General features: G+C 43.5%; 3 protein-coding genes across 6 annotated transcripts in view; 1 reads left to right on the forward strand and 2 right to left on the reverse strand.

Moving 5' to 3' along the window:
* Positions 1–13,206: 13,206 nt before the first annotated feature.
* Positions 13,207–50,147, reverse strand: snx2 (sorting nexin 2). 2 transcript variants are annotated; one of them, XM_061039137.1, is made up of 15 exons: positions 49,877–50,147; positions 39,102–39,201; positions 36,776–36,936; positions 36,416–36,482; positions 35,651–35,694; positions 34,676–34,817; positions 32,660–32,738; positions 29,696–29,771; positions 27,557–27,670; positions 26,421–26,514; positions 25,335–25,540; positions 24,145–24,288; positions 18,230–18,310; positions 16,729–16,800; positions 13,207–16,008 (listed from the first exon to the last, which is right to left on the reverse strand). In XM_061039137.1, the coding sequence occupies exons 1-15, from the start codon at positions 49,973–49,975 to the stop codon at positions 15,958–15,960; spliced, it is 1,530 nt and encodes a 509-aa protein (XP_060895120.1). In that variant the 5' UTR covers positions 49,976–50,147; the 3' UTR covers positions 13,207–15,957. The 2 variants fall into 2 exon arrangements, with proteins under 2 accessions (XP_060895120.1, XP_060895121.1); XM_061039138.1 differs by lacking the exons at positions 39,102–39,201; positions 49,877–50,147 and adding an exon at positions 37,987–38,217.
* Positions 50,148–52,291: 2,144 nt separating this feature from the next.
* On the forward strand, positions 52,292–57,896 carry rnf214 (ring finger protein 214). Its single transcript, XM_061039131.1, has 6 exons — positions 52,292–52,658; positions 54,485–54,714; positions 54,796–54,929; positions 55,231–55,459; positions 55,533–55,742; positions 56,798–57,896. The coding sequence occupies exons 1-6, from the start codon at positions 52,544–52,546 to the stop codon at positions 57,584–57,586; spliced, it is 1,707 nt and encodes a 568-aa protein (XP_060895114.1). The 5' UTR covers positions 52,292–52,543; the 3' UTR covers positions 57,587–57,896.
* Positions 57,897–69,122: 11,226 nt separating this feature from the next.
* sncaip (synuclein, alpha interacting protein) overlaps positions 69,123–72,089 on the reverse strand; it is a 17,259-nt gene continuing 14,292 nt past the window's right edge. For all 3 annotated transcript variants that reach the window (XM_061039118.1, XM_061039115.1, XM_061039116.1), the window contains exon 12: positions 69,123–72,089. This exon is cut by the window's right edge and continues 1,990 nt beyond it. The gene's annotated coding sequence lies outside the window, so the exon portion shown is untranslated.

Raw genomic sequence — 72,089 nt, forward strand, 5'->3', positions numbered from 1 at the left:
CGGCCTGTGGCTCCTTTCCCCCGCTCTCTCTCTCTCTCTCTCCCCTGTTTCCTACCCTCTCCTCTGTCCTAACATATATGTAAGGCCCCGTGTCCACCTAGTGTTATTTTCTGAGCGGCGTCTTTTTTCAGTTGTGAGCGTTCACAGCAGAAATCAACCGCCTGGATGAAAAGCGCAGCGTCTTTTTAACAAGCGCTCCGCCGTTTTTGTGCGCTCAAATTGAAACTCTTTCAACTTTCAGAAAGGCGCTGTTAATGTCACCGGCGCTCTTTTCCAAATGTCTGAGATTCCCCGTAGTTTTGCCTCCTACAGATCGTGTCTTGTACCCACATCGTCCTCGCTCCGTGTCTGATCGGGAAATAAACGATCTCAAATATAAAACATGCGGTAAAAAGTAACGGAGCAGTGTTGGTCACACTGACTGTTGTCATGGAGACAGGACGGACGAGCACTTTCATGTAAACACTCCCACAGCAGAAAAAACACCAGGTGGACACGGGGCCTTACACATTGTTGTTATTTAAATGTAAAGAGTTGTTAAGGATGTAACTCAAAGTTATGGTTATTTAAATGTGTCACATTACTGATGTGAAAAAAAAAAACACAACAATAGAAGTCCCAGCCACCAAATGTGGAGTCATTTCTCGTTTTGAATCACAGAAAGTTGCAGACAAAAGTTGCACAAATACATCGAATGGGAACAGAAACGTTGCCAGTGTATTTGTACCATTTAGACAACTTGCAGGAGTTGGCCTTCATAAACATCATCTTTTCTGCTCCCACAATCTGATACGAGCATCAGAGACCAGGAGATGCTCACACCAAAAAGAAGAAGCTCTTATTCAAGTTTCTGAAAACCCTCCACGCGTCTCGTTACTTCTCAGTCTGAGCAGATCTGCGTTTCATGTTTGTGAAAACATTTTTGCCAATTTGTCCTGCAGACAGGTTGGACTCTGTTACCTTCCCCGCTCGCTGCCAGCTCCAAAAACACGCCTGTGAAATGTAAAAAAAATGTATTCTCTGTTTTATTGATCTCTGATTTTAAAGGAGCCACTTAAAATTCAGGATGTAAAACGTCGTTTTCTCCGGCCTCACTCCGTCCAGACAGCGAGCAGGTAAACTCTCTGCCGTCTGTCTTTTGATTCTTTGTTTTCTAAGTTACCCAGTGAAGTTGTAGAAAGCTGTCATTGCTCTTTTTTTGTGCACTGCACAGACAAACAATTAAAAAGTCGGATTGTGCAATGCTACATCAACATTCGACAAACAAACAAACAAACAGCGTGCGGGTCACTGTGATCAGCCAGACATCGACTTCCTCGTTAAGCCTGTTTGTGGCTCTGGGACACTCGTATATATGTGGAGACTCGTTATCAAAGCATGGAGGCTCGTCTGCTGAAGGCTTTGTTGATCTGTTAAAGCTACTGTATGCGACCTTATTTAATTAAAAGTTAGATTAAAATTAAATATTCTGATGATGGAGGATATTCAACTGAAAAACAATTCCTTTGAATAAATGTGTGTCTTATAGGTGACCTTCAGTAGTCTGAGCTCAAATCCAACATGCTGCCCCGTGAATCAACAGTAAAGTTTAATCCGTACATTTTAGTGTCGATTAGCAATTAGGCCCCGTGTCCACCAAGCGTTTTTTTTTCTTCTGGTAGGTGTCCATGTTGCTTGTCCAACTTGTTGCCAACTCTTTAGTGGAACGGGGTCAGAGTTAACTGCGTTCCAGTTGCAAGTCGGAAAAGCAACATGGATGCCTCCAGGTGTGCTACCTTTGTTTTGTTAGCTACTAACAAGAGAACTTGCACGATACCATCGGCGTGATTGATTTAATTACACAAAAAGACAACTAAGGCCGTGTTCACACTTGACTTCTTTTTTCAACTGCCAGCGCCTTTTTTACATACAAGCCGAAGGAAAAAGGAAAAAGGATGACGCCGTTTTAAAAAGCAGGCGCCTTTTCAAAAAGCGCTGCGCCCGACGCCTTTTTCAGTTGAATTATTTCAACTTTTCAGAAAAACGCTGGGTGACGTCAAGCGCCTTTCTGACAGCTGACCAATCAGGACGAGTAGTAACCTACATCCGTCGTTACCGGTGCCCCAAAAGATGTCATGCAGCCAAAAACGGCGAACTTCCACCAGATATGTGTGCATTGCGTGTCCGCTCCGGTCTGTTACGGGTCCGTGCATCCTCATCTGTCAACACCCACCGGCTGCGTTCTCAGTCTACAGCACGGAGAGCACAGCCGGACAGCTGGAGTATGAAGACAAAGGAATTTCCGTGGTAAATTAACAGATTCACTCACGACAGCACGAGATAATACGATGTTCTTGGTATAAAACTCAATAAAAACCTTATGAACACGTAAACAAACACACAAACAGCGTTTTTTCTGAACCGTCAAAACGGAGAGTGTTATTCTGAAAATAAATCGGATGTTTTAATGTTGTATCGGTGTCCGGCTTCCCGTCCCGCTTGTTCTTTTCTGTGCTAAATTGATGCGTTGTGCTCCGGCGCGGTTGCACCGCAGACTAGATCCCGTTGTTAAGGTTACAGAACACTTGCGCAAAAGCGCTCAAGCGCTTCTGAAAAAAGAAGTCAAGTGTGAACACGGCCTAAGCTGCTAATAAACAGTTACAGGTTAAACTTTACTGTTGATGCACGTAGCAGACATGTTGGATCTGAACTCGGGCTACTGAAGATTCTCAGAGTTTCCAAGTCAGAATCCCGACTTCAAGGCGTTTCTGATGACGTATCAGACTGCAACTCGGAATTTCCAGCTCCCGCAATCAAATGGAACGCAGCATAACTTCCTGGTTTGTCTTCTGGTTGCCTAGCAACCTACACTCATAACAACAATCCTGTTGAACAAAAACAAAAACATGAATGGATTTTAAAAGTACGCACAAACGATGGTTGTGAGGGCGGTGCCCATTTAAAAAAACATTCTGTGAGTGTGTTAAAATACACAATTCACACTTCAGAGACAAACAATCCTTCAACATACAGAGAGGCTGCATCTGAACTAAAATTTAGCCCACTAGTTTTAAATGGAGAACACGGAGAAGACGCCCGGACCCTACAGGTCGGCCCTGAAGCTCAGAGACTGTGAGCAGGAGAAGGACGCTCTGGAGGAGCTGAAGGCGCAGCCGCACATTTCTGAAAACAACATCGTCCTTCAGGAGGAAATGCAGCAGCTAGGGAAGGAACTGGAACAACAGACGAGCCGAGCCGAGTCCCTCCAACAACAAGGGGAGAAGTTAACGACTGACAGCAGAAAGCAGGAAGAAAACCAGGACGTCAGGGAGGAGAACGTCAGACTCAGTGAAGAGCAGGAGGAGACCAGGAAGCTGCTGACTCTTCATGAGAGCAGGATAGAGATGGAATCACAGCTTAAACTGGAGATGAAGATGACGCTCATTGACCCGCCAAACAACAAGCTTCAAAAAGAGTTCGAGGAGCTCAGAGTCGCCTACAGCAGCAGCCTGGAGAAGTTTGAGGAGCAGCTCTGTGCTCTCGTAAAGCAGCTGGAGCATTCACATGAGATCAGCCAGAACTACAGACGGCAGTTCATCAGGGTGATGGAGATCAAAAACGATGTTCAGAAAGAGCTGGAGGCAGAGATTGTGGCTCATTCAAAAACGCTGGAGAAGAATCTGGAGTTCCTGATGCAGCTGCGGCCGGGCGAGGAGTTACTGATCATTCTGAGAAATGCACTGAAGAGAGAGGATGAGCTGAATGACCAGGAAGAGATCAAACTGGTGCTGTTCGCTCTGCTGAGTGAACAAGACGAGCTCATCGCAGAGCTCATCGCAGAGCTTCAGAATGCATTCAGAGCACAGCAGAGGGACGAGACGGCGTCCATGTTGACTCCAGCTGATCAGTGACTCGGGGTAGATGCTGTCCGAGGGAACGGAGTTACTCTGCAGAACAGGAAGGAGGAGACTTGCTGCCGAGACACATACGAATTCAATATTCATAAAAACATCAATAAAGCACCGAAGACGTTGTAACACTGATCTGTTTTGTCGTATTTTGATTGGAGTAAAACATGTTTGGATAACAGTAGTGGATTGGTTCAAACTGGGTGGTGTTTGAACGTAATTTCTACGTGACGACACAGAAACATTTGAAATGTTGCACCACTCGAGGTTCTTCTAACAAAGCGTTGAAACTTAAATGTTTCACCTCGCTCTTAGTAGGTGTAAAGTCTGTAAAATCTGGTCGTCATGGGTTATGGTTTTGAAGGTTGGCTAGCTTTGAGGATGAGGAGGAGGAGCAAAGGGTTTTACCGGCTGTTTGGCGTCTGTGATCGTTCACTATTTTTTCACTTTTACTCTGGCCCAGTACGTATCCTATTAAAGGTGTAAGAGGGTTAGCATTGCATTTTGTTCAGCGGCAAAGCAGCAGTTGGTTCGTTGTGGACCTGCAGTAAGTTCACGAAACGTAAATCCTACGTTCTTGCCCGTATTTAGATGCGTTACTTGCGGACCCTCCGTAGGCATGAACGGAGGCGCTGCTTGTCAACAGGCATGGCAGGCAACTGCTCGGGGCCCCAGACCAATAGGGGGCCCCTGAGGGCTCACAAACTTAAACCAAAGCAGAGGCCCCAAAATGTGTAGGAAACCTCGCCATCTGACAGCACTCACTGTCGTTGCTCTGCTAAGCGTTGCATGCATCACAGCAGTGAAAACAAAAGTTTGTCAATGAACTAAACAAAGAACAATGAAGAGGAATTATCCGTCTACAGGAGAGAAAAAAGAAACAGGAAAGCATTGGGACGCTGGTTGGAGGGCACCCCAATTGATTTTTGCTAGAATCACCACTGGGCACGAATGACGCTGCTGGTCTCTACCGCCGCAGCGGGAGCTTGACGCGCTCAGCTTCCAAGATCATGTCATGTTGTCCGCATTTAGACGTGAATATGGCGAGGAATTCAGGTCCCTTGCTTGGTAGATACTGGATCCATGGTGTCTACAGTTACAGTAGAGCTTTCTCCTCCTACATTTTGAACCTTGGGCTCAAGAGAGTCTTTGTTTATTCTCAAGCCGGGCGTGGACCGTACGATTTCTAAATAATGAGACTCATTTTTTAAGACAGGCCAAATTTCAGCCTGATCCTGTGTCATTAGTCGTGCAGTGCGTCACTGAGGCACGACGGCCAATCAGCTGCTCCCGACCAGTCGGATGATTTTCTCGCATGTTTGTGATTTTGGTCGTACAACCGCACACACTCGCACGGTGATTGCAGAGCCACGAGCTGTTTCCCAAACTCCCCCCCCCCCCCCCCCCCGATTGACGGATAGCAACTGAAATCACCATGGCAACAGCAGGGTTGCCTTTTAAATACGTCTTCCCCCTTATATCATGAAAGACAAGTTGGCAGGAAGTATCTGCAGCTGACAGGAAATATTTGTTATGATTCAGCTGCTAGTTAGATTATGTGTGTGTGTGTGTGCGTGTGTGTGTGTGAGAGAGAGAGAGAGAGAAATAGAGAGAGAGAGAAATAGAGAGAGAGAGAGAGCGAGCGTTTTTGTCAGTGTGTTTTAGAGTTATAAACATCTTTAAAAACCCACAAGCTGCTGTTAAACTTGACCTGTGATTTTTTACAGTGCAGTCTCTCAGCCGGTCAGTCAGCAGCTGCTCTGCGCTGTCACACTTCATCAAAGCTCCATCACCAATGATAATGTGACCCGGCCGACTCAGCACCGCCACTCCCTGCTGCCCAGAATATTGGCAAGTGTCAGATAGCCGATAGATTTATGTATGCAAATCAGGCCGATCGATAACGTCTGCCACGGCCCGAGATCTACAACCAACCCGCATCGGCTGGAATATTTCCTGTCAAATAAAAACCCCGAGGCAGAGCAGAGGGAGGCGGAGAAGAAGAAAAAAAACTTACTATGAAAGGAAAAATGATTTGGAGAAGAAGAAGGAGGAAAAGTGGAGATATGATGAAGAAGACTGGCTGTCAATGAGACGGCAGACGGCCAATCATCGCAGAGAATAAATCAGAGCGGGGCTGTCATTGGAGGAGGAGCAGAGAGGAGGTTTTACTCCATCACAGTACAAACACTTTCACTTTGTAAAAGACTAAATAAGCAACGAATGCACAGACATTTAAGGACCTGGTGGATTTGAATATCATCTACCAGTTATTAGGTGTTATATGTTTTATTTGTCGACCTTGGATTGGTTGGTGAAGCTTTAAAGAATTAAGGGGGACTAGATCATCCTTCACCCTTTTTGAGTTAAAAATGGAGACGTCAAACTTCAAATTATAAAATCAAAACGCACAGTGTCTGCCTTTAAGGTTCATTCTTATGACACTGATTTATATGTCAATGTTCATTCCTCGGAGGAGTTTAGTTTGAATTCAATGAAAAACAAATGAATTTGAGCGATAAGCTGCGTGTGTGTTTCGGATGTCTGAGGTCGCCAGAGATTTGTGAAGTCACTGTGGGGTCACGAGCCATAAAAGTTTGGGCTCCACGGTGCTAATTGGTATAACAGAAGCTGCATGTTTATATAATTTATTTTTGAGATGCACACTTTGAGTAAAATGTAACAAAAACCTCAGCACTTTGTTTAAATGTAAAGTTTTTATTTTTGGGGCGAGTGGATTGAGTAGGAAACCAGAGAGAGAGAGAAAGAGTGTAGCCACAGGTCGGACTTGAACCAGGGCCGCCCGCTTGGATGACTACAGCCTCCGTACATGAGGCGCGACCTAACCGCTAGGCCATCTGCGCCCCTTATCAGTCTATTCTGGCGTTGCACTTAAGATTGAAAGTATGAGATGAATCGTTGACAGACCTGATGTAAAGCTACTGTAGATAAAACGTTGAGACATAAATGTAGAAATGAAGAGTCGTGTTGATGCTACGCTGCGACTCAAAACCAGTTTTAATGGATTCTTCCCTTAAAAAAATATTCTCCAGTGTTGATTTAAACCGTCGCCCTTCTCCTCCGTCCAGGAAAAGGCCGGACTAAGCACAAGGAGACGGGTCGGGGGGGGGGGGGGGGGGGGTGGAGGGACATGTCGGTCGCCTGTCCGCGTGGCAAACAGCCGCCGTGTCACCGCCGCCCCCGTGGGAACCGCCCGTCAAACGGAAAGGTTGTGCCACATCTGCATAATCATTACCACGGCGACAGAAAGTCGTTGTGGAAAACAATCAATGTTGTTTTAAGGGATGTTTAAAAAAAAAATAAAAAAAAGAGAGAGAGAAAAAAAAAAAAAGCGTTGAAGTGTCTTTAAGAAGATCTAGTGTCCAGGCCTGATGAACGGCAGCGCTGGCAGTTTTCAGAGACGCCAGGGAGAGCATCCGAGTAAAAAAAAAAAAAAAAACACAGCGAGGGGAACACGGCGAGCTCTGACAACAACACGACACTTAGAAACAATCGTCACTGTTTGAGATCACAATCGTCCACATGAATTAACCTCCTCGGACTCATCGATGTAAATAATAAGTGAAGCCTTACTTACCTCATATCATTTGTACTTTTAGTTTATTTGCCAGGTTTTCTTGTCCAGCATAAAAGAAGAAGTGGACGAAGCCAGCACAACCGGTTTATGACCACATGGCGAAAATCACGAAAAATATGTAACTTTTAAAAACCTCCGCTCTCCTCAGTGACACACCTCTAACCCGTCTCCACTCGCATTCGCACAAAGAAGTTATCAATTAGAACGCACCATAAAAAAGCAGCATTTAGCAAAATTGTCCTTTTGCTCGAGCTGCTCGCTGTGTCCTGCTTTGTTGAGTTAGCATGCTAATGTTAGCGATCTTTAGTTAGCTCGTAGCTTCATGTGAACTGACACAGACTGACCGTGATCTAAAAACTCTTACAAACATCCAAATGATCAGTGAGTATGTTCTTCTTCTTCTCTCTAGTTCTTGACTAAAACAGCTTTTATACACAAGGGGAGGAGCCGGCCGTCCCGTCCATGTAAACACGGCTCTGACAACAACACAGCCAGCGGGACTCGAGCTTCTCACTCACTGTAGACAGTCATGTCTCAGAGACACGTTTACACAGGAGAGACTGGATTTATGATTTATTTATGTGGAACATGTCGCACATTCTTTATTTAAGTTCTTTCTGTTGATTTTTGTAATCTCACATACTCTAAAATCTGCGCTTAACAGAGAGTAAAAGCTACATAACTGATCTTAATTTAACAACTAATTGACCGTTAATTAATTGACTAGTTGGCTTTTTCTCAGCTGCAGTCTTAAACCACTTTAACCTTACTAAATACTTCATGAATGCTGGTTAAGAAAGCGTTGTTCTTTATGTGTGCTTGTCCGAATCGGCTGCGTCCGGTCTCAAAACCATCATCTTTAATTTACTTTGTTAAACTATGACGATAAAAGACGAGAAGAAAAGAAGTGAAAAGGAATTATAGAGAGACAGAGAAGTGATGATGATAGGAAGGTGAACAGGAGGATTAGAAGTTATAGGAGGTAGAGGAGGAGGAGTGAGGGAGAGAAAGAAAGAGGAGAAAAACAACCGATCTGTGACAAGAGGGAGGAGAGGAGACAAAAAGAAGAAGAAAGAAGAGCGGGGGGGGAGGAGAGGTGAGGAGGAAACAGGAGATAAAGGATGATGATGAGGAAGCAAAGGAAAGGAGGAGAGGAAGGAGGAGAGAGGAGAGGAGAGAGGGTCCTCCTCTATCAGCCGATAAGAGGCAGAAATGGATGAATCCTATTGGCCGGCGAGCCTCCTCCAGCCTCTTATCTCCTCGCCTTCCTGAACTCAGGACACATTTCATAGAAATTTGCGAAATCAGGAAAGCCTGGTATCGTGTCATCTATCACCGGGCGACATCGGCCCATACATCCTCCAGACTTCACAATAAAAGCCACAATTGACTTTTTTTTTTTCTTTTTTTTTTTGGTTTCTTACAATTATTTTCTGCAGCAACGACAAAGCAGCTTTGGGTTTCTTGTTTGTTGTCCTCAAGGTCAAACAAACTTGGGGTGACTGTAGGAGTTTTCCAGGCGGCTTTAAAATCTAAAATCATAATTATTCCTGCAGCTGTCTGTAATTAAAGTTGGACTGTGATGTTTTAATTTGCATCACGGGAAAGAAAAGTGAGCAAAGTCCTAGAAATCACCAGAATCACATTCACACTTGATAACATTTAAAGGTCCAATCAGTGAGATGTGTAGTGAGTGAAATGATAAAGTGATCTTACTATCTGATCAGACATTAAGGAAACATGCTGAAGTGCTGGCTTCTCTGACAACAATGCAGCAGCCAGTATGTCCTCCTTCTAACTTTAGATTCTGGTCCTGAATGCTCTGGATTTGTTTGGACCAGAGAAGGTAGGCGGTTTTAAGGCGACCCCCACATGGCCGTTTTGGACGCCCCTCGGTTTGCCAGACATGAGAGCAGTTATCAGGTCAAACCAACATGGAAGTGACAGCCGACACAGAATGTGAAACAGCACGGTAAGTTGGGACAAACATTAGTTTTTTTTGTTTTTTTAACAAGGTCTCTTTTGTGTGATTTATTCCCGTTGAACATCGTTTGTTATTTCCAATAAGATGAATATGTCTTTGATTGTATTAACAATCGCCCTCTGTGAGTCCAGCACAGCGTTCATGAAGACACGCCCAGACTGTTGCTCCTCAGCAGTTCAGGCACTGGGAGCAGCACAGTCGAGGGCCTCTCAGAGAGGACGCGGGTGTGCGCTGCGCTCGGGGCGTAGTAGGGCGCAGAGCAGAAGGGCGCAAAAAGCGAAATGCGCTCGTTGCTAGGCGACCAAAACAATAATCAGGAAAACAGCTAATTTTGGGATGCACATTGTGTTTGTATCTATCCACAGAACGTTCTACTGACGAGGAGACGACGAGCAGCAAAGAAGGCGAGTGATCTGCTCTTCGCTCCTATTGGACGCTCGGACATGACGTCACAGAGCTCTGCGCCCAAGTTGAAAATATTGACAGTTCTGTGCAGCGCGCACTGCACGTGCTCAGCTTGGCGGGCAGCTCTTGCGCAGAGCATACACACAGACAATGAGTGGGCTTGACGGCGGCGCACGACGACCAATCGCGTCTGCATTATTTGACAAAAACTTAAAAACGTGTAAAGACAGCTGTTAGCTCAATAGTTTACTCTGAGTGAGCAGCGTTTCTGTTCTGCAGAGTTTGGTGCAAAAAGCTAAACTTAATGTTTTTACACATAACTACTGGTGAGTATTTTGTGTTTGTGTGTTACCAGTAAAGTTTGAATTAAGGCCCGTCTGTTTCTCCTCGATGTGTGTGTGTGTGTGTGTGTGTGTGTGTGTGTGTGTGTGTGTGTGTGTGTGTGTGTGTGTGTGTGTGTGTGTGTGTGTGTGTGTGTCAGCCCTGTGCATGACAAACTGGTCCAATTTCAGGCGTGTCTCTGCGGCTGCCTGATATTTGTCTCACTGGCGTTGTTGTTTGTGCTGCCTCCTCCTCCTCCCTCCTCCTCCTCCTCCTCCTCCTCCTCTTCTTCTTCTTTTTAGTTTCTCCTCAGATTTGAATCACGGGGGGTCGGGGAGCGTACTTTGTTCCCCCTCTGACAGCGCAGAAATAATTACAGTACAGCCTCCCCCCTCGCTCGCTGTTATATTAGCCCTCTTATCAGGCGGCTGAGGGGGGTATTTGATCAACTAAGGTCACTGTATCCTGACCGCAGCACAACAGCTACACCGCCATTTGGAGATATGATAAATAAAAGCGGCTGGTTGCAACAACACTGTTATCTTTTAGCGAGTGCTTTTTGTTTCATTCTCTCCCCTCGCTGCACCGTCTGTGTTTGTGTCTCTGCAGAAGAGAGGAGAAACTTAAAGTAGAAGATGGAGAGAGTGAGCAATCTGGTGATTTGGTGCAAATGATAAGCTAAAGTAATAAATACATCTGCAGGATTTTGAGGCTTAAAACGCTCTGAGGCCTCGTGTGTTGGTGTTTTATTATCTCCGTGGCCCTGCGGGCGATGGCGTGCGAGCTTTAAGGACGAGGCGGCTGCGGTTGTAAATGCAGCCACATTATTCTAAAACCCGCCCCGCAGACAGCAGCGCAGTGCCCGCGGAGATAATAGATGCACCTACATTATCCTGAAGTGGCGGGGAAATTGAGGGGTTAGGAGGTTGAGCAGAACAGATGTGCTTACATTATTCTAACGGGCGACTGATAGCGACGGGGGTCGAGGCACGAGGCGCAGAAATAAACACGTCGACATTATTCTGGAGTCACAGGAGAGCGAGAGGTGAGAGCGAGCGAGGAAAACACATGCAGATACATTATTCTGGAGTCAAAGGGAAATTTTTAGAGGTGGAGGTGAGGCGGGGGGGGGGGGGGGGGGTGCAGGCACCATTACTCTTCAGTTTAAGTGATAGTGGGAGGTTAAGGATGCAGCTTTACCGACATTACTCTCAACCCCGAGAGAGACAGCAGGACTGTGAGCTGGTTAGTATAAACGATGAGGCATGAACGGGGACGGGAGGAACATCTAGAGACGTAAAGAATAATTACCACAAGCTATTAAAAAATGATATATCAGAGAAAGTGGAAATGATTTAAAACCACTGAACCATCCTGAACTCAGAGAGGACTGATCTCTAAGATTCACTATTGCCCTGTTCTCAGAAGTCTCTGGACCTTTAGAAAGTGCATAAGCCCTATCAGGGTCTTTTTTAGGGGTAGATCTTCTACCCCAGAACTACATTTCTACCCTGGTAGATTTGGTGGAAACGCACAAAGTTCTTCAAAAAGACCGTAGTTCTGGGGTAAAGTTCCTCCAGTGGAAACGAGGATAATCACATGATTACATTTTCTGAAATTAAAACCTAATGTAATGCTGCTGTGATTCTGATGATTTGCACATTTGAACACGACAAACCAGAAATCCACCAACGATTCCAGCAGTGTGACCGGACGGTTGATGGTTTTTTTTTATGTCAAAGTAGAATCATGTTTCAGGATGTTTGTCGAGCATGTTACCGCGTTACTTAGCTTTGGAAAGTAGTCTGCTGTGCACGCACACACACACACACACACACACACACACACACACACACACACACACACACACACACACACACACACACACACACACACACACACACACACACACACACACACACACACACACACACACACACACACACACACACACACACACACACACACACACACACACACACACACACACACACACACACACACACACACAGGCTGAACATTGCTCTGGCGTCTCTTAATAAAGTCAGATTCATGAATTTGTTCGTCTTCCACAGAAACCTGCAGCCTGACGATGACAGCTAGTCGATGGTGTGACAGCCACGATGCAAAGTAACGCACGGCTCCTTCCTGACAGCACTCGGCCTGTATGATCAGCGCGCGTGTGTGTGTGTGTGTGTGTGTGTAATATATTCAGAGCTCATGTGAAGCCTCCTGACACTCTAAGTGAACGCTTTCCAGTCTCGACTCTCTGATTATCACTTTGAGGCTCTGACAGAGTCCTCGGACAAAAGAAAAAGAAGCTGGATAAGAGACAAACTTCCCAGTGAACGGATACAGCGGTGACGGCCAGGTGCGCAGCTAAAGATCAGCTTCCCGTTATCTCTGGTGGTGTTACACTGTTTCTAATCTTCAGTAGCAGAAAGCATCACATCGGAGCAGAACAACATTTCTGAGCACAAACTAAGTGAGGAGCGTCTGATTCTTACTATAATGAGTGTTTTTATTGGGCTCTTCAGGGCAGGATTCTGAATTTTAAAAAAGGACTTACTAAAGGGAGGGAGAGAACAGAATATTTAAAACTAATACCACGTAATAACTTAGATGTAAATGTACCGGGAGTCTGCAACAAACACCTGACTGTGGGAGTGTCACCCACCTGGGGGAGGGGTTACTGCCCTTTGTGATGTCATGAAGGGAAAAATCTCCAAACGGCCTGTTTGAGCACACATTTTCTGAAAAGTGGAGCAGGCAGAAGACGGAGAGGATGGACTTTTCTCTTCATTGGGGGGTTTGTAGACAGACTAGAGACACATGTTAGTGTGAGAGAAACATGGTGAAGTGGATTTTGTAAAATATGTGGACACTTAATCAATATTAAGGTGGTAAGAAGATGAGTTTCTAAAAGACCTATGAATCTCCAAGTGACCCTCCCTGTGTGTAATGGCTTTAAAACAAGATGCAGAAGAAGAATCATTAAAATCCAGACCGACTATAGATGAGATACATTCCTTTATTGTAATTCAATTCTGAAACGTCTGCTCAGCTGCAGGAATGTCACGTCAAAACCAAAAGAGCTTTAAAAAAAACTGCTCAGAGAAAAGCATTTCATCATCTGTGAAAATAAAAATCAAATCAAACTGAAAGTTCTCAACCATTGCACATCATCAGGCGGCAGAAAGACGGAAAACAAAACAAAAAAGGAAGCAATCAACACTTACAGTCTTATATGATTGAAGAGTGAAGAGTCGGGTCGAGAGATTAAAAGGAAAAGAAAAGGATCATTTAAATATTTTAATCCATGAAAAGATGGAAACAATTTTTTTTAAAGATTCAGGATTTAAAAAAAAAAAAAATGAAATGTGCTTTAAATTCAACGACACAAAAATCAAGAACGGTTTCATAACTGAACCGCAGCCCTCACACTGATCAACATGAAGAGACACAGCCGGTAAAAAATAACCCTCACAGTCTGAGGCTGCTCTCTGGACGGACACACACACTCACTCTGTCACCTGTCAATCACTCACATCGACACTCGGACGCTCTGAAATCTGACTCCACTTCAGTCTGTTTATACAGGAAAACCCTTCATCTGCAGCGAACTCAGCATGTTAGCATCACCAGCTGCGAGAATTAAATATTTAAAGATGCTAACGAGCCGCTTGATTCCGAAACTTCAACGGACAGATTTCAAACCGTCAAAGTCTTTTCTTTGAGGGAAACCAGGAGGAGGAAGAAAGACACCGGGATTCAGTTCACAAACGTTACCGACTACGTCCCCTTAAAGATGTTAGTGTTTTTTCTATTGACATTTTTATCTTGCAGAACTGAGGAGTTGCTGGTCTGCCTTGAATGGTTAGATTTTGTGTAACACAAATATTCGGTTGGATCGTTCGTCCGTCCTGTCTCCATGACAACAGTTTGTCGACATCGGCCGCTGTTTGACCGACACCGCTCCGTTACTTTTTACTGCATGTTCTATATTTGAGATTGTTTTTTAACCCGATCTGACACGGAGCGAGGAGGACGTGGGTACAAGACACGATCCGTGGGAGGTTAAACCTACGGGGAATATCAAACATTTGGAAAAGGGCGCCGATAACGTCGACAGCGCCTTTCTGAAAAGATGAAAGATTTGAGCGCTTGGAGCGGTCGCATAAAAAAGGCGGAGCGTTCAGAGGAAAAGTTGCCGGGGCGCTGCGCTTTTTCTCCAGGCGGCCGCTTTCTGCTGAGAACGCTCTCTACTCATTGAAAACATCTTTAAAAAGACGCTGGTGCTCAGAAAAAAGCGCTCGGTGGACACGGGGCGTTAGTTATTCTCTACAGAGGAAATAAAGAACGTTCACGACCTGGAAATGTTTTAAAACCTGCCGTGAACGACATCAGGAGGTGAGATTCTTCCTCCTCTGCTCTCTTCAGCTCAAAGACGTTCAGAAACTGAAAGTGTTGCCTTCACTTTTTCGGTCATACAGCAACAAAGTATAAAGTAAAGGCTCTTATTTTGACAGGTATGCCAGGAAGCGAGGAGACTGAACAGGCGACAGGAAGTACAAGACACAAAATAGCAAAGGCTGCAGTCGGTCGTCCTTCTGCAAACTGACTCCGGAACAGCTCGGATAGTTCGACTGAGAGGTGAACTTAATACGCCATTAAGATCCGCATGTTAGCGCTGTTACCATGGCAACCGATAGTGCTCAATAAAGGTAAAAATAAAATAAAAAAAGCCAGTTGAATGTTATAATCCTGCTTTTAAAAAACACAAAGACACACGCTGCTTCACAGAAAGAAATCTAAAGGTTGAAGCTGCACTGGGAGAGAAAACAGAACTACATTTCCCAGAGAACACTGCAGCAAGACACATCCAATCAGAGAGCTTCAGACTCTGTTGCTGGATGGTATGAGTAAAGCTCTCTCTATTTTTTTTTTATATACATTCAGTGTCTCATAATTTTGACTTTTTTCAGAGCTTCAAAATCTCTTCAACATCGCGAACGCACATTTTTAAATATTTACTTTTTTAAATCTTCTTACTTCTATATTTTTTGGCGACAATGTGCTTCCATACATTGTAAGAGAGAACTCATTGGGAAAACAATATAATATGTCTTTACCTTTGAATATGGATATCTGTTTTTGTTGAGAGAAATGGAGGTTAATCAACATAAACAGTTTTTAACAGAGTGAGATTCTTCCACCGTCATCACCTCTTCTCCGCTCCCCTCGTGTCGGGATAAACAAATGACAGCGACGTGGTTGTTTAAAAAGGACACCATACCAAATAGAATCTAATTATGTGCAGAAAAAAAAAAAACCATCACCAGGGTCATGACTCGTGCTGCGTTCAGGTTGCATGGGATTAACATAAATTCAACACGTCTTTTATTTTATTTAAAAGTTACCCCCGTTGTAACTCGTACTTCACATTTGTTTTAATCTGACCCCCTTAATTCTGATCACCCTCAGAAGCAAACATTATATGGAGTGCAAAAATGCAGAAGCTAATAATTCCCACAGGACTTGAACGCATCACAGAGTTCAGCAGACAGAAAGAAGAAGAAGAAGAAGAAAAGATGTCAGTCTGAGTTTTCGCTGTTGATTTTTTTTCTTTTACTGCAGAAAGAGTCGCTCCTCTTCTTCGTTAACAGGAGGAGGAAGAGGGTGATCCGAGGGGGACTGGTGCATTATGGGTAGTGTAGTTTGACCGGAGCCAGTCAGGACTGTCTGTTGTGTTTGTGTGGACTCTATGAGATGGCCTTCGCCTCGGGTAAGAAGGCCTCCCAGTATTTAATCAGCTGAAGGAGAGAAACAGAAAAAACATCAGAATTTACTTTTGTAAAATGAACTTTTGCTTTTTTAATGTGAGTCATATAAAATATAAAACACATTAAACATGATCACAACTCTATGTGTTGACTCACAGGTTCCCTGAGTTAAATAAATATTGTCTTATCCACAAACATATCTCAGTAAAGGTCGCTTTGACATGTGAGGCTTCATTTCTTTAGTTAGTTTGGACCAAGAAATTTTACATAACTCCCTGGGACTTTTCACATCATGTATCCCTCCGCCTCCTCAGCCAGGACGTCTGAGTACGTTTAATGAACATTTACAGCTGACTGAGTTTCTTTGTATTCATCATCTCAAACCTCAGAATCAAAACAGACTCGTACTTCAAAGGTTTCATGTTAAAGTTCATTTCTTTTAACAAAGGTTCATACTGCAGAGTAGCTGCTCTGCGGTAACCATGGACACCAACAGGAGAATAGAATGTTCTAGTTTCAGATAACTTGTGGAACTTGTTGAGTTTGTTGATGTTGACTTTTTATCACTATTTTCTGCTTTTATAATCGTTGTATAAAATAAAACATCACCCTGCAGGATGAGGCGTTAAACTCCACATCAGACCTGTGTTGATATTCAGTTCAACATGTCTCCATCTTGTGTAATTTGTCTTCCTTAAACTCTACTCAGGTTATAAAATATCAAATAAATGAAAGTTTGTTTGTGTTTACCTGCTGTTGTGTCTGAACCAGTGACTCCAGGTATTTAATAATGATCGCTTTAAAGTCCTTCACTCTCTCTTTCTGTTCATAAAGAAAACACAAGTCAAGTTATTTTAGATACAACATCATTTTGTAATCATTCATTCTTCCATCCATCAATCCATTCGACCATCTATACATCTAACCATCCATCCATATATTCACCTGTCCATCCATCCATCCATCCATCCATCCATATATTCACCTGTCCATCCATCCATCCATCCATCCATCAACCAATCCATTCAATCATCTATCAGCTAATAATCCATCTGTCCATCTATTTGACAATCCATCCATCCATGATCCATTCACCTGTCCATCCATCTGTATATCTAACCATCCATCCATCCATCCATCCATGTCTCTGTCAATCCATCCATCCGTCCATCCATCCATCATCATCCATCCATGTCTCTGTCAATCCATCCATCCGTCCATCCATCATCATCATCATCCAGCCATCCTCCATCCATCTATCCATCATCATCCATCATCATCCATCCATCCATGTCTCTGTCAATCCATCCATCCGTCCATCCATCATCCATCATCATCCATCATCATCCATCAATCCATCATCCAGCCATCCATCTATCCATCCATCCATCATCCATCCATCATCATCCATCCATCCATGTCTCTGTCAATCCATCCATCCGTCCATCCATCATCATCCATCATCATCCATCATCATCCATCAATCCATCATCCAGCCATCCTCCATCCATCCATCATCCATCCATCATCCATCATCATCCATCCATCCATCATCCAGCCATCCTCCATCCATCATCCATCCATCATCCATCCATCCATGTCTCTGTCAATCCATCCGTCCGTCCATCCATCCATCATCATCCATCCATCATCCATCATCATCCATCCATCCTCCATCCATCCATCCATCCATCATCCATCCATCATCATATCCATCTATCCATCCATCCATCATCCATCATCCATCCACCCATCTATCATCCATCCATCATCCATCCATCCATCTAGCCATCCATCATCTATCCATTATCCATCCATCCATCTATCCATCATCCATCTATCCATCCATCTATCCATCCATCCATCTATCCATCCATCATCCATCCATCCATCCATCCATCATCCATCCATCATCCATCCATCTATCCATCATCCATCTATCCATCCATCATCCATCAATCCATCATCCATTATCGATCCATCATCATCCATCCATCTATCCATCCATCATCCATCCATCAATCCATCCATCCATCAATCCATCATCCATCTATCCATCATCCATTATCCATCCATCCATCCATCCATCCATCATCCATCCATCCATCCATCATCCATCCATCAATCCATCCATCTATCCATCCATCATCCATCCATCCATCAATCCATCCATCTATCCATTATCCATTATCCATCATCCATCCATCATCCATCCATCCATCATCCATCCATCCATCATCCATCGTCTCACCTCAAACCTGCTGACTTCTTTGCGGATGGTTTTAGAGATTTGCTCAAAGTCTCTCTCTCCCTGTTGGACCTTCACCTCCAGCTGAAACACACAAACAGTAACATTTAGTTTTCTGTTTAGAATCTGCACTTTGAATCCACATTTTCAGAGCAAACAAACTTAGTTACTCCTCATGAATATTTAAAGGATAAATTCTCCACTGATTGAACTCTTCGTTGTTGTTTTTCTTCAAACGCTCAGATCCTGGATTTTAAAGTATCACTTAATCAAAAAATTCTAAATCAGTTAACAACATGACGATCCTGAGATCTGTATTTGGAACATTTCACACTGTTGGTGTTTCTCTCTAAACATGTGTTGAATGGACATTTTACATTTGATAAATCAGCCTCAAACCTGAGTTTACATTTCTGTCCTGGGAATCCTTAATTGACCATGTAATATAAACTCTAACTGATGAATAATTAAAGCTAAACAGCCTGTTGTTGTCTTTCTGAAGAGCTTCGTTTAGAGACACTCAAACTTGTGAAACGTGTGAAGTCAAGTCCTGATTTTAGATGTAAGCTTTAGTTTGAACTTTGTAAAGAAGGCCGTTCACATTTCAGTCGTGAATAAATCAAATTAACAACTAGGGGTTTAATTCAACAACAGGAGGGTTTAAAAGGATCATCATTTAGTTTGAACTGTTTTGAGTGCAAGCTGAAAGAAAACCAAAAAAATATTTGATCTCAACTTTCAGAACGTCTTAACGTTTTGTTCAGACCTAGCCAAAATAAATAGAATAAAGAATAAAGCAAACCCCTGTGTTCATATTTTAACAATTTAAACTGACAAGAGATTATCAGATTTATTTGTCACGTTTTTTTAGACAACAACTGCACGATGTGACCAATTCACTTTCCCTGCAGCAAACCAACATCTTCTTTGTTTAATATTTTTTAAATACCTACTTGATTAATCATTAGGCAATTCAGAGTTGCAGAAATTTGATTTTTATTCAACTTCAAACTCGGGATGCATCGGTTCAACATCGGTATTGGACATATCGATATCGGCCCTGTTGACAGACTTCAGCACATCGACAAATAATGTGACATTAGCCGATGTCAGTGCCCGATGTTTATTTATTGTGTCAAACTACGACTGGCTTCAGAGAAGTCATGAAACAAACATCGGTATCAGAGACGGTAATCGGCTAAATTGTTATTTCAAACATCGGTTTCTGCCCGGAGATTCCTAACCGGTGCATCTCTCCTTCAAACTATTCCACTTGTGGAGCATCCTTTTCCACTCCTGTGAGAATGTCTCTGAACACTTCAGATAAGTCGATTAGTTGAAGTTATTGATATTTAGTGAACAAACACAACAAACACAAAGTTAAATGAGTCGTTTAAATCTTATGATGAGATTCATCTTCACTGAACTTTCTGGTTAATTATGTTCAAACTGGAGTGAGTGATGTGATGAAAACAAAAAGTGTCACATGAAAAGGTTCGTCTGTTACCGAGCTTTCAGGCTCAAATGAAACCCCGAGGTTCACAAACAACTTGTGTCCAAAGGTAAATTTGAATAAACAAACCTTTTTCGACAAACCAATTCATGGGACTGATCATGTGACGCTTTAACAGCCGGAACAAAACACAGCACCAAAACCAACGAGGAGTGAGCGTTTTATGAAAATACTGACAGAGAGGAAAATGCAACTGAAGAGGAGTGAAGCAGGCAGACAGGCAGGTGGACGCAGAGCTGCAGACACACACACAGACAGACAGACACACAGACAGACAGACAGACAGACAGACACACAGACAGACAGACGGGGCAGGTCCTACCTCCTCAATCTCCTGGGTGCAGGAAGGCATGGCGGGGAAAACGCAACAAAATTTAAGAGGCAGGAAAATAAAAAATGTTCAGAGCTTCCAAAACCAAAGAGGAAGATCCGGTGACATGAGCAAAGAAAAAAAAAAACACCGACAAAAATAAAAAGAGCTCCTCCCTCAGACTGTGACAGAAATCAAACTTCTCCTCTCACCGTAAGACTAAACTAACTTCCTGGTTTGTAAAGTCACAAAAGCTGAAAAGTCTGATTCTTTGTGTCTTGTTTTATTTAGGCCCTGCTCGTATACATCAGTTTAAAGGAGCAGTATGTAACTCTGACCCCTAGTGTTTAAAATGGGTACTGCAGTCTAAATTCTAAACATTACAGAGAGCTGTCCCCCCCCCCCCCCCCCCTCCTCTCTAGAGTCGATGCTCACACAGGTCACCATATGGTGGACACTGAAGCTTCAGTGTTTATCCAGCTCTGCATCGGTCTGTAAACCTTTCTGTGTTCTAACCTCTCTCCATTTTTCAAAAGCATCTCCAACATTGATCCTAGTTTGAGCACGTTTCTGCTCGTGGAGCTTATTAGAAACATGCAGAGGCTTTTTAGGTCGGGTACAATCACTTCTATCTGAACCTCTTCTCTTGCCCGCTTCCATCGCTGCAACACCTGTTGACCTGATAACTGCTCTCATATCTGGCAAATAGAGGGGTGTCCAAAACCGAGCACTAGTCTGGTACCATATATTTCCCAAGTGAATTTTAACAGAACACTGAACATGTGTAAGAGCAAAAATGCTAAATCAGATTTTCTCCAAGTGAATGAACTCTGCAAAGTAAAGTTGAATTAGAAGTTAGAAAACGTTTTGCACTGCTGCCAAGAATAAAAAAGTTAAACCAGAAAAGACCGCAGCGACCTCATCTCTCTAACCCTCGCTTGAAGAGTTTTTAATGTTCCTCCGTTTCACCTTTTATCAGCCGTGTGTCACGAATAGAAATGTGCCTTGAATGCATCATTCTGTTTCTCATTCAGGTGCTTCTCAAAGCTGTTTCCTTTAGATTTAGATCTCTCAATTCCACTAAGACTAAAATGCTGCTAATTTCATTACATCTTGAATTATTCATACATATCCTAATATCCTTATTCTATCCGTTAAAAAAGCCCTGAGTCTAAATTACCTTACTCCATGAATCAGTTGTTTTTATTCTCCTGTCTTCAGCCTGAGCACAGAGAGAGGGACAGCAGCAGGCTCACAGAGGCCGTGCTGTTCCTGCTGGTGGCCCACAGGGGGCAGTGTGGGTTAATAATGCAACAGCAGAGACTCTGAACAACCTCAGAGGCACAGGAGGAAAACTTCATCTTCAGGAGTTGTACAAGGCGGACATGATTTTGGAGAAGAACGTCATAATTTCATGTGATCATCTTTAAGAAACCCAGTGATACCTGAAACTCATCAGGTGTATTTGTCTGATTTCTCTTCAAAAATATCTCAAATATTTATCTGACAAGTCCAAACAAACATCTTAGTTCAAGACATTAAAAACAAAAATACATCTTAAATTAGTTTAAAGAAGCCAGAAAAATCTGCCAAAGGGACGAGAACATTCGCTCAAATGTCTTTAAATAAGTACTTTCTCATTTACATGGAGATATCTCATTTTAAGACAAATGTTCTTGTCCCATTTGCAGATTTATCTTGAAATACGATGTTTGTTTGGACTTGTCAGATAGAAACAGCTCATGATAAAAATATTGAGATATGTTTGAAGAGAAAACTTTGAGACTTTGACTTTATTGTCCCAAACAGGACGTTCTTCTCCGCAGCCCTGAACATGTTTGACAGCGAGCTGAGATTTGAGGGGTTTTTTTGTCGTGTACTGACGTAAACGTAAACGTGATCCAACAAAACCTGACGACTTCCTGTCCCTTTCCTTCCCAGTGACACAATCTGTTTAGGGTTTCACTTCGGGGTCTTACTGTTGAGTGACAAATTTGAGTGTGTCCGTCCCACCCTGGAAAACACATTGCGTCCATAAGAAGGCTCACTTTTCTTTTTTTTTTTTTTTTAAGATTTTTTTTTTTATTCAGGACAGTAGATAGAATCAGAAACCAGAGAGAGAGAGAGACAGAGAGAGAGACGGGGATGACATGCGGGAAAGGAGCCACAAGTCTGGCCGCCCACTTTGAAGACTACAGCCTCCGTACACGAGGCGTGTGAACTAACCACTAGGCTAGCGGCGCCCGCTGAATCACCGCCTTTAGACTAACACTCGGTTTGGAGTCTGTTAATGGTTGTTTTTTATTTACAGTTTTTGTTTTGATTATCAGCTGTTCTTTCACTCTTCACTGTTTTATTTCCCGTTAATTATTCATGTTGTTTTAAATCGTCTCTCCGGTTTGTCCGCCCTCCCCTGACTTCCTGTTTGAATCTCGAGCTCGTACAAAATAAAGTTGTTTATTTTTTTTAAAGTTAGCGCTTCACTAAATCGTCTTGTCTTGAGGTCGCCTTGTCGTACTTCTTCACAGACTGTAAATGTGTTTACAGAGTGAACGGATCCTATTTGGTTGTTAACACGATGAGTGTGTGTGTGTGTGTGTGTGTGTGTGTGTGTAGCAGCTGCTCGCCACGATTCAGCTCCGTCAGCCGCAGCAGCAGCAGCAGCCGCCGCGTGAAGTAAAACTCTCGTCTCTGTTTTCTGTGTTTTTGGCTGCAGAAAAAGAGCCGCTGTGTTTTCTGTTGCTGATGTCAGAGAGAGAGAGAGAGAGAGAGAGAGAGAGAGAGAGAGAGAGAGAGAAAGAGAGAGAGAGAGAGAGAGAAACCAAAACTCTCCTGACAGGCGGCAAAACTCTCGTCGGCTCTGAATAAATGTTGGTTGTAACTCTACTGCGATCTGTCCTCGTCTGCAGCTCCTGACAGCCTCCCCCTAAAACTCCCCCCGTTCTCGCCCCCCCCCCCCCCCCCCCAACACATCTGACAGCTCCTCGGCTTTAACGCCAGACCCCCGACCACGCTGTGAGAGTGTGTGTGTGTGTGTTATCCTGACAGAGAGGATGAATTTGTGTGGTGACAGCTTCAACAGACGCTCTAATAAAGTACTTTTCTGCTCTCTGCTGCTCTTGTTTGTCGTTCTCAGTTTGTCTGCAGACTCAAAGAAAACAACGTTTTCACTTGAGTGAACCGTGAAGGTGCGCTCGTTTTCTCTGCCTGGACGCGCCAGCAGCCTCAGACAGAGGAGGCAGAGATGAGGGCATCATTTACACTCGTTATATAAAGCTGGATTCAGACCCATATGGTGTGTATCATCGTCTCTACACTCGTTAAATTATGAACCATAGTGTCAATTAAAAGTTATCATGTGCTAGCAGAGTGTTTCTAAAAACATGGGCTCAGATAGCAGCAGAGGTCATTTAGAGTTTCAACGTGTAGCAGCGGATTTAAATTTTTTTTATAAAAATTTAAATATTTCAGGGTTCCTGCACACTTTTAAAATTCTAACTGAAGACGTTTTGAGACCTTTTAAAGACCCAAACAAAGAAAGATTAATACAGCATTTACAGTGTGTAGAGTCGGTGCTTGTGTCTTTATTTTAAGAGGCATGCGGGAGGGAAAGGAGTCACAGGCCGGACCCAAACCCGGGCCGGCCGCCCTCGAGGACCACAGCCTCTGCACATGGGGTGAGGCGCACTAATCACTACGTTACCGGCGCTCTTAAATCTTCAGTCATATTTTAACAAAAAGTTTCACAGAGAGATTTTTGCAAATCACAAGATAAGCGTTTAGGTAGAGTAACATGCTCCTCCCTGACTTAAGCATCATGTTGAGGATAAATACTGAGCCAATGCTGCGTTACATGTGCGCTGTCAGAGCTCCTCCAGAGTCATATAGAACTTCAACTTCAGCCCCGAGTGTCCTGAATCCTAAATGTTGTTTTGCATCTTACAGATCACCTCTACATGTATGTCTTTAATTATTGCTCAGCCATCTTCTTTCTGATTGAATGAACTCTTAAACGTCACGACGACCCCTTGTGTTATAAATCTTTGTTTTTGAATCCTCGTGTAGAAAATGATCTTTGTCTGTTCGTCGTCTCACCTCTTTGATCTCGTCTTTGGCCTGCTGCAGCTTGTCCGGTTTGTTGGTGTGCTGCAGTTTGGCTTCAGCTTCTCGTTTCTTCAGCAGCAGCATCTGAGTGTCCTGCCACTTCTGCCACGTCTTCATACGGTGGTCAAACACACCCTGCGCGCACACACACACACACACACACACACACACACACACACACGGTTCAATACACACCAAAGTACTCAGGACTGTCATCAAAGACGAGCTTCTTCACAGAACCTTCAATATTTTGATTGGTGGTTGAGGGAGAAGTTAAATTCTTCCAAAAGTTGAACTTCTTTTAGCTAAGAGTGCAGCGAGCGCAGAGGTAGCTAACCGCCCTGATCGCTGAAAACGCTGTCTGTGGTGTTTTATATCCTTCAGTTAATCAGATATCGTGATGTTTCATTGGATGATTGTCTTGGATCAGTTATGACCTGATATTGACATCATCGTGGGCCACATATTGTAGATCGTATCGCACGTTACCATGCGATTTTACCCCACAAATCTAAATACATTTGATCTATTTCCAGCCTTGTGATTGACTGGTGCCAGTCCAGGGTGTGCCTTTCGCCAGATGACAGCTGGAATCGTCACCAGCCCCCCCCGCGACCCTGAAGGGGACGGGCAGCAGAAGCTCAGTCTGTAGGGACTTGGGTTGGGAACCAGAGGGGTCGCTGGTTCCTTACGCCCGGTGCTGACCAAGTCAGGAAATTAGTCTGGTAGTGTGAGAGGTGCCAGGTCACTTCCTGAGAGCTGCTGAGGTGTCCTTGACATCCATAATGGATGGATGATCTAATTCTTTGAGCGTTGGGCATCTTAAAAAGCACGTCACATTTATCAGGACATTTCTGATAACTGGTTGGCTCAAATAAAGATTCAAAAGGAGCAGCGACCCGTCACCCTGTAGCTCTCTATAAATAAACACCTTCTACAAGTGAACTCAACACGACCCTAGTCCTCTCTACGACAGGACTCAGGTGTGTGACCTGGACTCAGGTGTGTGACCTGGACTCAGGTGTTGGGTTCAGCTCAGACAGCGGGTTGGATCAGTACTTTAGCAGAGAGGTTAAAGTAATAAAGTCTAATGAAGATACTTCACCGATGACGTAATGCTCGAAGTTAAACTCTCAGCTCGTATTAGTCAAAACAAGGTGAACCAGTAGGCGTGCTCGCACCTTGACGGCGGTGATGAGGCGGACGTAGTCGCCCAGTAGCTCGGAGAAGAGGTGGAAGTCCGCGTTGGCCTGGTCCTGGTGCAGCTGGTCGATCTTCTCCTCCACCTCGGCGAGCTGGGACAGAGCGCGGGACAGAGCCGTGTGGTCCTCGCTGTTCCCCAACATGGCCGCCGACTTGGCGAACTGCGCCGTGTTCACCGACAGCTCTGCAGACGAGGCGAGGGGACAAGCGGAAGAGTCGGGGGTTGAATATAATACTTACAGTTCAGTCTGAACACCTTCAAAGTGAGACAGTGCAAGCTGAGAATGTTTAAAGCACCCAACCATCTTCCTTGACCTTTGACCTGGGTCGGCGCCGTCAGTCTGATATCGAATACGTTAATTACATCAATATCGGACATGATACCGATATAAGATTGGATCGGTCCCATTTCTAACTTTCAGTCAACCTAACGACAGGCTGAGAGCTAAGGCGGGTTTTAAGCTTCTTGACAAACTGTTGCACCGCGCCCACCTGTCAATCAAGTCAACTACGTGTCTTATTGTAATTAACGCCTATCCTTCATCAAATTAAAACGGATGAGTCATTAAAATAGTAACCACCCATGTGTGCCGATCGAGACATGAGCTAATCAGACCTGTTTTTTTTTTTTTTTTAACCAGGCTGTAAACATGTTAATCTCTGCTGTAAAAACAGGCTTTTTAGAATGAGTGTGTATGTGACTTCCTGTGCTTCTGCAGCCAGCCTCTAGTGGACACTTGAGGAACTGCAGGATTTTACACTTCAGCATCGGCTTCATCCTCAGGAGGTTGCCGCTTATTTTATACACGACTGATTATTTACAGTAAAGCTTAAACAATCTCAAGCACCTCCTGCAGTTCTGAAAACTACCACTAGGGGTGCTAACATCCCCATTAACGATTGGAGACACTAAACAAACGGTGTTTTCTATGCACGTAGTTTTATGTAAGCAGGACAATTGAATACCTACTGCCCCTGATCATCTGGAGGCAACATGAGCCGCTCAAACTTTGATCTCATCAGGAGATAAAAAGTTTAAAAGAATCAGTCGGAGAGTCTCGTACCTTTCCTGTGACAGACCAGAGACTCCACGCTCATATGAAGCTTCCTCAGCTGAACGTCCAGATTCTCGAAATGCTGCTGCTTCTCCTCGAACCACTGACACACACACACACAGACACAGACACACAGACACACAGACACACAGACACACACACAGACACAGACACACAGACACACAGACACACACACAGACACAGACACACAGACACACAGACACAGACACACAGACACACAGACACACAGACACACACACAGACACAGACACACAGACACACAGACACACACACACACACACACACACACACACACACACAGACACACACACACACACAGACACAGACACACAGACACAGACACACAGACACACACACACACACACACACACACACACACACACACACACAGACACACACACAGACACACAGACACACAGACACACAGACACACACACAGACACACAGACACACACACACACACACACACACACACACACAGACACACACACACACACAGACAGACACACAGACACACAGACACACAGACACACACACAGACACAGACACACACACACAGACACACACACACACACACACACACATTAAGAATTCAGTCAGAACAGGATGATTCTGTCCTTCTGTTAAACAATGATAACTAAATGAACCTTAAATAAACCAGAACTTTTCCTCACTCACTTCTTCTTTTCCTATCTTTAACCCCTTCTTTTTCTCCTGCCCTGTTCTGCCTTTCTTATATCCTTTCTCCTCCTTATTTTATCCCTTCTTCTTCTTCTTTCCCGCCGCTTCCTTTACCCGTTTCATCGATTTGTTTCCTGCTTCCAAACATTTATTTATTTCCTGCATTCCCTCCTTGTTTCCTTTTGTCCTCCCCTCACTTCTCTTTACTTTCTCTCCTTTCCTCCTCCTCTCTATGTCCTTATTTCATCTATCTCTCTCTTACCTCCCTTCAGCTCTTCCTTCCTTCCTCCTTCCTGAGCGAGTTTCTGTTTTCTATCTTCTTCCCTTCTCTCTCTGGTTTAACCTTTTTCCTTTTCTTCCTCGCTACTCAATCCCTAATGAACCCCCCTTTTTCCTCCCCTCTTCTTTCCTTCCCTTTTTCCTCCCTTCCCTCGTTCACTCACAGCGTCCGACTCGTTCATCTTGATGGTCATCTTGTTGACGGCCTCAGCGGCCTTGTTGACCATCCGGAGGAGTCCGGCGCTGCTCAGAGCCTGAGTGCTGACGGCCCGCGGTAACTAGACAACAAACAAACAAACAAACAAACAAACAAACAAACAAGCCGTGTAAGCAATGACACTGATGAAGACACAAAACAAGATACATTCAGTTATTCTTATATTTTATGAGGTTTTTATGATGAATCTCCTTTTGTCTGATCTGCTCCTGATTTCATGTCAAGTTTGATTCTTATCTTGATAAATTCAGAATACGAGAATAAAGATTTATTTCTTGGCTTTATTTTGAGACAGGAGAATGAAAAGAGACATGAAATCAGAGAGAGAGAGAGAGAGAGAGAGAGAGAGAGAGAGACTCAAACCGGAGCCACCAGTGTTAAAGGACTTTAGCATCTACACATGGGGCGCACGCTCCAACCACTAGGCCCCGGCGCCCCCCCGTCTAATTTTTTCTAAATTATTTTTCTGTTCTTTTTTTCCTGCTCTGCATTTCCTTCCATTCCTCCTCGCCCAAACGCCGCACCCCGCTGTCGCTCTTTTCTCTCCTCCTCTCCGATTGTAATGTCTCCCACGTTTCAGCTCCACCCGCTTTGAATGAAACCGCTTAACGTGCAGAAACCACCTCCGCTCTTCACGCCGTCACTCTGAACACCGCCGGACGTCCGTCTGCAAACAGCCTCATTTTTCTTCATTTTGGAAAAGTTTACTTTTTTTATCAGACGTAGGTGGTTTTCCTGTGACGCTGGAGCTGATTTACCCCCCCCCCCCCCCCCCTCTAAATCTCATTTAACAGGAGCGGCAGCAGCAAGGGGACGGCTCGGGTCCCCGGGGCCCTCGCTAAAGCGGCGACCGGGGTAAATGAGTGGAGGCGGGGGGTTAAAATAGCTTTCAATTCCTGGTGCGCCCCCCCCTCCCCCCCTTCTCTTCTTTCTCTGGTTGTGTTTCATTAAGCGGTCCAGACCGGCCGACACGCTCGGTCAAGCGTCCGAGTGATTCATCTGTTAAATCTGTGACACGAAGCCATTTATTCTGGACCCAAAGACCGCCGGCTCCTTCCCAACACAATCCCACCAATGGTTAGCTTAGAGATGAAGCGGAGGAGGACCAACAAGATGAAATGTTACACAGGATTTAGTCCGAGTGGATAAATAAATAAAGCGAGGAAACAGGAAACGCAGCGGACCCTTAAACCCTGAAGGAGTTTTTAGAGGCTCGGCTGCAGGAGGTTTCGACTCGCTGGTTTGACCTTGTCGGGACGTTTTGCTGCTCTTCAGAAAAAAGAAATAAAGACTCGGAAAAGTCAGACAGAGTTTTTTTTCCTTCCTGGTTTGGAGGTCGGTTTGTTGTTTTTTCCTCGTTGAAAGCAGCGCCAAAGACTTTCTACAGACACATGCGCTCCTGATCATTTCTAAAAATAAACGTTTGAGCCGTTTGAAATCGTCCTGAGTTGATATTCAAACGCTCTCAAACCCTTTGAAGTCAACTCGTCGGTTGCGCGTATGTTTCTGTTCACACCTCGAAGGTTTTATCTGAATAACTTCTTACTGCGACCTCGGACACGATCTATAACTTTAGGGCTTTTAACCACAAGAGCAATCTGAGTACAACTCAAACTAAAGAGTGGAAAAAAGAACAAAGTGGTGAGTAGAAGAAAAGGAAGGATGTGCGCCAAGATCGAAGCTGCACGACCAATCACAGGGCTTGCTGCAAGCCTGACTAAAAACAGCAGCAACATGTTGTGTTAAAGAGCGTTTTAGAAGCATCCTCAGACTGTGGTGCCCTCAGGTGGTCAGGGAGAGTATTACACAGACGGGGAGCATCGTTCGTTTTGAGGACGTGCACGCCAGGCTGCGTACGTTGGCTCCATCGTCCCTTCTGGGCCTCCGTACAAGTGTGGTGGTGTCTGTGTCTGCAGAGACTCTGTCCTCTGACTGTTCTGCTTGTGTCCATGTCACATCAGTGATGAAGATGAGGGTTCTAGTTTTGAGTGACGGTCTGATAATAATAACAGGTGTGTTCAGGTTGGACTTGAGCCGTGTCATGATCGTGTGTCTTTGTGTTCTTCCTGTAAATCTTTGCGTTTACCTCTGAGCTCTCCAGGAACAGCAGCACGTCGGGATCCTTCAGCAGGATGGGATGTTTCACTGTCCTCATCAGATATCTGCAACAGGAACAATAACTCTGATTATCATGAAGACAAACGGCCGACACTCGAGGAGCTTTGAAGAGTCTAAAAATAACCTCAAGCTTCAGCTAACGTCAGAGGACAATCATCACCGACAATAAAAGCTTTGTTCTTCACCAACTGATTGAATTTATGATCTCACACTGATGGTCTTTGATTTGTTCTTCTAAGTATATCTTATCCTCTGTACGAGGGTCGAAGAATGTGAAATACAGGCTAGTAGACGCAAATAACTCAGATGGTGTACTTTCTCTGTAAACATTACAATATCAGAAATTACTGGTTGGTAGTGTTGTAAAGTTATATGACGGCTTGAACTGGCATATCGACCGGAGCGCTGTGTAACCAGGCATGTGGACGTTAACCTGCAATGAGGACTGAAGCCTGGTGTTATTAGCAATGCTAACGTTAGCGACTTTTGCAAACCTAAACTGCCAGATTCAACCCACAAGGCACTGCTTTTTGGTTCACTTCCCTTGTTTGGTCAGGAGAGCGTTCTCACCTGGTGCACTTGGAAGCGAACCGAGACCCCCCGTTTCTGAGTTTGGTTCTTTTGAGTTCGTTCACACGGACCAAACGGCTCAGGTTAACGTCTTAACCTTTGATCTATCAGAAGGTTCTTACTTTATTCTTACTTTCAAAATAAAAGCACGGGTTGAATTCAAACAGCAAGCAAAGTACTCCCAGCTGAAGAAAGCCCAACAATTTTATTTTTTAAAGGTCCCATATTCTGCTTTTTCTGGTTTTATATGCTCTTTAGTGTGTTTTCCAAGTGTCCTGTACATGTTTAGGCACATTTAAGTGCAAAAATTCAAAGTCCGCGGAAATGCGTCTTCTCCTACGTCCTCCTGTTAGCTGTAGCATTAGCTGCATGTAACGCTCGGTTCTAGCCCCCCTCCATAAAAATGTGTCAGTCCGACGTCTTTGTCATTGTGAGATCACTGATCTAAGCCCATTGGCTCGTTGTGGCAAGCCCTGCAGCTCATGTTGAAATTTACAAGACGCGTGCTGAGCAACTGACCAATAACGACAGAGCGGATCGGCAGACCAATCAGAGCAGACTTGGCCCACGTGGGGTCTAACAGTGTGGGCTCAACAGAGTGTAGCTGACGGACTCAGAGCGTAGAGGGAGCAAGGAGGAGCAGTACATGAAAACAGACACTTTTTTTCAGACTTTAGCTATTGTGAACGTACAAAAGTAAGAACATAGATTAAATATATGAACCCCAAAAAGGGCAGAATATGGGCTCTTTAAATGCAGAATAATGGAATTTCAAACATACGTTAAAAAATGTGATTAATTGCGATTAATGATCGTAATTTAGCGTTTAATCACATGCTCAAAATTCCATTATTTTGCATTACAGAGCAGTTTTTGTTGGGCTTTTATTTTGAATTTTGGAATACATCACAATACACACCTTAACGCTGACAGTCTAAGAACTGACATTGGCTCTGAATGCAAAAGAGAGTAACCTCAGTCTGCAGGTTACGTCGTTAACCCCTTCATGAATAAACATTAAAAATAATTCAAAGTGATCCAGATGAAAAAAATATTTATATCTTAGCTACTTTTACTCTGAAAAAAGTAATCATTCATAAAAAACGATTTCAGTTAAAGGAGAAATATTGAGTTTATTTTTTGTTTGTCCATCAGTGTGGAGTTCTGCAGCTCTGAGCTCCGACAGCTGTCACTGGCTGACCTTCCTGTCAATCAAACTCCATCAGAAAAGGGCAGCAGAATGTCAGCCCCGCCCACTTCTCACCAGCCTCCATAGTATTCAATACACACACACACAGTCATTGATACAACAAATTATTGATCGTAACTGAAGCAGGAAACATTCTGGTTCAAATAATCAATAATAGTTTGAAACGGTTTCAAAGTGTCAAAATGTCTGGACGACACATCACTGCTTTTACATATTTTCGCTCCCTGTCCACACTGCATCCATTAAATATTTAATTCTCTGCTCTGTGAATTTAAGTTTCCCCGTGCAATCAGTCTGACATCCAGTGCTTTTATTTTGAAGGTAAACAAACGGATGTGAGGTGCTTTGAATTGACGAGCCGCTGACTGAAATCACAACGCTCTGAGGGCTCGTCAATAAACGTCTCGCTGTGAGCCGAAAAAAAGTGTCAAAGCCCGACGTTCCTATCACAGATGTGGATATTATTAATGCACCACTATCTCCACTGGCCCACTTTGAGCAACAGAGAGGAAAATAGAAACGGAGCGTCGGGGTAAAAACAGTAGGAAACCAATAGGAAACAACAGAATCAGGCTGATTTTGTCACTGACGCTCATTTGCTTGTGTTACATACATATATACATTCTTTCCTAAGTCTTATTCTTCTGTTTCTAACTTTCTTATATCCAATTCTAATTTTCCACATGAACGGTGAAGACAGATCGCTTCATCTTTTTCTCTCTGTGCATAAATCAATAAAAAGTCTTCTAACGAGAGGAATCAGGCTGCAAATAAAACATATTTTATGTATCCATTCAGCTTTCTGTGCTTTCTGTACGGTTCAGACTGATACAAAAAGAAAGACACTGGTGCTCAGAGTAAAATGCGAGGTGGACACGGGGCCTAAACGCCTTTTTTCAAACACCTGAATTCTATAGAAGTGAAATGTTGATCTCGCTGTAATCATGATTCTTCAATCATCAGATATCCAGACATTTTTTAAGCTCCTCTAACAATTTCTCTGTTTGAGATTGAGGGTGATTGAACCTCTTTACAGAGTGTCCTTGAACGCACCACAGAGGAATCCTTTAATTATAGCTCATGACCAAAACAAAATGTTTTATGAAGCTGATGATTTGTTTGCCTGCAGCAGCTTCTGTCGTGTATTTTTACCTCTCGAGCGCCGACCTCCTCTTCTCCACAAAGTCGTTGGACGACTGGTCCTCCTTCCCCACCTTCACCTTGGTCATCCCTGCAGGGCGAGGAGACGCTCGTTAACAGAAGCGGAGACAGGCGTACTGACAATCAACATAACAAACAGCGTCTCTCAACACCGACAGCTCGCTGAGTAAACTCTGAGTCCTGTTCAAATATGTTTTTGTCTTTTCCTTTGTTTGAGAGTTTACTGATGTTTGTTTCATAAACACTGCTGGAAGAGTTCCACTTCTTTATGAAAGTTTAAATACTCTGTTTCAAGTTAAAGCAAAGGAAATACCACCGATCAGATCGAAGTTTTGTTAAATAAAAAACATTTTGTATGTCAGATGATTCATCAAAACTGTAAAAGAGATCGAACTCAGCGGAGAGAAATAAACTCTATGTAGGAATATAAAACCCTGGAGACACAGAACTAGTTCTATATTAAAATGAGATATGTATAAGCAGCAGTTATTTTATTTTAGGGCCTGACCGATACGGGATTTTTGGGGCCGATACTGATATCGATATTGGGGAGAGAAAAAAATCTGATATATCGGCCGATATCTTTTTTGGATCGATGTTCGATCTTTAGAGATGGATAAAGATAAACACATTAATGCATTGATCCTTCAAATGCAGTTATCAAACACTTGTGTAAAAGACTCATAATGAAGACAAGATGGGAAGAACTGAGCATGAACGAGCATCACTGCTTGGAGGGTGATGATGCTCGTTGTAATCCATACAGCGCCCTCTGCTGGGGAAAGAGAACCGCTAGTGTAATCTAAGAAACTCAAATGATATGCTGTTTGACTGGTGAATAAATCGAGTAATATCGGCTCATATCGGAGATAAAATGAGTCACTGGATATGCTGATATCGGCCGATTAATCTTTGTCTTTAGGTTAGATTATCTTTAACATCGGCCTCTACGCTGTAACGATCCTTTATGGTAGTTTAGATTTACACCATAAATCAACAGATCGCTAAAAACATCTACACAACAATAAATAACCACTACACAGCGGCCTCCCCGATGGCATCAATCGTATATTATTAATCCATTAAAAAAGCTGAGGAAACTACGACAGAAAAACAGCTGTGACAAGCTCAGATATCGCCATAGCAACACATCAACAACACCATGACAACATCCATAACACGGCTACATCACACAGCTTCATCACGCTCTGATTTTACCCGGGATAGAGCTCCACATTTTACCCTCTGAAGTCGTTCTTCTTCCTGTTTCTGTACATCTTCCTCATGACCCTGATGAAGACCTCGAGCCGAAACGCGCTGCTTTACTTTGTTTTATTTGTTTGTCTGGCTGGTCGTTACATGTTTTAATAATCTTAATCTCATCACGTCTTTATCCTGGGTGATTTAAGGTTTTAAAAAAGAAGAAAGAAAATGATGACTCGTGCATTTCTGTAAAAACTGGATGTTTTTCAGTCTTGAACTCATTTCAAGCATTTTGTGTAAAACTGCTTCTGAAGATTATTTTTCATTCTGGATTAATCTGCGTATTATTTATAGATGATCACTGTTTGGATTGTAAACATTCCTAAAATATTTAGAAATGTCTCCGCATCGACCCGGAGCCCGAAGTGACGACTTCACAAAGAAAGCTTTGTGACCAAACCTCGACATCGATCGACTACGAGGCTTTAAACAGCTGCTGATTAGTTTCTGTTTATAAACTTCTTTATCAGATGTTTCTGATGTGTTCAATATTTCTGAATGTTTTAAAAGGGATGCTGATGAGGGACCGGTACGATTAGTTAAATATCGAGGACTCGTTGACGTCATAAGAAAGTTTTATTTCACGGGTTGTGAGCTCCTCTGTGGTTAAAAACCTGGATATGTTCATTCCATCAACTAGTCAGAAATATGAAGTCAAAAAACTGTGGTAAAAAAGAAAAGACTAACGTGAAGTAAAGAACCTCTAACTTCTGGATGACCGCAGAGGGAGGACGCTTTACTTACCCACAATGCTTTTCTCCGGTGCCGGGGGGACGATGTATCCTACATGCAGGTACTTTGAGGCCAGTTTACTGTGCAGGCCGAGGAAATCACTGAAACGCCGTTTTACTGAAAACTCGCCCGTCTGAAACAGAGACAGAGAGGTCTGGACGAGAGAGAGAGAGAGAGAGAGAGAGAGAGAGGGAGAGAGAGAGAGAGAGGGAGAGAGAGAGGGAGAGAGAGACAGAGAGAGAGAGAGAGAGAGAGAGAGGGAGAGAGAGACAGAGAGAGAGAGAGATGGAGAGAGAGAGAGAGAGAGGGAGAGAGAGAGAGGGAGAGAGAGAGGGGAGAGAGGGAGAGAGAGACAGAGAGAGAGAGAGAGACAGAGACAGAGAGAGAGAGAGAGAGAGAGAGAGAGACAGAGAGAGAGAGAGAGAGAGTTACAGTGGGCTCATAAAGAGGCTTTGTTATTCTACTTTGTCAAAAAGAAATGAAATGTATAATTGTATGTAGCGAACTGGTTTGTGAACTAAGCCTCGAGATTGGCATTTTGACGGTCGCCATCTTGTTATAAGTGACCATATTTGGTCGTTGGCCAAATCCTCAGAGTGTCTTCAGAACAAAACTCTAAAAAATATATTTTTTGTTGGGAGCATCCTGTCAATCACAGGTAGCCCCGCCCTTAGTCCTCCCCTTCCTTCTGGTTTTAATAGGACAATACTTTTAGAAACATCGTGCTGTACTGAAGAAAACTTAACGCTTAACGCACTTAACGCTGTTGCGCCAGTGGAGTCGCCCCCTAGTGGTCATTAGTAAGAATGCAGGCTAAAGGCCTTTCAGAGGCTACATGCACTTCAGTCTGTTGGTGTCACATTCAAACTTTTTTGTCTTTCTGCGTTTGGTGAATTCATGTGGAGATGACGTTTATTCTTTAAACTTTAAAATATAATACTTCTAAAACTATTGCACAAAAAAAACATAGTTTGATTAAACTCTCACCTTCGTGGTGACTTTGTAGGCCATGTACGCGTTCATCCCGTCCCCTGAAACACAAACACAGTCACATGAGTTTTCTATGCAAACAGAATAAATACTTTGAACAGAGAAACACCGAGCTCAGATATCAGACTGGTTAAACTGGTTACTTGTGTTTACCTGCAACAAATCGCTCAGTGTTTCAACAGTTTTATTACCTGTGTATCTTTATTACCTTGTTCATATTGACTTAGGGGGACTGACGGACTTAGGCGCAGTAATGATCAAACACACCGCCTGCTGTAAACTAACCTCAAACAGAAAAACATGCAAAGCACAAACTTTGTCGTTTTTGCATTCATTTATCTTCCTTTTGCTCTGTCCAAAACTTCTGCTTTAAAGCCTGTAACGGCATATTGCAACCTGCAGGGGGCGCTACCAGGGCTGCACTGTTGTTCTATCAATAAACCATGAGCACAATAATAAACTATGATGAGCTACAGCGTGACTGAGCAGGCATACTCAGCATTTTACCTCAGCCCTGTCAGGACGTCTGCTGACACCAGGGGAAGACAGAAAAGACCAACTTTTTAATTATGTTCAGGGAGGGGGCTGATGGGTAATGTAGTCTCCGTTTGTAGAGACACAAACACTGACTTACAACCTTCCTCAGAAATAAGGAAAACCTTCTGCAACTATCATTCCCATCCTGGAAAAAAAAGCTCTAATTTCTAAGGATATTCCAGAATATTCCAGGACTATGTTGATGGGATATCAGCGTGTACTCACCCACTTTCTCGGGGTCAGACACCGCTATGTGCATGTCGATTGAATCGCCACCCTCCTCCTCCTCGATCTACAGAAAACAGGGGAAAAAAACACAGACGTCAGAGAGGACCCTCTTCCAGAACTTTCTCCTCAAGTTGTGTCCAAACTGAAGCTTGACCACAAGGTGAAATATCAAGGAAGGCGAAGAGAGGAGGGAAATTATTTTTTCAACAAATATTTGCGACTTGAGTGCAAACAGACAAAGAGCTAAAAGCGACCCTTTAAGCCAAACGACCCGAGTGTTAAAAGTGATGTGTGTGTGTGTGTGTGTGTGTGTGTGTGTGTGTGTGTGTGTGTGTGTGTGTGTGTGTGTTTTGATACCTCGTCGAAGGAGGAGTGTGTGTACATGTCGTCGTGGGTGTGTCCGATGCGAGGCGTGATGACGGAGATGGGAGGGGTGATGGGGGTGATGGCAGGCGAGGGGCCGTCAGACAGCAGGACGTCTCTCTCTGGACTGTCCAACGACACCTCCTCTGTGGCCTCTACGAGGAGAAAACACAAAGAGAGAGAGAGAGAGAGACGGTGAGCGAGAGCAGGAAGTCAAATATACATCACTATTCTTTTTTTACAGAGAGATGTGAACGTGGTCGACATTTGAGGGATTTATGACACAGAAAACAATTTGACCTTGACTGAAAATAACACGAATACTTGAACTCTGCACCAACATGACAAAGGGAAGCTGCTCAGGAGGCTGCTGTTCATCACAGGTGAATATAAGCTACATGCTTTAACCATAAGGCTCTGATCATTGTTTAAGTTTAGGCTTCATTTTACAAATGTTTTTAATAATGACTTAACGCCTCGTAGTACAACGAGAAGGTAAAAAAAGAAATGCATCATTAAGGAAATGACCAGAAAGAGACAGGAAGTAGAAAAAGAAAAGCGCAGCCAAAATCAAAATGTAACGACCAATAAAGTTTGAAAAATGTGTCTGAAAGTCGTCATTAAATTCTCTCCAGCTGAAAACTGAAAAATATAAACTGTACATGTGAAGTGGATGTGACAGTTTTAGTGGTTTAAGATTCATCCTGATTCAAAGGAGTCGAGCACGGCTCAATTATTTCTGATGGATTTGGAGATCAGGATTTCAAACATGATTACTCGATGATTTCACCACTTCTGCATTCATCAAACTTAAACACTTCCTGAACAAGAAATAAAGAATTGAAAACAACAACTGAGTTTTTGAGGTCGTGGTGATGAACTCATGCGGCCAAAATACATGTGACAAAATCTGCAGAGGTAAAGAGCGCCACACGGCGATCGTTCAATCCTGATTATCTTGTTTTTATGATCCTCCGGAGAAATAAAGTGAAATTGAAGCTGGATGAATTGCCGAGAACTAGAATGGAGTGAGTGGTCTACGGGGAAACAGAATGTGCACTCAGACTTGTGAACATGTTGCTGATGAGAGTAAAAATATTCTTCATTAAATGAATTTGAAGCTGCGCTCTCTGAAACATCTGTCAGGTCAAAGCGATGCAGCAGAACCGTAATCACTCTTCATCGAAAACAGAGAAATACGATACCTATGTGCAGCGGGATTCTGCTTCAAAACTCCAAAAAAAAAAAAAAAAACTGGAAAGAAGTCGTGAAAAGTGATGATGGAGGACGTGTTCTTCGCCAGCTTCAAGCGGCGCCGTGGAAATATTTTCAAAAATAAAAGTGCAAAAAACAGGAAAACACTAAATATGCACACGACTCGCACAAAGGTTGCAAAAAGAGACAAAACAGCACGAACCAGCTGATCCACCTGCTGCGTAAATAAGTCCAGAGTAACCGAGAACGTCCGACAGCAGCCCCCTTTAAAAAGCAGAGGCCCCTCCCACTGGGCGTTTCTAACCGCGTTTCCAATTAACATATTTCTTATTATTTAACATCAGCTTTTAGAGTCTTTCATCTTTACCGTTATGATGATTAAGTTTGAATTCAAAACACAGCCACATGTTGTAGAAATGAAGAAAACAACAACATGGGGTTTGATTTCTTTAAAGCGTGCAGGTGTTTTAGGCGGACGGGAGAAGGTGGGCGTGGATCTGTAACGCAGCGTCTGCAGGTGAGTGGACTCAAAGCTGAGAGTAAGCAAAGTAGGATGGAGGTGAATTTCCCGGCTCATGAGAGACGCTGTGGGAAAGAGAAACGTTTGGTTTGAACGCTGGTTCAGATTCGGAGCGCCGTCAGACATTTCAGTGGCGAGCTCACTTCTGACGTCCACCGCCACAAAATACAAACTTAATGCTCCTGATGATGATGAGGATATTTAAGATGGTTCTGATGCAGAACTCTCAAGAGCAGCTGTCCATGTTGTTGCTGATGACGATATATTAACGCTGTGCTCTGCCTCTGGTCACTTCCTGTCAGCCCAAGTGGTCACTTCCTGTCAGCACCTGTGTGTCTGATCAGACTTAAAGCTGTTTGTTTGTAATTCCTGTCGTTGTTTCCTCCTCTCGAGATCGAGTCGTTTTTACTCTCTGATGTTCGTCGCTTTGGATTAAAGCGCCTGATAAATAAATTGTAGAATATTGTGTGTGTGTGTGTGTGTGTGTGTGTGTGTGTGTGTGTGTGTGTGTGTGTGTGTGTGTGTGTGTGTGTGTGTGTGTGTGTGTGTGTGTGTGTGTGTGTGTGTGTGTGTGTGTGTGTGTACCTGCAAACAGGTCCTCTGGATCGTCTTTGAACAGTGACTCTTGTTTCGGTCCGTTTGAGTTGCTGCTGATGTCTAGAGCCGGCAGACTGGCAGGTTCCGACTGTAAACACACGCACACCAACACACAAACACACACACACACACACAAGCACGCAAACACGCACACGCACACGTAAAAGGACAAAAAGAATGTGATTTTCAGCATGTCCACCGCGCCTTCACCAAAGAAACCAGAAGCAGCTGTTTCATCGCTCGCTTCAAAGCCTCCACTCCGTTCACAAAAACTGTCACCTTACCTCGTGGATCACGGGAGATGTTTGTCCCCCTCTGCTTGTTTGACTGTGTGACTTTAGTGTTCAGCAGAGTTTCCTCGGGTCAGAAACAATATTTGTGAAGTAACCAGTTCGGGCAGCTGGAGACGAGCTGTGAACGCCGCGTTGTTTTAAAGTATATCTCGTAGTGTTTGGAGTCCTTGTGCATCATATCTAGTGATTCTTTTCACCACTCACACCTGAATAAAGTGAGGTGTGTTCGCTGACTTTGTCCCAGCTGTGGACGAGCGACACCTGAGTCCTGCGAGGTAAACGAGTGTTTCATCAGCAGAGCTTCAAGGCTCTGAAGAGAGGGACTTAAAAGAAAATAATCTCGTTTCGATAAAAGCGTCCTTGTCTTTACATGAAAGTCTTTTTCTGAATCCTTTTTAATAATAATAATTACAGCCCGACCGATTCATCGCCCGGCCGATAACATCATATCCGGTGACTATCAGTATCGGCTAACTTTATCACAGATATGCGCCGATATTGGTAGATTTATTCACCAGCCGAATAACATTTCACTTGAGTATTGTTGGATTACACAGGACGTATCGGACATGTCGCCGCAGGAGCTGGGAATCGAACCTCCGACCTGCCAGTTGAGACACAAACTACTCTACCAAGTGAGCCACAGCCGCACCTTCATTTCCTCAAATGGGGGGGGATCCATGAAGATTGTCTTTCCATACCACGGAAACAAAAGTATAAGCAAACTCCGACGCATATTCGACGGCAAAGTTTGAGTCCTGAAACGTTGTCAGCTTGTTTGGGGCAGCTGTGGCTCAGTGGTAGAGTCTGTGGTCTCTCCTGTAGCCACATGTCCAGTGTGTCCTTGGGTTAAACACCTAACCACAAACACCGCTGCTTCGGCGGTGTGTGAATGTATAAGAATGGGATTAGTTACTTCTGATGGTCACTTTACACAGAAACCTCTACCATCAGTTTGTGAATGTGCACTTTCCCGTTTTTGATGCAGCGGAGAAGAGGAGCAAAGGTCACATCTCTACCTCTGCTCTCTCTGTGCAGACTCGACATATTCCACAGAAGAAGAAGAAGAAGAAGTAAGAAGCCTCCAGCAGCGGGCGTCATCCATCCTGCAGCAGCAGCAGCACACACAGCTTCCTGCCTGCAGCCCGGAGGAAACAACCAGCTGCTGCTCCACAAACACTGGAGGTAAAACTTGATCATGTGACTTCACACCAACTGTCACCGCCACTTCCTGAGAAAACAGAGCGCCCACACACCGCCGATCAGATACCAGTGACTGACACCTGCGGGACATCTTTATCCCACCAAGAGGGTGCACAGAGAGTCTGCAGGAGGAAATGATATCTCACCCCCCCCCCCCCCCCCTTGTTTTTGAATCTCCTCAAAAAAAAAAGTTCTCGTTAAACGCCCTTCAGCGAGGAACCAAACCTCAAACACGGTAAACATCACCTGATGCGAACACAAACAAACACCCGAGAAGGTAAACAAACCGTCCAGTGTAGAAGGTGTTGAAGTTTTCTCGATACCCACGCACCTGATCGACTTCACACTCACCGACGAGAATGAACAGGACGACCGTTCAACTCAAATGACTCAAAATAAGCCACAAGGTCAGTGAAGTAGCCGCCGTGTTCTCTGTGTTGGTCACCGATGTGCAGACGCAGACATGTCTCATTTTGTTATTGCACTTTAATCAAAAACAAGCAGTTTGAGAGTTAAATCGTTTTTGCACCACACACGAGAGATCATGAGAAAACAGTAACTAAAGCCGCTTTCACGTCTGCTCTCCTGAAAATGGTCTGCTTCAGATATTCTCCTGATCCGGCTGTTCACACAAGCTCCTCACAGCTGGAGGAGGGGGGGGAGGGGGGGGGGGGGGGGGGGTCTCCTGAGGTAAGACGTGATGTAAAAAAAACATCGCTGAAGTAGCGGACGGAGCAACAGAGTCCTCTATACGACGCTATAATGAGAATATTTGTCTTTGGAGAGATTTTAAGCTGAGCAGATAAAAGAGGGGGGAGGGGGAGGAGAGGAAATGAGTGATGATGACGAGGAGCTTCCTACGTCCTTACTCAGCAGACACACACAGAGAGGGTCAGAGGAAACACACACACACACACACACACACACACACACACACACACACACACACACACACACACACACACACACACACACACACACACACACACACACACACACACACACACACACACACACACACACAGATTGTTGAAGAGCGATGAAGTTCTTTTCAATGTGCTCTTTTGCACCTGTAAGCACACCCAACGGTGATGTCACACTTCAGGACCTGCGTTCACTGACGCCATATTTTGCACGGGCACATCTCCGAGACGCCCTCACTGTCAGCTGATCTTTGTCGCCGCACTTTCAGTTGAAAAAAACAGTTGAACTTGAACCGAAGTGTTAATAGTTTACAGACAAACTTCACAGACGTCGTCGTGGCGGTTCAGGAAAAGAAATCTGCAGTCTTCCGCTTTCAGCTGAATGCTAATAGCATGCTAACACTCTCCCAACGTCAGCGCTAGCAAGCTATAATGTTTACTTTGTTTACCATCTTTGTTTAGCTCGTTTTAATGTCAATATTTATTTATTTGCACAAACTCAAAGTACAGCCGAGGCAGACAGGAGAGTCAAAGCCCCGCCGTAGTTTTCATAAAGCAACAAGTTCAACATGACCTGCTGACCTGCAATTATGAGAAGAACCAACACTTAATGTACACACCTCGTGCAGCCTCGGGTAGAAGGTGCATGCATCATTCGGCCAATAAGATGAAGGGCGCTGACTAGTCATCAGCGCCTCTCACATTCATTGGTGTTCATATGTTACCATGTATCTAAAAGAGGGGAGCAGATCAGGGACAAAGTGGTCAACAGAAAACAAAGCAGCACTTCTGATTTGATAATTGTTTTGGATTCTGGAGTGACGACGCATTAAGGCACCGAGTGAAACATGATGAACATCGTATAGATATAGGAACTGTAACTGTCTGCCAATTCTGCAGGTAATTATTAAAACATCAGAGTGCAGGATTCACATGTTGCTGTGATGACCTCAAGCTGATGGGAACACGAACCTCTGAAGTTATCGATGTCGCACAGCTCACATTACAGAATTACAAACATTAAAGGAGCAGTATGTAACTCTGACACCTAGTGGTTAAAATGGGTACTGCAGTCCAAATTCAAAACATTGTAGAGAGTTGTCTCCCCCGCCCTCCTCTCTAGAGTCGATGCTCACGCAGGTCACCATGTGGTGGACTCTGAAGCTTCAGTGTTTATCCAGCTCTGCATCGGTCTGTAAACCTTTCTGTGTTCTAACCTCTCTCCATTTTTCAAAAGCATCTCCAATATTGATCCTAGTTTGAGCTCGTGGAGCTTATTAGAAACATGCAGAGGCTTTTTAGGTCGGGTACAATCACTTCTATCTGAACCACTTCTCTTGCTGCTTCCATCGCTGCAACATCTGTTGGTTTGACCTGATAACTGCTCTCATATCTGACAAACCGAGGGGCGTCCAAAACAGCCGTGTGTGGGTGCCTTAAAACCGCCTATGGTCCAAACAAATCCAGAGCATTCAGGACCAGAATCTAAAGTTAGAAGGAGGACATACTGGCTGCTGCATTGTTGTCAGAGAAGCCAGCACTTCAACATAGCATGTTTCCTTAATGTCTGATCATGTAGTAAGATCACTTTATCATTTCACTCACTACACATCTTACTGATACTTACTTCAGGAAACATAAATCTGACTGCAAAATATGATTCAGAATCTGTCAAAGAGTTGGTGAGATAGCTCAGCCTCTGCAGCAGCTAGCCTAGCATGGCTAATCACTCAGCAGGAAATGACTGTGTGCAACAGGAACATGAGGACACGGCGGAGGAAATTAATGTCAGAGCTGAACTGTGCTGACACTAAAAAAAAAAACACACTCAAATGTGCAACAATAATCAGGATACTCCCGGGTTAACGTCCAACTTCATACCAATGATTTTACAAGGTGATTAAACATCATTAAAAACGTGAATCAAGACGTTTTTAAACGTGTTTCAACACAAACTGAACATGGAAACTTCCATCAAGGAGGGGTTAGACTGTGACAGTGTATGTACCTAATAAACTTTACTCAAGAGACCGACAGTCCACTTCACCTCCCTGCACACCGACACACTAAAGGAGGAAACGGGACGAGTCAGAGGTTATCAAACATGCCAGTTCACCCGAGTCCACCTTAAAAAGCTCCGACAGGGAGAATGTGTTTAACATCCTTCTTCTGTTTATTGGTGCTGCTGAGGCGGCGTGTCAGGCCATAAAACACAGGGAAGTGGATGACACACACACACACAGACTCACACACACACACACACACACACACACACACACACACACACACACACACACACAGACTCACACACACACAGAGACACAGACTCACACACACACACACACACACACACACACACACACAGGTCATTGAAGAGCTCTGTTGTTGTGACACTCGAGGAAGAGAATCATCACCAGGAATGAAATCTAGAGTGCTGACATGACAAAAAACAGGCCTCTGTGTGTGTGTGTGTGTGTGTGTGTGTGTGTGTGTGTGTGTGTGTGTGTTAGTGTGTTAGTGTGTGTGTGTGTGTGTTTCTCAGTAAAAGTTACAAAACTGCTGAAGAAGAGACTTTACAAATACTAAACTGTTTCAAACTGACAAAGATATTTCCCGATACAGAGGTCTCACTCCTTCTAAACTCTGTGCACCCTCCTCAGATGTAACAGGGATTCGTGTGTTATTGTTGGACTTCAGTTCTTTATTTCTGTCAAGATGTGCATGAAAAATGACATGACAATAAACTACCCGTTTGTGAAATACATTACAGTAATGTGTATTTTGTTACGCAGCTGGTTTTTTGAATTTCGCTCAGAGAGGGAGGTCGGCGGAGGATGCTGAAGCGGGGCAGACAGAAACCCTTTTCAGACCGTTTTTTCACAAATTACTGATTTTTTGTGTTTCTTCCTGTGTTACCTGTTCGTATATGTGTTTCCATGTACCAACTGTGACAAGCTGTGACAACAAATTTCCCCCGAGGGATGAAAAAGTATTGTACTGTAAAAGTGCCGTAACTACTACGACTTCTGAGTCTGATTCGCCTTCTCATGGTACAAAGAGGAGGACAAGTCAAAGAGGTATTCTCTCTCTCTCTCTCCACAACTCCACTAGTTTTTTCCTCCTTCTCCATAATCCAGGAGAACGCCCCTTCTCCTCACTGCTCTGTTTACTAGTTAGCAGCTTCCTGTTTGTTGCTGGCTCCTATTGGTTGTTGACAATAGTCGCTTCACTGAACAACATGCTTAAGTGTATTCTTAAAAGTACAGAGTGTGTCTGCCTCCCGGACCCTGACTGGAAGATGTTTCAAAAGCAGAGGGGCCTGATAACCGGAGGCTCTACCTCCCAGCTCAGATTGAGGTCTTTGACCACCAAACACCAAACCACTGAGATCACATGAGCGCCCTGACGCTGAAAAAGTCACATTTGTCTGCGATTTTGAAAACCGCTCTGAAAGTTGTTACAGGCGTAAGGCCAGCATTAGACAAAATGTGGGAGTTTTCTTGCAATTTTTTGTTGTTGTTTTACTGACAACAACAAAGTTCCCAATACTAGGAGCCAAGGACTTCTATTTTAGTTGCCATGGTAACAAAAAAGGTCTCATATTGAAGTTAAAAATTCTGGTATCATGACAACCCCTGAGTCTGACCTCTTACTGTAAAGTGTCTCTAAACGATGTGTGTGTGTGTGTATGAGTCCTTGGTTTCTGTCTAAGTGGAAACAAAAAGGTCTCTGTGCAGCAAACTGTGTTAATTTAATTGCTTTTCTTTTGAAAGAATTCAAAAACCTCCTGTGGTCAACTGAACCTGATTCAGTTATGAAATGAACACCGTATTGGTTTGTAGTTTTGTTCAGATTTTTCTACACAGTTGTGGAGCTGAGTCACAGTTTTTTCTTAAAGTATCGACAACAGGAGCTTCTTTCAGCTTTGAGAAGACGAGACTTTGTTTAAGTAACATAAATAATCGTGTTGACACAAAAAATGTGACCCAGGTTATGACTTTCTCACAATATTTGCACAAAGTTTCGAGAGCAAATTTACAGAACGTGACACAAACAAACACACAGATGGTCAAATAGAAGAAAATATTGATGTCATGAGCCGATTTCACATTCTCACTCTTGACAATTTCTAGAGAATTTCAGGACTTCTGCTTTTTATCAATGCTACGTGTAGTTGAACAGAATCTCAATCTGAACTAAAGAGTGGAGAAGAACATACTGGAGAACAGGAAACATAATGCAGCAGGTTCATTAGAGCACGGAGATGGTAGAGGTGGCGTGCAGACAGTCTATGGTCGTGCAGCGATCACAGGGAATAAACGTCACCACCCCCTCCCACTCGCTCCAGGTGAATTCTCCTGATTATATCCTGCTGCGTTCTCACATCAGCTCACTCTGACTTTCTGCAGAATAAATACGAGGAGGCTGGAGGAGAAACTCTGGGTAAATTCAGGTTTTTCACACATGCAGCCCTACATGAAGTCCACCTTGTTTCTCTCAGTGCCTAAAGGCGTCATCACTCCTGAATCCAAAACAATCATTAAAACAAGTGCTGCTTTGTTTTTCTCTAACCACATTGTCCCTGATCTGCTCCCCTCTGACTAGTTAGGGCTTCACGTTTTCCAGGTGTTTTGTGCAGGTGTGAACGAGACAATAGAACAGAACATTATACAGCACAGACAAGTTTTTTTTATACAAACACAAAAAGGGACAAGAAAGCCATAAATAAAATGGGAATTAAAAAAAAACAAAGAAATATTATAAATATGATAATGAAATTCTATCCATGTGGTGGATATCCTCCTCCACAAACTGACCCAGCTCACAGTGCCGGCCTCCACCTGTCAGTGGAACTTCCTGACTGACAGGAGGCAGCAGGTGAGACTGGGGAGCATCACATCCAACACCCGGACAATCAGCACTGGCGTCCCCCAGGGAAGTGTCCTCTAACCACTGCTCTTCTCCCTCTACACCAACGACTGCACCTCAAGCTCTGGAAGTTTGCAGACGACGTCACCGTGATCGGTCTCGTCGGGGACGGTGTTCATATGTGTTACCAGCAATATTTTCTTCTATTTGTCCGTCTGTGTGTTTGTTTGTGTCACATTCTGGGTGTTTAAATCGAATTTACATTTTTGTTCTTTTCAGCATCATGAAGACAAGATAATTGAGATTAAACGATGCTGCAATGTTGCGCTCGTTTTGATTTGAGGTTTTGTCTAATGGTAAATGTTTCAAAGTGTTTGTTTGTATTATGTCACAAGAGTACATCACCACAACCTCAAAAACACTGAGTTTATTTTTAGTTATTTATAACAAATCTAATTATCTTTTTCTTATTCATACTTTCCTTTGCTTTTTGATAAACACGTGATGCAGATGTTGTAAGATCAATGAGTTGTTGTGTTTAATAACCTCGATCTCAACATCAATCAGAATAATTGTGATAAAGATTTTTGCCATAATCGAGCAGCCCTGGATGATGATGAGTCTTACAGGCGGGAGGCTGGAACAGCGGGCCCTCTGGTGCAGTCCGAACCATCTGGAGCTGAACCCCCTCAAGACTGAGGAGATGACAGTGGGCTTTAGGAGAAGCCCCCCTACACTCCCCCCTCTTTGTCGTCACTGTCAGGTTCCTCGGATCCACAATCTCCCGGGACCTGAAGTGGTCTCCCCACATAACCACTATCAGTGTTGACTCAGCAGAGGATGAACTTCCTGCGTCAGCTCAGGAAGTTCAACTCACTTCATCATGTAAATATTATCCTCCTCATCTGACATTAACCTATGCACCCTGCCTTGATGTAAACACTGTAAAAAAATAACAATCTAGCTTTTGTAAATGACTCCATCTGAACTCTTAGCTCTCAAGTAGACGGAGCTCCCTGAACCTTCAGCGAGGAGATCGGGCACGACTACCACCTGAGGTCCCTGACGCCCAGCCGCCACCATCGCACTGAGTCGTCCCCACAACCACCGCCGTCCTCATTCATGCACGGCCTGCTCCGACCTCCACCTCAGCGTCAAGGAAGTGTGGACAACAGGAAGTACATCAGGACCACAAAGGAGAAATCCTTCCTGCATCTTATCTCATCTCCCCCTACCCCATTTTTCTTTCGTTACATAACAAAGAGTGAGGTCTTTAACCTGCTTTTTGTAAAACGTCTTGAGATAACACTTTTTATAAATTGGCGCTATACAAATAAAGATTGATTGATTGATCCGTTACATATTTACAAAATGTATTATCATGTTCATTTCAGTATCTTTTACACTCACGACTGCACTGTTTGTCTTATTCAGTTGTGTCTTTGTTTATTGCACATGAAGAGCCCAGTTTACCGAAGTCAAATTCCTTGTATGTGTGAGCACACCTGGCCAATAAAGCCGATTCTGGTTCTATCTGAACGGCTGATTAAGTGAAAGACTAGAAAGGCACTCATGGAGGTATTTTTTAGATCTTATATATGTTTCAAATAGTCTTGAAAAAATACTAAAAGGGTAACTTTTAAGGATTTAATTTGTGTAAAAAAAAATACTTATTGGCAAGTTACAAGTTATTGAATAAAAAAATCTAACTTTCTGTCCTCCATCACAAAACCAACTCAACTTTGGCATCGACACATTATTAGCCCAAATCCAGCTTTGACATTCCTCCCAAAATAAACTACAAATATTTCTGCTCTGTTGCAGTGTTCAACTTCTACAGAGTGCAAGGAATGCAAAATCTAAAGCAGGGTACACCATACAAGATAATCTGATAAAAGTCAGCAGAGGCCCGATTATCTGATGGTTCCAGAGATGATCTTACAGATGTTCCCATGGTGTGATTCTAACCCGCCACGATCTGCTCCGAAGACGATTGGGGCCGCCCCGAATTAAAATCTTTAATATTACACGTTCTGTTTTACGATCAGACATCCTGTTGTGTGGGGCACCGGTGGACTAGTGGTTGGTGCGTTCGCCTCATGTACGTAGGCTGTGGTTCTCCGGGTGGGCGGCCCAGGTTCGGCTCCGGCCTGTGGCTCCTTTCCCGCATGTCTTTCCCCTCTCTCTCTCTCTCTCTCTCTCTCTCTCATCTCTCCAATAAAAGGCATAACAAAGAAAAAATAAATCCTGTTGTGCGGGAAGAACACAGAGGACGACCGACTGTCACATGGAACAGAACTACAGCCAATCAGGAAGCAAGCTGACTGAAGCAGGAAGCACAACACACAGCCATGGCAACGACAGCAAACGCGGAGCATGAAGTTTGATGTCCGTCAGAAATGGAGGACCAGCTTGTCGATTTGTGTTTACAGAGTTTATACAACATGTCCTGTAAAACGGTCAAACGGTTTTGTTTACTACAAAGTCTCGTCCTCACTGAAGTCCTCCCTCGACCTCAAAATGACGCTGCAAGACTGTCAACAACAATCCACCCATATTACACCCGTTTACTCTCTCTGCATTGCTTCATCAGACACCTGTTTATATCTCTGACCCCCCCCCCCCCCCCAGGTCTTCTGACCAGGGCCGGCTTGTTGTCGTACTTTTTAATCTGTGGCTTGGGACTCCCTCTCTCTCTCTCTCTCTCTCTCTCTCTCTCTCTCTCTCTCTCTCTCTCTCTCTCTGCACATCGATCTGCAGCTCTGACTGATGTTTTTTAATCTTCATCTTTTATAACCGACTTTAATCAGGATATCATTATGGGATGTAACGTCTGTGCGAGTGTTGTTTTCCTGTGCTCGGCGACCGTCTTTCAGGATTTTAAATGTTGTTATTACGGTCATGTTAAAATGTTGCGAGGCACTTTGTGACCTCGCTCTGTGAAAGGTGCTACACCAAATTATTATTATGACTTTGTTTATTTGTACAAAAACACACAAGAAGTAAGAAACTTTAATCTGCTTAGCCCACCCACCGTATCTGGAGTCATTCCGATTTTCCAGCCTGCCCTGAACGCATCACGCACACCTGTGTGACTGTCACCTGACGCGCGAGGAGCCAACACACCTATTCTGCGTTTCCATCCGCGCAGAAATGACCCTCCTCGGCTCATGTAGCCGTCGCTTTGAAGGCCACCGTTAAGTGTTGTTAAATTCAGCGTTAAAACGGCGGATTTCTCTGAGTGATGACAAAACACGGTGAAATAAAACAGGAGGTCCCACGCAGACGAACCAAACCTCATTCATTCATTAACACTTTTAGGGGTCTTCTCCCTGCCTGCGCCCCTTACTCTAAGTTTACATTTGCTGTCAGCTGGAGGCATCACGCCCTGCCTGCCTCTTCTCCCATCGGCCTCCCTTCATCACCTCCACCTCCTCCACCTCCTCCACCTCCTCCTCCTCCTCCTCCCCCTCACCTCCTGTGTGGCGGCCGGCTTCGGGTGCAGGTTCTCCCCGTCCTTCAGCTCGTTGATGTCGGCGGGCTGCGGTGGAGGGTCCCGGGCTGTGTCCGCCATGTTCGCGTCGTTCCTGCGGTTGTTGATGGTGATGATGATAGCTAGCGGCTAGCTAACAGACACACACACATACACACACACACACGCGCCGACAGACAGAGAAAACAGTCGACTGACAGGCCGAGGGGAGGAGGAGGAGGAGGAGGAGGAGGAGAGGGGGAGCGGGGGAGTCAGGAGGTTTTCCCAGCTCTGTCATGTGACGAGCAGGAGTCCTGATGGGAGCCAGAGAGGCGGCGAAAGAGGAGAGGTCTCACTCTGCCGCGTTTTTGTGTAAAACTTAAAACGTTTCCACTTTGAGAGTTAGCTCAGAGGCGCTGCTTGTCAACACTCAGCAGGCATGGCAGGCAACTGCTTGGGGCCCCAGACCAATAGGGGGGCCCCCTGAGGCCTCACAAACTTAAACCAAAGCATAGCCCCAAAAGTGAAAATTCTGCAAAGACAGTAGGAACCTCCTTAAGCAGCCCCATCTGACGGGACTCACTGTCGTTGCTCTTCTAAGTGTTGAATGCATTATAGCAGTGAAATCAAATTAAGTAAAAAAAAAAAAGAAAAAGGAAGAAGAATTATCCGTCTATTGGAGAGAAAAAAGAAACAGGAAAGCATTGGGACGCTGGTTGGATGGCACCCCAATTGATTTTTGCCCCACCAGACTCCAGAATCACCACTGAGTCAGCTAATGTGGACATTTAGCCTTCAAGCGACTTAGGCCACGTCCACACGTATACAGATATATTTTAACCGTTTTAACTGTTCACACAAATACAAGTTAACGTGATTTTTTTTTTAAAATCTCCACCTTGGAATGCGTTTTTCAAAGACGTCGTTTGCAGTGACCAAAAACTCTGTTTTCAATTGTTTTCATGTGGACGCGAGGCCAAAAGGGAGAGAAAATACTACGTTTTCAAAAAAATCGTATATGTGTGGATGGGGTCTTAATCATTTCATAAATTCACGCAAAAAAACTTAAAGTTGCACTATGTATGCTTGTTTTGGTAGAGAAATATGAAAGTTAGAGAAGTGTACAGATTCTGTGGTATACGTCCATAACTCTATACACAAACTGTCCTCAGAGGAAAATGTGATCCCTGTACACTAATTTATGTTTATTTATTTATTTGTTAGGGACAGTGCATATTAATGAACAACTGTAACAATTACAGCTGTAAAAATGTCAGATTGTAGCAGAAGTGTTAGTTTCCATCTGTTGTCCCTAGGCAGGTAAGAGAAAGACAAATTACAAATAAAATACAAATACAAAGGCACAAGTGACACAAGACAATAATAGAGGTTAAAGGTTAAAAGTGGTCACAGACTTGGTTTTCTTTTATCCACTTATTGTGAGTGGGAGAATATTCCAATATTTAGTTCCTTTGACTGACAGAACAGTTTGTCTGAATGTAGTGCGTCTGTGTGGGACCTCACAGTCTCCTCAGGCTGTGGCCCCTGGTGCCGATCCCACTGGCAGACTTCAGCTTTATAAAGTCCTTCAAAGGAGGAGGAGCAAAACATGCATTTTTAAAATGAACAAAATTATGGAAATTTAGTAAATGATGTTTATCTAAAACAGTGCAATGGTGAAACGAAGATTTTTATGTGTTACCTCTTTAAGAGAAAGTAGTGAAAAAACATTCAACCTAAATATTAAAGTGAGTTTGTATAATTATACGGAAGCCATAAGGGCCCAATCACAGAGAGACTCCAAAAATGCTTGACCACATCTGGGGAAAGAACAGCTGGGCGCGCCTGTGGAGCGGGGCTGTGTGTGCATATGGGCGAGCGAATAAAACAAGTGGGGAGGAAATGGATTCAGGAAAACGTAGAGCTCCGCCATTGCTTTGCTCCGAGACGAGGAGGGGGCAAAATGTCATGAAAAGCAGAGGTCCTGCCGTGTTCTTACGTCAACGCGTGGGCAGTGAGGAGAGACATCCGATCTGAAAAAAAACATGAATACACTGATGTCGGAGGAATGACTTTCCAACTCGAACAAAACTGGGACCATCCGAGGAGCACATGACTGCAGCAAAAGTCAGAGTTTGCTTTTGACACATGCATCTCTCCCAAAGACTGTAAATATTACGATCTCACACCGAAAACTTCACAAGTTTTGTGCAAGTGTGAAAGCAGCTGTGGGTTTTCTACGCTGCCTTGATGTAAAGGATTTGTGTAAATTTGTTATTTTTTATTCATTCATCTTTTAATTTAATATAGCCTACAGTTGATTTGCGTGTATTACAATATCTTTTTTACCTGGGGCATGACGCTTCTGGTGTAATTAATAAAGTTTTAAAGAAAAAAAACGAGTTTCCGCTATAGACGATCTTTGCGGGATGCTTTTTTTCTGATCGTTTCCGTGTCGTTAGCGAATCAGTGTCGGGTAACTGTGAAACCATGCTGTACACAGGAGTTCAACAAACTCTGAAATAGCTCAAATATTACTCCAAAATACACTTGTAAGGTTGGCGTTCCCGCCGACAGAGCTGGCTATCTGTTCAGATAACATTTTGAGTTTACATCGGCTCTTCCGGGTGAGAAACAAAAGATAGTCTTTCTGTTCGTAGCTGTGTTAGCATGGAGGCTAACGGGGTGACGGCTAGCTTTGCATCAGAAGAGCACCGAGTCCAAAATCTGACCCAAGAGGAAGAGGAGGACCTGAAGCTGGCGTTAGCAAACATGACAGTGGAAGGTAAGAGCAGGTTTATGAAGCGGTGATCGTTTTAAGAAGATCTTTTAAACTTGTTTAGTCAGTAAAAATAAAGTCAGGCTAAATGCTAACGACGAGTTGAAACACTTATATATTAACTCTATATTTAAAAATCAATATTTAACTCATAATAAGTTTTAATGTTTGTGTGAAATGCTTTTGATTACAGGAGTTCACTAAAGTGTGTTTTATCCTGTGTTGGAGTATTATGAGGGACAAAAAATGACTAAAGTATAAAAAAATAAATATATAAATGTTGGTAGAACTGCATACAATAATGTATAAATAATTAAATAAAAGCATCAATAAATATATAAATATATAAATGCTGAAAACAATACATCAATGAATAAATAATAAATACACTTTGTTAATGAAAAAGGCTATTTATATATTTTTACATGTATTTATTTATTTATTAGCGTATTTCTACAGTTATATATGTATCAATGCATACATTTCCACATTAATTGAGTTATTCATTTATTTCTGTATTTTAACATTTACACATCTATTTATTTCTGTGTCCAGGTCGTAAGAGGAAAAGTCTATATATAAATTTGCTTCTGTCTGTTTTTCAAAATTGACCAGTAATGTTAGGACGGCCCACTTAATTTACATATTTACTTTTCCTTGTACAACATGGACACAGAAAGAAAGAAAGAAAGAAATATATGAATATATTTATTTATATGTGAATTGTTGCATTTATTTATATATATATATTTATTGATGCATTTATTTAATTATTTATTTATTTATACATTATTGTATGCATTTCTCCCCACATTTATTTATTTATTTATTAATTCATTTATTTATTTATGCTTTAGTAATTTTTTGTCCCTCATAGATTATTGTCTCTTTCTGAATGATTTGTCTCTGTATTAATCATTCTTGCAACTTTGAAGTAGAGATGCACCGATTGGCAGAATCAGGGCCGATACCGATGGTTGAATTAATACCAAATTAGCCGATTGCCGATACCAATGTTTGTTTCATGAGGTAAAGGCCCTGAGACACCAAGCAGACGGCAAAGAACTAGTGGCGACGAAGGCCGACTGTGGCGTTGCCTCACGTCTTGGCCAAAAAGTTGCACTAGAACAAACCTCAAAGACTACAGCCGACAGCCGACCACCGCGTAGGAAGAAGGGAAGGCGACAGAGCCGGACACACCGCAAAAACTAGGAACGACGGCTGCCGATCTCCTTGGTGTGAGAATCAACATAGTACCTAAACAGTGTAGAACCGAAAACATGATGCAGCCGTCCAATTACAAGTACGGTGAACGTATGGTCACGTACATGCACTCGTGCAGCAGTAACAGTATAGAAACGTCACTCCGCCCCTCCCATTGGCTGGAGCTGAATTCTCCGGAGAATATCCTGCTGCTGAAAAAATCCTAGGAGGCTGGCAGGAGAAACTCTGGGTGAAGTACGAGCGAAAAATGCGGCTGATTGAGTTCACACACACACACACACACACACACACACACACACACACACACACACACACACAGCTCCTCCTGGAGTTTCTGCAAGTGTGGAAACCGTTCTTAAAAATCTAAGATCCTGCTGGCCACTTCAACTCTATAACGCAGCTTGCTATTATCTATAAAAACTACAATACCCATGAACCTCAGCGGCTGATCTTATGAAAAAGTTGTAATGCATCCTTATTTTGTTCCCTCCTTTTTTCACTTCTCACATCCTTTTTTTGTTCTCTGACAGTTTTCTCTCTTTTCTTTAAGTTACTCTCCTCCTTAGTTTACTTGTTTTGTTTCCTTGTTTCCTTGTTTCCTTTCCTAGACCTGCTGCAGAGGGCTCAGGCTGTGCAGACGGACAGCAACACGGGGGAGCTGGGCGTCAACACGGACCCGGACTGGGAGAGTCAGGTGGCGGCCATGTTGGAGTACAGCGCCACGCTGACGGAGCAGTACACCAGTCTGATGAAGAAGCAGGGCGAGGAGGAGCAGGCCAAGGAGAAGGAGAAACAGCAACTGCAGAAGAAGAAGGAGGAAGCAGTCCGCCAGCACCAGGTGAGACCAACACACACACACACACGTGAAAACACAGATAACACATAACAGGTGTGTGTTTAACCTTCAGACTGTTTTCAGGCTCTTCTGGACAAACTGGAGTCTCTGCGAGTGAAACTGCAGCTGAACAACTCGAAGGCCACCAGGAAGAACTTCTTAGCAAAGAAACAGGAAATGACCTCGGAGAAGAACAGAGCAGAGGAGGAGAGGAACAGGTACAGACCATTAACACCCCGCAGGTTCTCACCATGACGCTGATGTACCTTTTGTTGCATCCCCATGTCTCAGTGAGCGTTCCCGTTCGCTGTAATGGAGAACTTTAGAATCCCTTAAATGCACCTGAAGGATGTAGGAGCTTAAAGATAAGATACAAGTGAAATGTTGTGAGGAAACACAGGTGTGTCCTACCGTAGTATGCAGGTTTAATAACACACACACAGAGAAACTCCTGACGTAAGACGTGATGTGAGTTTAAAGTGTGAAGGGAATGATGATGATGATGATGTCTCTCCTCAGGCTGGACAAGGAGCTGAACGAGAACGTGGTGAAGCTGAGCGCTCTGAAAAAGGAGCAGAGCGAGGAGCAGAGCAGGTGGCAGGAGGAGCTGGAGGAGCTGAGGCAGGAGATGGAGCAGGTGAGGAGGGAGGCGCAGGAGGCCGACCTGCAGGCCTTAAAGGACGAGATCGCTGCCGTGGAGAAGCAGAGAGACGTCGCCATGGAGCGCATCGAGGCCTGGCTGAAAGAGGTAACGTCATGATTCCACATTTGAAACCAGCAACCTTAAATCTTGCGCTTACCCTGAATCTGGTTGGTCTCAGGTGGGGCAGTACCTGAACGGTCTCAGGGAGGAGTTTCCGCAGCAGTACCCCCACGAGAGGCAGAAGTGGGAGAAGAAGGAGGGGGTGGTGCGGAGGAGCCAGGCCGAGCTGCAGAGTCGGTTCCAGGAGGTTCTGCAGCAGCTGCAGCAGGGTCGAGATCTAGAGTCGCTCCCCAGGATCAACGTGCCGTCTCTGCCGCAGGTCCCCATGGTGAGTCCTTCTTTAAAAACACAACCTTTTTATCTCTGAACTTTGGTCTGCACAGGAAACAAAAGAAGAAGCCAAAGCACCAAGAGTTTTCTTATCTGCTGGAAATGTCGTCCGCTTAGATGTTTTTTTACTCTCGTCTCTGGTGCGACGTGTTTGACCAGAAGAAGAGGGAATTCCAACGTCCTTTCACCGGCCCAAGTTTGACCACCTGATCGTTTCTGTTAATGCATGTTTGTGAACCAAACCCAGATGCTGTCATGTCCAAGTTCATCACTCAGAAAGGCGCTGTTGACGTCACCAGTGATCTTTTCTTAATGTTTGATATTGACACCTGATCGTATCTTGCACCCACATCCTCCTCGCTCCGCGCCTGATCAAGAAATAAACGATCTCAAATATAAAACATGCAGTAAAAAGTAACGGAGCAGTGTCGGTCACACAGCGGCCGTTGCCAACAGACTGTTGTCATGGAGACAGGGCGGACGTGCAGCGCTTTTCTTCTTGGCGCGCAAACGCTGCATGCAAACACTCCAGGTGCACACGGGGGGACCTAACCCTTAAACTAATCCAACTTGATTCTGTGCTGAACACGGTTGTCATGACAGCAGAATCTTAAAGTTTGATACGATTCTAGTAAAACAATCAAACAGTGATGAGTGTTCTGTTACCATGGCAACCAAAATAAAACTCCTAGACGAGCTATATTGGGTAATTTCTTGTACTTAAAAGTCGCAGCCTTAATTACGTTGCCAAATGATTTGTGCAATTTAGATGTTGTGGTTAAAATCTGAAGAGCAGAAGTTTTTTTTAATGCAATTATTTTCATCAAATTGTTTTGAAGTTTCTTTTTTTTTTTTTTTTCAACTTTCTTTATTGCTTTTACATATTAACAACATTTCCACTTAGCAATGTCCATACAGAATGTGTGTGTTTTTTTCCAACAAGAACAAGATAAACAAACAGATACATACAAACAATTAGACCCCTCCCCTAAATTGTTTTGAAGTTTCAAACATGTTGTCGACTTTAGTTCTGATTTGTCTTTTTCCCGACAGGCCGACCTGAGGTTCAATCAGGTGATGCAGCCTCTGCACCACCCTCAGTTCATGCCCTCGCCTCCTCCACACCCAATGAACCGACCGCTCCCTCCTCAGAGACACCCACACTTCTTCCAGCAGCCGTACCACCAGCCCCCCCCCTACCACCCCCAGTACCGCTACCGCCACAACCACCCGCCACCCCCGCACCATTTCCAGGCACCCCTCCCACCCCAGCACTACCCTCCCCCTCAGTTCCAGCCCCACATCAGAGCTCAGATGAGGGTGACGCCGCCTCCCAGCCTCTCCCCGTCTCCTCCCATTCAGCCCGTGGCTCCTTCCCCGCCTCCCCCCGCGGCCGCCGCTCCGTCCTCCGCCCCCGCCGGCAAACTAGACAAAGTCCTGGAGAAGCTCGGTACTCGTTTCCCACAGTGCAACAGGGCTCAGCTGACGTCGCTGCTGCAGCAGGTTAAGATCTCCCGGGGCACGTTGGCCGGCATGTCCATGGAGGAGGTCATGGAGCAGGTCGGCGTGAAGCTGACCCAGAGCGAGAGGCCAGCTCCCGGTCCAATCAGCCGGCCCACTCCGCCGGGCCCCATCCAGAGACCGGCGTCCTCTCCTCAGCGGGGAGCGGCAGGCGGCGGTCAGAGCGTCGGGCCCCGCAAACTCTGCCTGATGTGTCAGAACCTCGTGGATCCAGACAGCCGCCACCCGCTCAGCTGCTCCCACATCATCCACAAAGACTGCATCCGGGTGTGGCTGCAGTCCAGCAAGAACAACTCCTGCCCGTTCTGCCCCGCCAAGTGACGCGGAACACGGTGACACCTCCGCCTCCACTCGGACTCTGATCAGTGCCATTAAAATAATATTACTTTGATGTACTCACTGCTGCATGTCTCATCCTCATTCAGGAACGATGAACAGCGTTGTTCCACATTTGAGAAGATTTATATCTCCATGTATTTAACAGTTTAACCTGAGCCGATCCTCTCCAAGCATCGTTCTTTATTTTGTCTGATATGTTTTATTTTCCTGAACTATGCCAAATGAAAGCGTCTGAAATCGCTTTTAAGTTTTTCATTTTGATGTTAAACAAATAAAAATACTTATTAACTTCTGATGTTCAGTGGTCGGTTCTTTCCAGGCTCGACAAGGACGCACTGACGAGCAGCACGTCATCATGCTGAACAAATCACACGCTAGAGTTGAAAGACTTTTTGATCCAGTAGATGTCGCCCTTGAGCTCCAGCATGACACCCAAAACCACACTGAAGCCTGGACATACCTCCAACCCCCCCCTCCACTCGCGTTGAGGACTTTTGGCGCCAGCGGCAGACAAAATGAGATATAGCTGCACTCACCTGTGTCCTGCATTGTTGTCTTAGCATGCTAATGTTAGCGCTCGTAGCTTCACGTTGCAAATTGACCTTTTTTTTTTTTTTTTTTAATTAAACATTTTGCAGTTTGGGCCTCAGATGGTACAAAACATGACAAGACATGAGAAAAAAACAAAGGGGTTAAAAAGGTGCTTCATAGACTTTTTGACAGTCTTTTGTTTCCAGGTACAAACACATTCGAGACCCACTGAATTTGGCTCTATGACCCACTTTTGGGTCTCGACCCACCAGTTGAGAACCCCTGTGCTGTAGCATACTCTGCTTGATCTGCTTCCTGCTGCATTTGAGACTCCTTAAAAACTGGAGACTGAAACAATAAAATAAACGAGGAAGAATACACAGAAATAAAATCAACAGAGGAGTACCAGTAATCTTTTTGTGATCAGTGGCGACCCCCCCCTCCCCGCTGGCCGGTTTAAAGAATGCAGCTTTAATTCACCTTTGCCTCATCTTCACTTTTGAAACTTAAAAATGACAGTCTGTAATGAAGTATGGAGATGAATCGAGGACTCCTACCTTAATGTGCTGAAAATAGACGTTCTATAGTAAAGGCTTTTTGTTTATGAGCGACATTAAAGCTGTGGATGCCCTCTGATGCACTTACAGTAAACACTGCAGACGGAGATATCAGTCCATAAACACTGCAAGAAGCAGCCTATTGCCTTTTAAAGATTCCCCAACACACACACACACTCACACACTCACACACACATTCCCTGTAGACATCCCAGTCAGCTTTAATGGGAGCACTGGGCGGTCGATGTGCGAGGTTAAAGGAGCCGTCGCTTCCCAATAAATATCAAAACACACACACACACTCAGAGCAGAGTGCTGGAAATGTGTCTATCTGCAGCCCTGTGTGTGTGTGTGTGTGTGTTTCCTGTTTACAGCCTGAACGTCCATCTTTCCTCTAACAAACTCTCCCTCCTCTCTCGCTCTCTCTCTCTCTCTCTCTCTCTCTCTCTCTCTCAGTTTAAAGGTTAGTCTCTCTGACCGATTTTACAGGCAGCAGTGCCAATAAAAGGCGGCGCTCTCGCAGTAAAGCTGCTGTAATGAATGAAGAAGCTGCAGAAGATAAAGACGAAACAGAGCAGAGGGCGGAGGAGAGGCTGCTGGAGGAATCAGAGACTCTGCAGGAGGACACAAATTCAACCAAAATAGAAAAACAAGAGACACAGAGATGAGCACATTTCTAGTATTACAAAGAATGACAAAGTTTATATTTTAAGGGACAAGAAGACATTTTTAAACCGAGGCATTTTTAAAAAAATAGTTCAGAATATAAAGCTGCCTAGACTGCTTTCACAAATATTTGAAAATGCCAAACACAGGAGTTGAGGGTCCAACTCCAACACGACTATGATGCAGCATCGTACCTTACATTGAGACACCAAAATTATTTTTGTTTTTTTGTTCTCTAAGTTTCAAAACTTCCTGTTTTAACGCCCAAGACAGAACCCCCACTCTGAGTCAGCCTCCCAGACCAGCCCTAAACATGACGGCCTTCTCTCACCTACACCCCTCCCATACACATTCATCCACCTGTCTCAATACACCGTATGAATTCACATTGATGTCCTTGTCAGTGAACTCTCTGTTAGTAGAGAAAGCTTAACTCCTCCACACGGACAAGAACTTTTAGGAAACATCCCAACTTGTCTTCACAATGCAGAGTGACAGTTCAAACAGAGTCACCTGAAGGTGTTAGCTAGCTGTTCTTCAGAGTGTAATCCATTACTCAGCAGAGGCCCAGTCTCTCAGTTTATCCTAAACGACCTGCTGTGTAGCTGCAGTTTTACCTCCTGGTTCCTTTTAAAGATGGTCTGTTTGGGTTTAAAACTACTTTTCTCTCCCCTGCAGCCTCTCTGTGGTGTTTTTATTTTATTTGTTGGGCTGGTTATAGATCCAGGCGGGTGGTGTCTCGGGGGTTGGGGGGTATTAGTGATGGTCTGCCGTGTCTCCAGTGGATCCCGTGACAGCTCTAATGTCGGTGTGATTTACAGACCGCCGGACAAACAAGCATCATTACCGCGGCCTGTAAACGCGGGCCCGACCCACCGCTCCCAAAGTGGGGTCTGGGGACCCTCAGGGGCCCCTAAGAGGCTCCTGGGGGACCCCTCAGCAAAATGAGAGAGTTTTATTTGACTATTATTTCATTGAGGAGGAGATAACAGACTGAAAGAGAACGAGCGGTCTGAGGATTGAGGCTCTGCTGTCGAAAAATAACTGACAGACTTCACCGTGTTTACTCCAAAACTTTTATGACATGATGTGATCCACAGCGGATATTAAGAGAAGTCCAACATTTAAAGGAGAAGTCCAACATTTAAAGGAGAAGTCCAACATTTAAAGGAGAAGTGCAACATTTAAAGAAGTCCAACATTTAAAGGAGAAGTCCAACATTTAAAGGAGAAGTCCAACATTTAAAGGAGAAATCCACCATTTAAAGGAGAAGTCCACCATTTAAAGGAGAAGTCCACCATTTAAAGGAGAAGTGCAACATTTAAAGAAGTCCAACATTTAAAGGAGAAGTCCAACATTTGAAGGAGAAGTCCACCATTTAAATGAGAAGTCCAACATTTAAAGGAGAAATCCACCATTTAAAGGAGAAGTCCAACATTTAAAGGAGAAGTGCAACATTTAAAGGAGTAGTCCAACATTTAAAGGAGAAATCCAACATTTAAAGGAGGAGTCCTTCATTTAAAGGAGTAGTGCAACATTTAAAGGAGTAGTCCAACATTTAAAGGAGTAGTCCAACATTTAAAGGAGGAGTCCAACATTTAAAGGAGTAGTCCAACATTTAAAGGAGAAGTCAAACATTTAAAGGAGTAGTGCAACATTTAAAGGAGGAGTCCAACATTTAAAGGAGAAGTCCAACATTTAAAGGAGAAGTCAAACATTTAAAGGAGAAGTCCAACATTTAAAGGAGGAGTGCAACATTTAAAGGAGAAGTCAAACATTTAAAGGAGAAGTCCAACATTTAAAGGAGGAGTCCTTCATTTAAAGGAGAAGTCCTTGATTTAAAGGAGAAGTCCTTGATTTAAAGGAGAAGTCCAACATTTAAAGGAGAAGTCCAACATTTAAAGGAGGAGTCCAACATTTAAAGGAGAAGTCCAACATTTAAAGGAGAAGTCCAACATTTAAAGGAGTAGTCAGATATTTAAAGTAGACCATCATTTAAAGGAGAAGTCCAATGTTTAAAGGAGAAGTCCTTCATTTAAAGGAGAAGTCAAACATTTAAAGGAGTAGTCAGATATTTAAAGTAGACCATCATTTAAAGGAGAAGTCCTTGATTTAAAGGAGAAGTCCAACATTTAAAGGAGAAGTCAAACATTTAAAGGAGAAGTCCAACATTTAAAGGAGTAGTCCTTGATTTAAAGGAGAAGTCCAACATTTAAAGGAGAAGTCCTTCATTTAAAGGAGAAGTCAAACATTTAAAGGAGTAGTCAGATATTTAAAGTAGACCATCATTTAAAGGAGAAGTCCAATGTTTAAAGGAGAAGTCCAACATTTAAAGGAGAAGTCAAACATTTAAAGGAGAAGTCTAACATTTAAAGGAGTAGTCCAACGTTTAAATGAGAAGTCAAACATTTAAAGGAGAAGTCCAACATTTAAAGGAGAAGTCAAACATTTAAAGGAGAAGTCCAACGTTTAAAGGAGAAGTCCAACATTTAAAGGAGAAGTCAAACATTTAAAGGAGAAGTCAAACATTTAAAGGAGAAGTCCAACATTTAAAGGAGAAGTCAAACATTTAAAGGAGAAGTCCAACGTTTAGAGGAGAAGTCCAACATTTAAAGGAGAAGTCCAACATTTAAAGGAGTAGTCAGATATTTAAAGTAGTCCAACATTTAAAGGAGAAGTCAAACATTTAAAGTAGTAGTCAGATATTTAAAGTAGTCCATCATTTAAAGAAGTCCAACATTTAAAGGAGAAGTCAAAGATTTAAAGGAGAAGTCCAATGTTTAAAGGAGAAGTCAAACATTTAAGGGAGAAGTCCAACATTTAAAGGAGAAGTCAAACATTTAAAGGAGAAGTCAAACATTTAAAGGAGAAGTCCAACGTTTAAAGGAGAAGTCCAACGTTTAAAGGAGAAGTCCAACATTTAAAGGAGAAGTCCAACATTTAAAGGAGAAGTCCAACGTTTAAAGGAGAAGTCCAACATTTAAAGGAGTAGTCCAACGTTTAAAGGAGAAGTCCAACATTTAAAGGAGAAGTCCAACATTTAAAGGAGAAGTCCAACGTTTAAAGGAGAAGTCCAACATTTAAAGGAGAAGTCCAACGTTTAAAGGAGAAGTCCAACATTTAAAGGAGTAGTCCAACATTTAAAGGAGAAGTCCAACGTTTAAAGGAGAAGTCCAACATTTAAAGGAGTAGTCCAACATTTAAAGGAGAAGTCCAACATTTAAAGGAGTAGTCCAACATTTAAAGGAGAAGTCCAACGTTTAAAGGAGAAGTCCAACATTTAAAGGAGTAGTCCAACATTTAAAGGAGAAGTCCAACGTTTAAAGGAGAAGTCAAACATTTAAAGGAGTAGTCCAACATTTAAAGGAGAAGTCCAACATTTAAAGGAGTAGTCCAACATTTAAAGGAGTAGTCCAACATTTAAAGGAGTAGTCCAACATTTAAAGGAGAAGTCCACCATTTAAAGGAGAAGTCCTTCATTTAAAGGAGTAGTCAAACATTTAAAGGAGTAGTCAAACATTTAAAGGAGAAGTCTAAAATTAAAGGAGAAGTCCAACATTTAAAGGAGAAGTCTAAAATTAAAGGAGAAATGCAACATTTAAAGGAGAAGTCTAAAATTAAAGGAGAAGTCCAACATTTAAAGGAGTAGTTCAACCTTAAAATCTGTTGACCCACTCATACATTACATAATAGTTTTAGGGCTCAGTATGAAGAATTTTTTCTATTTTTTTCCATTTGAGACAATGCCATGAAATAAGTTCAAAATTAAATAATTATTTCAGTTGTTTTGTCTTATTCCTAATACTCCATATTAATACTGTCTATTATTCTATACTCTTCTATAAATTATGGTGGTTTAGAAATCAAATCGATCTGATTCTGGAAAAATGTTTTTTTTTTTTTTTTCAAAGCGATGAAAGCGAGGAAGAATGAAGACAAAGTAAACGATTTAAACATTTTACTAACACATTTGTATAAAATATAAATTAAGAGGTTTAGAATAAAATGCAAAAAAAAATCATTAGGTCGGGAAAGCTTCACTGCAAACTTTTTAATTTAAAATAAATGTATATAAAAAACTTTTCTAGCTTTATGTTGCTAAAGAATATAAATTAACTGATAGCCTTGAAGAAAAAGATTCTTTCAAAATAAAACAAACCAGCAGACAAGTTGGGTGTGTCACTCAGCATCATCCTCACCAAATTAAAACATGACACGATTACATATATAGTGAGTTTTTAACTAAACCTTGAAATAAAAGCAGTATCAGTTTACATGTAAAGTCCCATAAAGTTATAAAATCATATCAGGTATTTGAGATGTTTTTATGACATTTTAAATTCAGTTTCCGAAGAAAACAACACCCTAAAAGACACTCAAACTGAAATGGTGACCTGGTTTTCTGAGTCCTCATTTCAGTCTTCACGAGGAGAAGAAGCTGAACGTTTCTGTTAAAACCTCCAGGCCCCCTTTCAAAAAACTTTTAACAAAAGAGCAGAGTGGGGGGAGAAAAATCAATCATGTGTTTGAGTTTAGGAGTGGAGTATTTCTGACATTTTACAGACGATCATAAACGACCCTCCTCCTCCTCTCGGGGTCACACTCACAGGGAAACAGAGCCCGCTGTCTATTACAGAAGCAAATTAAAATAAGAGTTTCCTGCAGGTTATTCATGATGTGTGCTCTCAGAGAGTCAGTCCTCGGGGGGGGGGGGGACAAACAGTCTGAAGGCCAAACAAACACTTTAACAAGGTGCCGCTGCTGTTTTCATGCTCAGAATCAACAAATCGACTGCGTGACAGACGAGCTAAATGCCAAACGGCTGCTAAGGAGCAAAACTGCTGCTGCTGCTGGAGGTCTGCTTGTTTCCGCGGCTGCAGGTTAGAAACTGCAATGCTGCCCCCCTCTGACCCTGCAGGGGAACTACAGAGCAGCGGACAAACACTTTGTAGTCTGTGCATGAAGAAAACTCGACTCATAAAACAGATTGTGTCCTGATTATGTCAAAGAAGATGAGTCAGTATAATTATTTACATCCTCATTTCATCTCACTGGGATGTGTCACGACCCAACTGGTTCTGCTCCAGTTATGGTAAATGGTAAAAGGGCTTCACCTTATATAGCTGTTATCTAGTTTTCTGACTTTTCAAATAGTTTCTATACCGCAGGTCACACCTACACACACACACACACACTGATGGCAGTGGTTGCTGTGTATATCAGAAGTAACTAATCCCATTCATACACCACTGACAAAGCAGTGGGAGCAATTCAGGGTTAAGTGTCTTGCCCAAGGACACATCGGACATGTTGCTGCAGGAATTAGGGATTGAACCCTCGACCTTCCAGTTAAGAGACGACCGACCCTACCAACTGAGCCACAGCCGCCCCGACAAGTTGACATCTTTTCTCACCTGCTGGTTCTCTATTTCATTTCATCTTCACACTTTAAAGCCCTCTGTCACCTGGATTTGAAGATGTTTATCATCATCGAGGTTCAAGGTAAACTTTATTATCCCGAGAAGTGCTGCTTGTCAACAGGCAGTGCAGGCAAGTGCTTGGGGCCCCTGGGAAGTTTAACTCCTCCCCCGTATATTGTTCCCCACTCTCTCTCCCTCTCTCCCCCCGGTTTCTGACTCTCTCCACTTTCCTAAAGGAAGTCATCATAAAAGTAAATCAGGGGAGATACATCGTTAGAGATTGGAAGCTGATGCAATGTCAAAAGCTTAAAAAAAAGAAGATAACAGAAACGACAGTCTGAATAAGGCTGAAGAAATCTACTGGAGCTATTTAGACTTTTATTATGTTAAATATTGTTTATCATGTTTAAAGATTTAACTTCCTGAGAGGTGGATCTTTGTGGTTCTAGTTTGATTTGTTTACAGGGAGCCGGAGTTTAACCAGACTGAAACATTAAATAATAAAAAGCAGATTAAGAAAAGCCTCCGTGTTAATAACAGAACAAAAGTTAAAGGATGATCGTGAAGCTTCCGGGGAGGAAAACTAACTTCTCTCCCTTCAGCTGATAAATATCTGAGCACAACAGATGGAAGATTTCAGCTTCAGCCCTCGAATGTCTCCGAGTATTGATGTTATTGTTAAACCTGCCGATATCACAGCTGTATTATAAATACTGTGTTCCTAATATAAACACATCCACAACAACAGATCTGAGACCTGTTAGCGTGATAAACGACCGCGTGCTCACTTTCCCCTCACTGATACTCCTTAAACTCAATCAAACTTTATTTAGACTCCAGAGATCATCGAAGATCAACTCTCTGTCTCGAGGACACCGAGTCGATTATAAGAGCAAATTAAAAATATTAACAAATGAGACGCAGATCTGGTAAATAAATCAAGGCTCAAAACATGAAAGGACGCCACACAGATTTTAAGTTTAACCGCTCGCTTCATTAAATGTAAATATCCTCCACCAAGGTATCCATCCGTCCATTTTCTATACCGCTTTTCCTGTTTGGGGGCTGGAACCAACCACATTCACACCGACGGACAATTTAGAGATGTGTTTGGACTGTGGGAGGAAGACGGAGTACCTGGAGAGAACCAGGGGAGAACATGTTGATGGGAATTAGAACCAGGAACCTCCTCGCTGTGAGTCAGTCTACTGAAAACTGAAAAGTACGCCCTGCATACTGAGCTGTGGCTTTTCAGAAAGGGCCGCTGTGTTCTACAACAGTGTAGTGGCACTCAGAGAACTTCATCGGGCGCTATAACGCACCAAACCAAATTCCTACATAACGTTGCTTTAACACTTAAAGAATCCTTATCTATAAAACATGCCAGAGCAGAGATTGGACAGACAATGTGAGCGGACCTCGGGTCTTCTGAGCTGCCACAAATCATCAACTTTTTAGGAGGCAGCCAAGAGAAACTTTGTGGCCCCTTTAACTCTGACACCTGACTGATGTTGTGCAAAAGGTCAATAATAATCCACCATGTGTTTTGTGTTTAGCAAACAGGCTCTCAGGTCTGACGGAGAGTCGCCAGCTGATGAATGACGGACGCAGAGGAGATCGGTTCCTGAACTTTTCAGAACACTGAAGTCTGGGCTCGGCTCTTCTGTATGAAAATAAACGGAAACACTTGTTGCTCTTGACGTCTCGTTCCCGTTTAGGCCAAAAATGCAAATGCGGACTTTGATCAGTATGTGAAGGGCGCCTCGTGTCGTCTGCAGGCCTCCGTGGAAGATGAATGGTGTTTATCAGCGGCGACGCTTTGACCAGGACGCCGTCCAATTAGCTTTTTTCTTAAAGGTTGTATTTATTAGTATCCATCATCGCTGTTGTTACATCAATTAATGCTGTTGACGGGCGCAGGAAGTGTCACCTCCCCCTTTCTCACCTCCTCCGCCCCCCCTCCATCCTTCACCGGCAGAAGAACCTCCTCTCCTCTCGTTGGCATTAAAGGCCTGTCATCCCAGCATGCCGCGGGGCCCCCAGCCCCAGCCCAGCGGTGTCAATTAAATTTGATTGACTGAGTAAAAGAAGCACACAAATAAGCCAAAACAACAGACACAAAAATCTATACATGACTCCGCCACCCCCCCCTCAACCCAGAACAGAGCAGCCTCCACCCCTCCGCCCAGGCTGTCAAATCAAGCGCTTGTCTCGTCCGTTTTCGCGGCGTGTGCCGTGGACGTTTGCCGTGAGACAACAGCAACCGTGTGTGTGTGTGTGTGTGTGTGTGTGTGTGAGCGCCAGTGCCGGCCATCCCGCCCGCCCCCTTTAAACACCACCCGCCCCCCTCCTTCAGTAAACACCCCCTCCATCCAAACAGAGCGAACCAATTAGCGGCTCTGGAGTCTCGTCCACCACTGCAGAGCAGAGGCCCCTGGGTATCGACTCAAACTGTTGTCCAATAAATGAGGTCTAATTTATCAGTTTAACTCCCCCCCCCCAAACAAAAAAAAAAAGGAGAGAAGAAGAGAGAGGGAGGGGAAAAAGAAAACAAATCGCTCTCGTTTTTTGCTACATGAACCGGCGAGAAGCGATGCCTGATAAATCCTGCGTTCCTCACATTTCACATCCTCGTATCTCAGTGAGTTGTTTTGCTAATTGTGGTCCAGCGAGCTCATGTTTCATATTCGTAGCGATGATTGAGGGACGCCATTAGAGCAAACCCCATTAGTCTCCGTGGGGAAGAGGCCGGCCCTGCGTGGGAACCATCAAAGGCCAATTTGCTACACAAACACCATAAATCCTGCCCCGTTAAGTGACTGTTTTTGATGCCGCTGAAGCGCTCGCAGATAAATATACACCCTGTTATGTATCGTCCATTAAATTACCAGAGGGCACAATCCACACAGGACATCCATCTCGATCAGAGGTGGTCAAAAGTGGGGTCCAGGGACCTGTATAGGGCCTCGGACAGTGCTGGAGGAGGTCTGGGTGACATTAAAGGACCGGAGACTTCAGCTGTTTAAGTTTACAAATCTTTATCACTTCACTTCTTTCATCGAAAACCTTCTCTCTGGTTTTATACAACGCGGGTTCAGCTGAAAAAGTCAAAAGTTTTGAAAATGGGTTCCAGAGTGCAAACTTCTGAAAACGGTAACGTCTCTGTTGTCATGGAAACTGACAATATGCAGTTCCTCTGGAAACTGAGATATTCCGCACATGCACACGTGTGATTTTATTATTTTATACTATTGAATTTCACAACTCTTCTCCAGCAAAGTGTAGATTAACTGCACCATCACTTGGATCGCCGGAGACCACGGACTGTAACTATTAACGGGCGAGGCCTGAGAGACATCAGCCGTCGGTTCCTGCATGGGGCGCTGCAGTTCCATCGATGGCGGTCTCAATGCTGGAAATGCTGTCTCAGCCTAACTTTCAGTCAACCTAACGACAGGCTGAGATCTGGAGCTGAGGCGGGTTTAAAGCCTCCTGACAAACTGTTACACCACGCCCACCTGTCACACGTCAGCTACGCTCCCAACTATGCATAACTCTTATCCTTCATAAAATCAGACGGACCGGTTATAAACATTCACCCCCCGTACAGTGTGAGCCAGTGATGACAATAACTAATCAGACCTATTTGTTTTTTTGTACCAGGGTGTAAACATGCTAATTTATTCTGCAAAAACAGACTTTTTTAAATGGGTGTGTATGTGACTTCCTGTTCTTCTGCAGCCAGCCTCTAGTGGACAGCTGAGGAACTGCAGTTTTTTGTGCTTCATTTTTCATCACTGGAGGCTGCAGCTTGGTAGAGACATCCACCGTCCACACAAACGTTTGTACGTTAGCCATCTTTGTAAGTTTAAGCTTCAGCGCTCTGTAGAAGGCGGGGTATGTGCGCTTGCACGTGTTGTTTCATTACAAAGTCACACAAGCAAAAAGTTTCCTACGAAAAACTGGTTCGAAAGTAGGTGACTGTAAAAAGGTTCAATTCTGTTTGTGCCAAATCAGGAAGTTAGACGAAGGTCTTTACTGAAACATGAGCCTCGTTTCCACCAAGCGGTTCACTTTGGTTTGGTAGTGTTTGCATCATTCAGTCAGAAGATGGGAATGATACCAAAATAACCGATACATACCGTCGGACCCCTAAAAAGTGAAGATCAGAAAAACGTGCAAAATGGGTCCTTTAACGTGGAGCACAGGTAAGTCACTGTATTCAGTTAATATCTCTGTAGTGTTAATGAAACTGACTGCGTGAAGAAGATCTTGTTTAGAATATTAATTCTGTCTCTAAATACACATCTGGATATCTCGATGAAAAAAGACAAGCGGGAAATGTTTTGCCAAAAGTAACCGTTTATTTCAGTTTGTCTTCAAACAGCGGAGTGGCCGTCTGTCTCTGTACACGCTGGTTAGTAAAAAAAAACAAAAAAACACTGAACTCAGACATCTCACTGCCTCCTCGAACATTCAAGGATATTGCATTTTTAGTTTTTTTTTTCATTGAGAATACAAAAATCAGTCAATGCAGCAACAAAGTCCATCAACGAGAGTTCATTTTGTTTCCTCTAGAAGACGACACGGGCTCCTTCCTCTGGTCTGGACGGAGTGGTTATCATGAAGACACTTCAAATAAAACACAAATATACTGCTTTGACAAACAATCTCATCAGATTATGAACCCACAGGATGAACACTGATTTGGCAGTGAGGGATATTTAGAGGCATCAGAGACTGAAAGTTGGACACTGGAAACTCCCAACCAGAACGTTTTGTTACACTTCATCAATCTGTGGTTTTAAAACAACCTGAGTATGCTCAACATACCAGGCTCGTACAAATGTGTCTTACACTGATCATCCAAGATCAGGCTAACCAATGTAGTGTATTTATACTGACACAAAGATTTGAAATCCTCATGCTGGGAAGACGCTGCTCCTTTAAAAAGTCAGCAGGAAAACCTTTCAAGACTCCACTGCCTCCAAAGTATCCCCGATCATCACCTACAGACCCGCTAACACGAGCGTGTAAACCTTAAAGTGGTGAAGTGAGAAATGTTGACGGGATGAGTGAACTGCACAGCAGAACCTCGCTGATACCAGGAACAGATTTATGAACGATGAGAACCGCTACAGGGCTGGGATCAGAAACTTTCTGCTACATCTGTATTTTAATCAACATAAACATGCATGAAAAAACACAAAGGACAGGATCGAGTTACTCTGAATGCTAAGAGATACAGCGCTGAGGCCTCTGCTCACACACCAAGATTCTCAAAGGAGTGTTTTATTTTAATTACATGGATGGAACCTGAGCGCTCGAGCAGTGTGAGCCCAAAATTAACAGAATTAGCTGGTTAAATAAGCAGGTGAAAAAGATGCCAAAACATCTCCAATATAATGCAGATTTGTACAAAGTCAAAGTTCGTTCTTTGTCAACATCTGTCTGCAGGATGAAGAGCTTCAATTTTTTTAAGGTTTTTTGGGTCCGTTTTGCCTTTATTTTAGATAGGACAGCTGAGAGCGGGGGGATGACATGCAGCAACAAGGCTGAGGTCAGATTCTAACCCACAGCTGCTGTGACGAGGACTACAGCCTCTGTACATGGGGCTAACAACATAACCGCTAGGCCATCTGTGCTCGAAATGCAAGTTTTTTAATTAATGGAGTTTGGATCATCAGATCATATTTTAGATGCAACCAAAGGAGGGAGATCAGGAGGATCTTCAACACGGCATTACCAACATTTCTCACTTGAGTTGAAACAATTGAGTTAATTGAACACGTAACATAAGTTTGCATCAAAGACGTCTGCGTTGTCTTTGTGTGTAAAAGCACCGAGTTGCTTTGGTATGAATGCAGCATGATTGTGAAAGTTTCCTTCAAAGTCATCAGACCATCCAACATGTCCGACAAAGAGTAAGTCTTACAGCAGATCTATGACGCTGAAGCATATTTAAATACATAATGTTACGATGGATGTCCAGACTAAACCACAGCAACGTTTTTTTTTTACAGATACAGTTGTTGGTGTAATCCCCAGATGTGGTTTCGTACTGCTGTGAACGAGAACTTGACCATTCTTGGCCTGAACCTGACGACGAGCCTAAGCTGTCCAACCCTGTTGAATCGTGGGATGTAATGACACCTGTAGCCTCTTGGTGGTGCTAGTGAGGCTCTAATAAACGATACTGTCTAAATGTTCAAACCCATTAAAATTAATGATGTACGGGGGATGAGCAAACAGCCATTAAAACCTTCAGTTTAAATGTTTCATAGGTGTTTTTAAATACCACACTCATCCTAAGTGAGGACTTTTGGCAAATTGAAATTCAAACCTCGGATGAGAGCTTCAGATTTCAGCCTTATTCTTCTATTTTTAAGCTTCGAGACACTTTTTATCTGTTAAAGTTTAAAGGTCACATATTATCCAAAATCCACTTCACCATGTTTCTCTCACACTAATATGTGTCTCTAGTCCGTCTACAAACCCCCCAATGATGAGAAAAGTCCATACACTCCACTTTTCAGAAAATGTGTGCTCAAACAGGCCGTTTGGAGATTTTCCCTTCATGACATCACAAAGGGCAGTAACCCCTCCCCCAGGTGGGTGACACTCCCACAGCTAGGTGTTTGTTCTGCCCTCTGAGTCTGCCTTCTCACCGTAAACAATAGGGCATTGTGCAAGAAAGCCCAAGCCACATCCCCTTCCAGAGAGGGGGCGTGGTCAGACAGCTCATTTACATATTTAAAGGTACAGACACAGAAACAGCCTGTTCTGAGCAGGGCTGAAATAGAGGGGTTTATAGACATGATCAAATACAGGATCAGAGTGGATTTAGAACAAGAAATGTTTTGACGAGCTCTGAGACTTATTTAAACTGGTTGAAGAGGAGGAGGATTGTGACCTTTAAACCAGGAGCCTGTTTGTCTGTGAGCGGAGCGTCCTCAAACCTCCTCGCCTCAAACACATCACACAACTAACATCTAATTCTTCATGCCAAAAATACTGCATAGATAAAAAAACATAGAGTGAAAAATCATATTAAACAATATATAATAATACAAAATTAATACTTCCACACATAAAGTGGTTTTAAACGTATTAGTTGTGCCGGTGCACGTTGAACGCGTGCGTGATTGTAACCACATTTAAAACATTTTCATATTAAAGTGTGCATAAACATAAATACTAACACTGATTCTTTACACAGTAACAGAGTGACAGAAAACTTCCACCTCCTCTTAGAGGGATCTGATCAATGTGAGGAAAAAAGAGTTTGTTGTTTTTGAGATGTGAAGTTTC

Source organism: Labrus mixtus, chromosome 5, assembly GCF_963584025.1.
Source record: "Labrus mixtus chromosome 5, fLabMix1.1, whole genome shotgun sequence".
NCBI lineage: Eukaryota > Metazoa > Chordata > Actinopteri > Labriformes > Labridae > Labrus > Labrus mixtus.

Excerpts from the sequence above, each read along its gene's own strand:
- snx2 (XM_061039137.1), bottom strand. The coding sequence starts at position 49,975 with ATGGCGGACACAGCCCGGGACCCTCCACCGCAGCCCGCCGACATCAAC. Across the intron at positions 18,311-24,144 it reads CCAAAGACGAGATCAAAGAG|CTGGAGGTGAAGGTCCAACA; the intron begins GTGAGACGACGA and ends TGTGTGTTTCAG. Across the intron at positions 16,009-16,728 it reads TGGTTCAGACACAACAGCAG|CTGATTAAATACTGGGAGGC; the intron begins GTAAACACAAAC and ends TCTCTCCTTCAG.
- rnf214 (XM_061039131.1), top strand. The coding sequence starts at position 52,544 with ATGGAGGCTAACGGGGTGACGGCTAGCTTTGCATCAGAAGAGCACCGA. Across the intron at positions 52,659-54,484 it reads AGCAAACATGACAGTGGAAG|ACCTGCTGCAGAGGGCTCAG; the intron begins GTAAGAGCAGGT and ends TTCCTTTCCTAG. Across the intron at positions 55,460-55,532 it reads TCGAGGCCTGGCTGAAAGAG|GTGGGGCAGTACCTGAACGG; the intron begins GTAACGTCATGA and ends GGTTGGTCTCAG.